This window comes from Toxotes jaculatrix, chromosome 15, assembly GCF_017976425.1.
Source record: "Toxotes jaculatrix isolate fToxJac2 chromosome 15, fToxJac2.pri, whole genome shotgun sequence".
Lineage (NCBI taxonomy): Eukaryota > Metazoa > Chordata > Actinopteri > Toxotidae > Toxotes > Toxotes jaculatrix.
This window is the reverse complement of record NC_054408.1, coordinates 3,071,851-3,139,134: the sequence shown is the minus strand read 5'-3', so window position 1 is coordinate 3,139,134 and position 67,284 is coordinate 3,071,851. Positions and strand designations below refer to the sequence as shown.

Below are 67,284 nucleotides of genomic sequence, written 5' to 3'. Positions count from 1 at the left end.
AACACTATTACTATTAAAGAAAAGCAGAAACAAAACGTGAAAAACTTGGGAATTCAAATGGCTTTTCGAGGTCAGTTTGCTTTAAAAATCAAATGTTAGGCCATTTAATTGGCCACAAACTGAAACTGTCAAAGTAAAATACACTTTATATGTATTTTATACTTTGAGGATCTGTTTTGTCACAGTGGTTTAGCTCCCATTACCTCTCAGCTCCAGTGGCAGAATGCCCCTAACAACACTTCTGTTAGCTTCACCGGATTCACAGGGATGCTGGAGGTCAAGCAGTCGGTTCTGTAAGAAGGCCAGAGAGCTCTGCTTGCCCGGACCTTTCCGTCCTGCAACACAACCCAACAGTCCCACTGGCACAGGAGGCTCTGAAGGTGAGGACAAAGTAAAAGAGAAGATGGAGAGATGAGCAGCATTTTTAAAAAATATATTTAATCTTTAAAAAGACTTTTTATCTAAATGAAACTGCAGAATTACAGCAGACAGCTTGTAAAGTGTATGTGTGCGCTGTACCTTCTCCTGGCTCCAGCAGAATCACAGAGCCTTTCTCAGAGGGTAACCTTCCTCCTCCTCCTCCACCTCCTTCCTGCCCTGCTGTCTGTTTTTTAAAGTCTTTTTTGTCTCTTCCTCCTCTTTGCTTCCCACTTATCTCCTCTGAAAGACAGAGTGAGAAGAGTGAGAATATAACACAGACTTTGTTCCTTGGTTGTGTTCAAGTGATCAGAAAGTATAGGAAATATATAGTGTATCCCCAGGTGAGCACTGAGACCATCAACTCCTTGTGCAACTAGGCTAAGTTCAAACTTATAATGTAAAATGTAAGTGTTAATGGATAATAATGGATGTGACAAACACGTGCACATCTATCTTTCAGCTGAGTCAGAGTGTGTGTGTGTGTGAGTGTGTGTGCGCGTGTGTGTGCCGTTGTTACCCTCCTTCTCAGGAAACAGCAGGGGTAGAAACAAAGGCTGCTGATGGAGTTTAGTCAGATTTTCTTTCTGGGTTTGATCTCTGTGTGCCAGCGGCTGGGCATCCTGCTGGGTCTGAGAGTGGATCACTCCTGCAGGGGCAGCGGTGCGGCTCTCTGTTATGGGAGGTAGGCATGGTGCACGGCGATGTTCATCACCGCCCGAGCTCTCCCGTTTTAGCTAAAACATTCAACAGAGGTGTGTCTGCTCTGTTCGATAATGTCATGCCACATGAGGAAAATTAGAATGTGAGTGAGTATTTTAAATCAAACCAATATTGATGTCCTGGAAATGAGAACATCCAAAAACTGCACATGCACCTTTGCATATCTACATTTGTGCAGTTGTCAAACAAAGATGTAGACCAACTGCCAATCAATATTGCTAAAGTTAAAAAAAGACAATTTTCTCTCTCTTTGCCATAAAATATACTGATTTAAAATGAACTTTTCATCTGCTCTTGAAACTTATGTCTTACCCTGTCTGTCTTCTCCCTGCTGGGGAGACAACAGCCTGAATGTCCCACCTTCAGAGGAGGAAGGAACAGGCCTGTGTGTGTGGGAGGCAAACAGACCATCATGATTCATGATTATCAACATATGAGGAGCTACACAAAGTAAAATTTAGTTTTATTCATTTAATGTAGCTCCTGTAAAACTTCTACTACTCCTAGTACTTTGACTATGACTATACCTGAGGTAGTATTTGTTTCAGGCTCGGTGTTTGACTGTTGCTCTACTCCACATAGTTTTATTAGAGAGCAATGAGGAAAACAAAGCTTTCAACGTACATAGTGAAGGAAAAGGTGAGTATATGGCTTACACTCATTACATATTTACAGCTTACAACTTTACCTGTCCTCTCATTTCTGTTCCCACTTAATGATCTTTCATTGTTGCCTTTATCGCCGGATGTCCTGCTGTTTCTCCGTACGGAACAGCCTGAATCATCTGCCACGTCACGGACACACTTCATGTTTTGATGCTGGAGCTCCCCTCCCATACTGTGGTGGTTTGTTTCAGTATACTGTGAACTCTCACGATGCTGCAGACTCATGTTTGAGTAAGTCTGCAATTGGTGGGAAAGGCCATTAAATTTACCAGTATTAAAAAGATCATCACTAACACAATTCACACACAATTGCAAAGATAAAGGAGCATCAGCAGATATCTTTAGATGTCAGTCATTAGCAAGTCACCTGAGTGTCTTCTGGTTCTTCAGGGGTCATTGCTACATAGTGTACCCAGGGCCGAGGCTCCATCTGTGGGGTCGGAGTCCTGGAGGTGCATGGTATCTGGAGGAACAGATCCAGCCTGATTCTGTCCCTGCTGGCCAGTTGCTCCTCTTTATCTGCAGACAATGCTGATTTAAGCATTCATTTAAAGGGACTTTGAAACTTCACCCACGTTAGTCAACCTATGTGTCTGTTTCTCCGTTTTTCACCTTCAGGTTGATTCTCCAGTAGTTCAGGGTTTTCCTCTGCAGGAAGCCACTGTGGGTTCAACTGTACAAGCAACTCTGGACTGGCCTGTGCTCGTGTGGGGCGAATGGGCAGAGGACTGGGACAATGAAGGTCTGGAACTGGAGGGAAGTGAAGAGGCGGAAAGAGGGGTGGAGCGAGTCGGGAAGAGGTGTACTGGAAGAAAGAGACACATTAGGACTGATTTTAAAATGAACTAACCTGGGCCCTTATCAGCAGCAATGTGATATAGGACTACATGAACCTAAGAAATCCAGTGCATACCCAGAATGCATACATACATACTGTATATGCACATAGTATACCAAATATATATGTACTTAAAGAAGTTACTCCTGCTCCGTTCCACATACTTGATTGTTGCTGTAGTTCAAAATGGCTGCTGTGAGCTCCTTTAGGGTGCTCAGCTGCTGTTCCACTTGTTGAGTGTAGCACCGGACCACCCTCTTCTTCCTGTTCCCAGGCTCCGACTCACAGTTGGTTTCCACAGTAACCAGGTCCTGGAGACAGAAGAAGGGGAAAAACAAAAACAACCTGAAAACCAATTCAAGGTCTATTTGGGTCTACATGAAGTTTCCACTAGGAGTTTGGCAGTTATATCTGCCTGGCTAACAGTGCCTGGCCAAATTTCCCTCGTTACCAAAAGGTCATAACTGCAGTTACTTGCGTGCGCACGCACACACACACACACACACACACACACACACACACACACACACACACACACACACATGCCTGGGAGTAAAGAAGTAGTGGCCCCCTTCGAGTGCTGTAAGTCTTTGGAAGAGTTGACTCAGCTTCCACAAGCAGATGGCCGCTGTGGGACAGACGCAGCAGAGACTCCTGGGACTTCCAGATGTAGTAATCCTTTTGGTAGATATAAAGAACAGAAATATTTACTGTTTAATGAAGGTTTGGTTTAATCTGGTCCATCTGGTCTGATGGATGAATGGATAGATGGTTGGTTGGGGCGGACGTGATGATGTGAGAAGACAGTAAACCACTTAACCAACAAGAAGCTAGTGTGTCTTCCAATACTAATACACCATACAAACATATATGCTAACAAAGAGTGAGTGTGTGTGTGTGTACCTGTGGTGTGAAGCAGACGTCCAGCCGTCCATCATGTCTCCCAGTGTTTCTGTTGGATGAAACCAATCGACCACACCCACGACTCAGCAGGGAGAGAGTCAAATCCTTCATGATGTTATTTTGTCCTGGAGCATTGCTGAGTCAAAGACGAAAGAAGATTGATTCAACTAACAGTGAGGAGGTCAAGGATTAGAGCCCTGAATATTTTCCTGAAAAAAAAAAAAAGAAGTCAAGCAAGTAAGAAAGATTTAGGTTTTGTGTTTAGTTTATCAGCTCCTTATCGCACCTTCTATATTTGTATCATGCTTTATGGAAGAAATAAGCAAAGCACTGGACGTACCTGCTGCTTCCCTTACAAAGACTGCCGCCTGTGTGTGTGTGTGTGTGTGTGTAAAACAACAGTCCGGGTTGGCAGAGTTTGTCTCGAGGACCGCCCCTCAAAATCCACACACTTACATTCTTTTCTTGCCAACAGTGGACTATCAGACTATACGTACACACAACCAAATACATTTTTTTTGTTCTTTTTTCATAATAAAAGTCCATAAACTGCTTTTTAAAATCTTCTCTTAAAAATTGTCAAAGGGGACTTCAAACACTACTTCGGATGGACCAGTATAGACCTCCTATGTTCACCCTTTGGAAGTCAGACCTCAGAATTCACTTAAGCCACAAAAAAAAAAAAAAAAAAAAACACGTCCAGACCGTATGTGCCGCATGCAAACACACACAGTAAATTGTATTTACTACATTACCGCCACCACTGCTGATGTAGACCTGCACCTGCTTCCACCCTGCACTTTGCCCACTTCATACAGCAAAGCTGGTCTGCAGAAAAGTGTCCCTGTAATGCACAAAAACCTGTGTGTGTGTCTGCGTGTTTGTGTTCATGTTCAACCTCTGTTGCCAGGGTTTCCACTGTTACTAGGGCTTCCACTGTTGGTACTGTGTGTTTGTTGCTGTGGCTGCAATGACATTAACTGGAACACACACAGACACACACACACACACACACACACACACACACACACACACACACACACACACACACACACACACACACACACACACACACACACACAAAAGCTAGATTTAAATGTCATTCAGTTTGCTTCCAGCCAAGCCCCTTTTGAAAGATTTTTTTTTCCAGTAAACAGACAGATCTACCAACAGATTTGTATGTTGCATCTTGAAACTACCAGAAATTATTTGATGATCACACAACAACCATTAACACCAACACAAAGAATTGTTGAGTCTGTAGGGCCAGGAAACAAAACTCAGCCAATAACCAAAAATGTCTACTTGGGGAAAAAATTCAAAACAAACATAAACCTTGAGGGGTGTACTTTCATAACAACAGCAAGGAGGAACAAACAGAGGAGGCAAACAAAGGAAGGATCACAGCTACAAACTCAGGACAACAAATACAACAGAGGCAAGACCACAGGAACGAACTCAGGGACGACAACTGACTAACAGAAACACAGGTGAGCAAGGAGACTTAAATACACTGGAGCTAATTGGTAACAGGTGATACACATTAGGGCGGGGCAGACAATCAACAAAGGCAAGAAAAGGGACAAGGACCGGAAATAGGCTGAGAACAGACACACAAGAAACAGGACTTCAAAATCAAACAGGAAATGGTGAACAAACCATAGAAACTAAGTCCAAAGTAGTCCCTTAAGAGTTCGACAAAAGTCTGAAACAGTCTAAAAACAGTTCAAAAGCGGTCACCAAGGGGCTAATCATAACAAGGATAGCTATCTGTCAACTAAACTTACAGTTTACTGTTACTCACTGATCTTTCCAATGTGTCAACACCTCTCTGGGGTCTGCCCCCTGGAATCCATGCTACAAAGAACTGAAGTATAAAGGTTCAGCAACTGCTTCTGTTTGTCTCAGTAGGGAGGGGAAGTTACAGCAGTCCTCAGTTTACTACTGATCATCCATCTGTCTGACTCTTTGGTAAAGTTATGATATAACTGATAGGGCAACATGGTATATCCAAAACTGCAATCACATAGTTCACAGAATCTCACAGATCTTTGGAACTGGGTCTCTGATTATTTGTGATAATTTATTCTGATTATATTCTGTAACCATGAATGAATCGGTTGCCCAGCTGTTCATCTCGTTCAGGGCTGCAGATATTCTTTAAGTAAGAAATAAGACAAATTTTTTATTTTAAGACTTGGATTTTAACACTGATTTACTTTTAAACATTTGCAATCACATATTCTCAGAAAGTCAAATCATCAAATGCATTCTTATGTCTTAGTACTGAACCAATGGAGAACTCAACAGAGATTGTGTCATTTGTTTTGGGTATGTATGCTAACATGGGACAGTTAAAGTACCTGTCTTTCACTCTGGCAATGCTATTTTACATATCAGTTATTTTTGCCAACACTGTTCTTATTGTCATTGTTTTTCTTGACAAAAATCTGCATGAGCCCATGTATCTATTCCTGTGTAATTTATTTATTAATGAAATATATGGCAGCACGTCTTTGTTGCCCTGCTTGATGGTACAAATCTTGTCAGAGACTCATGACATTTCGGTCTTTCACTGCTTCCTTCAGATATTTAACATTCATACATATGTAGCTATTGAATTTGGAACATTAACAATAATGGCATATGACAGATATGTGTGTATTTGTAAGCCTTTACATTACAATGCCATAATAACCAAAAGGAAAGTACAAGTTGTCATACTTATTATCTGGATAGTTTCCTTTGTGGAGGTTGGAGTTTTATTGTCTTTTACTATTCGTCTGAAGCGTTGTGGGACTGTTATCAACAAAGTATTTTGTGCACATCACCTTGTGGTTGAACTTTCTTGCTCATCAGACAGAACAGTATCACTTATTCACGATCTGGTTTTTGGCCTTATTTTTACTGTAGCTGCTCCTGTCAGTTACATTTCATACAGTTATGTAAAGATTTTGACTGTGTGTTTAAAAGCTTCCAAAGAGACCAAAATGAAGGCCTTGGATACCTGCACTCCGCATTTAGTTTCACTCGTTAGCTTTGTTTTTGCCTGTTTTTACAGTTTGATTACTCAGAGGTTTGACGTGTTCTCAGTTCCATACCCTCTCTGTGTTTTCTTGTCTATGTATGTAGTGATCATCCAGCCTCTGCAAAATCCAATCATGTACGGTCTTAAACTGTCAAAAATTAGACATGCTTGTAAAAAATTTTTGACATTAAAAACATCGCAACTCTACATTTTCATGGAGAGCATTTAAATTCTACAGTTCATTATTAATTCAAATGAAAGGAAAATAGTCTGTTCACAAATTACATTACAATTACATCACAATTTAGGCTGTAACCATGTTAAATTCACAATAAAAATGTAATTGCTTTAATTACAAAACTTGAATTTTCTTGGGTTGCTGACCTAACGTATCTACAAAGAGAAAAATGGTGTGAAGATGTAACAGTAAAGATATAAAATCCCAGGTGACTGAGTCATACAAACAAAAACTAACACAATAAATGCCATAAGTACATACTGTGTTTAACTTGGGGGGGGGGGGGGGTTATTTATGATATATATGTTATACTTCTTATATATGTTCTTTTTTTTACTGTTACCTGTTTCTACTGTTACCTTGTTCTCTTATACCCCATAACCCAGGATAACACAACAGTCCACATTACCATGTGAATTCATACAAAATACAACTGGCATAAATTACTCTCTGTACCGTACAGAATCCTCTTTACACAGGTTTCCCTGTCTAAATATCAATGATAAGTACTAAATTACATCTCTTACATTTACAAATTACATGTTTACAGGGTTTACGGACGCATGAAAGTCAGTAACATTAGGGGCAGAAAAACTCCTGTAAAGTCATATTAATCTCTTTTAAATCACAAACACATAAGTAATGCATAAACCTAGATTACATGAAAACACCCTAAAGGAAATCTAATTATAACACTATTGCACTAAGAACAGCAAACAAAAACTAAAACCTGACCTTTCTGGTCCTCGTTGATGCAAAATCATCAATAGTATCATCATATGAAACCTGCTCCCCTATTGAGTGATTGATACTGATGACAGCAAAGCCAGTGAGCCGTTCCTGAGACATGGCTGACCTCAGGTACGACTTGATCAACTTTAGCTTTGAAAAGCTCCTCTCTGAGAGACCCAGAGGTGAACTGTCCCCCACGCCCTCCTCACACAGCTTCTGAGCACGGCACCTTCTCAGCAAGCAGGGGCGCCTGCAGCTGCAGCTGCAGGGGGCGCCAATTTGCCAATTCCCCACACAGTAATATGATAGATAATAGAAAACCGCTTAGCGGCGCCATAGACTGTATAAGACATAGGACGTAGCACCCGTGACGTCACCCATTGGTTTCGGGGAGTCGGTTTTGTGACCAAACCATGGGCATTTGAGCTGCGCCATCTTGGATTTTGGTGGGAGTGTACTTTCCATATTTGGCGGAGAAGCGGTTACTCGTTACGGGTCAACCGGAGTCAGCCGGCCGAAAACCAGCCCACTTAGCTCGGAGCAATATTTAATATTTACCGGCTTTCACCGCTGCCTCCATACACTATCCACTTACAGTTACAGCAGCACACAACAGCAGCCGCTTACTGACGGAGCTGCTCTGTCCATGCAAAGTCGGACTTTTTAAACATAAAAATGAGACGAAATAAAATTAGCCTAGTATTCCCGCAATAAACGGACTCTGAGAGCACGGAACACACCGCAACAGCGTCCCTAACGTTAGCTGCTCCGGTCCTCTATCTGTATCAGCAGCGACCAGAAATCGGCAATTAAGTCATAAGCCAGCGGCTAAATATGCTAATACATGCTAATTAGCGCAAACATCCAGGTAAAATAGTGAGAGTGAAATTTACTTACCGAAAAAACTGCAGCACAGACTCCTTCGACGGCCGGTTAGTACAGTCCACACTACAACAAGCCATATTGTCACAAAAACCTATCCGAACATTGGCAAACAAACACGGACATCCGTGCCTCTGTCAACTGCTGGAGGTAGCAGGAGGCCTCTGGTTGTAGCCGCCTAGCCCAGCCGATGCTTTAGCTAAGTGCCAGTGCCTGTCTATGGGGCTGTCACTCAACGTAATCATGCCTAATTTATGTAAGAATATTAAGCCTAAATAACACTAAAACGGCTGTGGTACAAACATATTCAACTGCTCACTTCTGGAGCCAGCCCCAACGGGTAGCCGAGGAACTGCAGCTGTTTGAACGCGGAAGTGATCCTCACTGCTGAAACCTACAGCTCCGCCCTTGAGCGGCGCAGATGATTTTTTTTTTTTTCCACGTGTTTTTGTCGCCCTCCATGTGATGCCGCTCCGGGCGGCTGCCCGGGTTCGCCCGTGCCAAAAACCGCCACTGACTACTGTTGTCTGTTGCCAGGGTTTTGTTTTTAGTCAGCTTACCTGTAAGTAACATGAATATACAGTTCAGGCCAGGAGCTCTCTCTGTAACAAGCACACCTGAACTCGCTCTACTATTTGCCTGTCTTTTCACACACACTGTGCCACATATACAGTTAGTCTTTTAACACTTTGTATTTCCACACATTTATGAGACAAGTCTGTGCAATTAAGAGATGCATTTTTTTCACTTTACACAGATCATTTTTTAAATTAATTGCAACATGATTACTTCTTTTCATAGTGTTTTCTGTCACTTTACACTCTGTCTACAATATGTTGGCCTCAGAGGAGTCAGGCTGCAGTATCTGAAGTGTAACAATGAGCTTAAGACATTTTTTGAACCAAGGGTAGAAAAAGACGTAGATAATAGGGTTTAGACAGGAATTAAAGTAGAACAGACTTATCACAAAGGCAGCAGATAAGGCATTAAAAAAGGTGTCCTGGGCTGTAAGAATAACAAAGTAATATGGGCAAGTGCATATTAAAAAGGCAGCTACTACAACACCAAGATTCCTGGCTGCTTTCAGCTCAGATTTTTGAACAGTTACAGTCACTGAACCCTGAAAAGTGACAGCTACAGTGTGGGAGCGCATGGCACGAGCCTGAGACACAGCCACCACAAAGACTCTCAGATACAGAACTATGATGACGGTGACAGGACCAATAAAGGTCAAAACCAGATCAGCAAGTCCAGCAATGTAGGTACTGACAACCACACACTCACCAGAACAGGAAATGTACCTGCCTGGTTTTTCCAGGTTATCTTTCAGCACCAGACTTTGAAAGAGTACAGAACATATCCAACACAGACAAATACAGACTTGAACCCTTTTTTGAGTGACTTTGATGGAGTAATGCAGCGGATCACAAATAGCTACATATCGGTCAACAGATATTAGAACCATGGTTCCTACTGAGGAAGAGGTGATAATGTATGCTAGATACAGGTACAGAGTACACATCATGTCACCGAGGAACCAGCAGCCGTCTATGAGCACAATTTGAAAGAACATGAGGAGGCCCACGAAGAAATCTGAGACAGCCAGAGAGAGGAGGAGGAGGTTGGTGGGGGTGTGGAGCTGCCTGCAGAGGGAAACAACAAAACGCACATATCAGGAAAAAAATATAATCATTACATTTATAGGACACAAGCAATGAGGGAAATACAGTAACATTTTCCATCAAAATGCTTTTCAATTCAGTGCTCTACATCTCCGTTACTTGAAGTGTGAGATGGAGATGATGACCAGCAGGTTAAGAGTTGTGGTGAGCAGAGTGATGAAGGACAGTATAATGTAAGTCAGCATGGCATCAACGTGCAGACGCTTTGGCTTCTTGCAGGAGGCGTTGAGGAGTTCTGGAAAGCAGAGTTCATTCTCTTCCAAGGCCTCCATCATTAGAGACAGAAGAAGAAGAGAAGATGCTGAGCCGTGTCAGCTTTCCGTCCAAAGCTCTCTGTAATACAACTCATTTATATGTGCCGCCCCTCCTGCTGAGTTTTTCTTTTTTTTTTCCTCTGATGCAGAGAATGACATCCCTCATCTCATCCCACCGCAGTCATTCTCTCCATTTCAGTCTTCATCACTCTATTCCACATGGGATTCCTGTTCCGAATATCATAATAATATGACTTTGCCTGTTTAAATTCTCAAATAATGCGTAGAGAACTTCCATGGACTCGACGGCATATTTTCATAAACTTCCAAACTGGGTGGTTTTTATTCCAATCATTCCATTTCATTTCAATTCTTTTGAATCTTGACTAGAAAGAGGGGCTTGACTATAGACTTGGTAAAACTGGTACTGTAGGCTTTGCCAGCTTTCCCATGGTTTGTCATTCCTTTTTTTCCCCACTTCCTGTCATCAACCCCATGACAACTCAGTATAAACCCGACTATCCCAATTAGTCTCTCTGCTAGATCATTTATTTTACCTAGTTTGCATAGAATTACAGCCTTGTTTCGCCTGCCTGTTTTGATTGACCATAGCGTATTTTTGACCTCTGTCTTTTTGAATTTTATAAAATACAAAATTCCTAAAATCTAGGAAGGAACTTTTAGTAAAGCTAGACTACTGAGATCTTTATGTGTTGGTGAACCCACAATCTATGATATATCAAAATTCTTGTATGCATCAAATCAGAAAACATACACATTCGGGGGTCAAGACCTCCCAGAGTGCTCACAGGTTAAAGGGATAAAACTCGTAATTATGCAACCTGTGCCACGGGCCTGTGAGCAGACAGTGTAACAGTCCTATAATACTTATTCCAAAATTTCTACTAAGGTTACCAGTTTTGTGAAAAATGCATAATAAATGTATTTGTATGACCTCATGATTTCCAGCTCAATTCTGAATATCTGATTTTCACAATAGTCTGTCTATCTTTTTATTTGATATAATACTAAGAATAATCATTATCATCATTGTCTTAACAGAATAGTGTAATTTATTTGTTGCTTGAGCCTTGAAGAATTTCATGTCACATTTTAATATATTTAATATTTATTTATTAAAACTCAGTGATCAAAAAATGTATCTGAGAAAACATTTCATTCTTTATTGGTAGCAGTTAGAATCCCACAAGAGTTAACATTCAAAGAAGCACTTCTTTTTGCTTTTATCACTGGTCTCACTAATAGGATTATCCTTCAGATTTTTATTCACAAAGCAGCCTTATTCACATGATTAGCTTTTTCCAACTACAATGTGTGTAACTGAACATTTCCCACTTACTCTTTTTAAGCTTAGCATCCTGAAAATGTGTGTTCTGATTTCTGGTAACTTTAGGCCATACAGGAGAGGGTTTAAAGCTGGAGGAATCACAACAAATTCCAGTGATAATATTATAACCACAAACCGATTCAGCCCTTGATGGTTGTACCGGTCCAAGACAGTATCAGAAAATGACGTGACACAGTAAATTACCATTGAAATAATGTGCGGTAGGCAGCTTTGTAACACTTTCCCCTTGAATTCAGAGGAACTTTTCCAACAAACAATCACAATTCTCAGGTAAGAGTAAAAGATACAAGAAACAGGGAGGAAAGCAACAATTATGGCTCCTATTGTGGCAAGAATCTGAGTGAGAGCAGTGCTAACACATGACAGTTTCACAACATTCCAGCTGGCACAATATACTTTGTCAATCTTATTCCCACACAGAGGAATCTTTATGGTCACATAAATGGTTACTGAAAGATAAAAGGCTGGACAGATCCATGCAAAAGCTGCCAGCTTTGACACCGTTTTAGGGGTCATTTTGTTGTGATAATGCAAAGGCTGACATACAGCAATATATCTATCATAGGACATAATGCCCAAAATTGTGACTTCACAGAATGCATAAGAGTAAATAACATAGATCTGAGTGAAACAAGCTGGCTGTGAGATCAAATGAGTGTCGGACAGAACGTCCATCAGGAATCTGGGGAAAAAGCCTGCAGAGCCAAACAGAGCATTGACAGACAGGAAAGCAATGAAAACGTACATGGGCTCATGCAGTGTCCTCTCACGTGATATAACCACTATTATGACAAGATTAGCAGAGACAATAAAGCCAAACAATAAAAGGCAAAAAACAAAGGCTGGGTAACGGTAGTATCCAATGTTCACAAAAATGCTGAAGTTGAAGTAAAAGGAGTGAGTACCATTTTCCATTCTGTTCACAGACTCAATCTGAGGGCATTTTGACAATTAAAACTCAATATTTAAATCTCTGCTGTTCTACAAGCTCTTCTAACTGTTTTGCGAAATCAGTATTGTCATTAAAGAGCAGGAAACAGCTGTGTAAAGCAGGAGTTAAACATCTGAGCAATGATGGTATTTAGGTAAAAGACGCCATCAAAACAATATCAATCCATAACATTGGTAAGAGATAGATTAATAATACCTGCTAACGAAATTACGTACACAGACATGTTTGAGATACCCAGATAGAAAGGACACAACTGTGGGTTATGGGAGCAGTTCAAATTATTTTATCTTGTCTGGCCCTGGAGAGCTCAGCTGTTATACTCAGGAGAGTTTACACTCTTCCCAACAAAGCATGTAAGACTTATGAAATAGTAGCTTTCCTGTTACTAATTTCCAACAACAACAATAATAATAATAATAATAATAATAACAGAACTGTAAAATGTGATACTGAATTCATTTTGACCTCCTTGTTGCAGGCATTACAGGCATCACCGGGCTTCACACAAAGTGATTGTTGAAAAGTTGAACAGAGTCTTAATCTAAAGGCCACAATCCCCTTCATGGCGACCCTTCAATTTGAATTTCAGCCAAGCTCGGTGAGCAGGTAGTAAGGGCAGTTTGATGCTGCATCATGACAGTTCGCCTGCTCACAGCTTGAAGTGTTTTTTGGCAACACCAACACAATTTTCATTTTCATTTTGAAAGTGGAAACAATGGAAAACATTAAAAAAAAAAAAAAAAAAGGTAGGAAGACTTTTTCTGGAAACCTTTGTTGTCATTTGAGTTCTTTGTGGATAACAGCCTGGACAGGTTTCTGAGAGATAATCAGCTCTGTGCCAGTGTGCTGTTGTGTTATTCACTGATCTGTCAAGAATCTTGTCAGTGGTCTACTGTGTTTTGAAGGTAACCGGCCTTCCAGGATGGGGTCATCTTCCAAGTTCTCTTTGTCATGTTTTTCAGCAGCCCACTTCTTCACCATGCATGCTATAAGATGTTCCCTGGCCTAGTGTTGCCACCATGTCCTTGTGGACCTCCTTGGGTGATAAACCCGTGAGACCAAGGTAGCGGATGACTTCACAAAGGCAGATGTTGTCTCCATTCTCTCAGACAGTGCTGATTTGCAATTTTCAATTACCCAAAACAAAATTACCACAAAAGTTGACTTAAAACTTGCTGCATAATCACTCAAAGAGCTAAGTTAAGGAGGTTAAGGAAGGTTTATTCTGTATCTGCTAAAAGCAAAAACTTCTTTCAGCATCGACTCTGATCTGCAAGCAGATTTTTGAAGATGAGCACAGGCAGCCAGTGACCCTGTTGTTTTACTTGTTAGTGAAAATCTGCTGTATGTTTGTCTGGGTTGATGCCCAGACTGTGTGTGTAGTGTGCTTAATTGGTCATATCATCATCATTAGCTGCTTATCTGGGTCCGGGCCTAGGTCGCGAGGGCGACTGCCGCCCAGTCCACAATGCACCAAAGTCCTACGGCACCTCCCACTGATGGTGGGCCCATGGGAGAGGGGCTCAAACCCACGACCCTGAGAGATTGAGTCTCGTGTTCTACCAACTGAGCTAACCGGGTAGCTGCTTAATTGGTCTCAAGGAATAATGAAGATGATGACATGTTGACCATTTAGGCTGTAATGACCCTGTTGTGTCATTTTCAGCAGTATGCGGTGTCAGTGCTGATGATGTAACTGGGGTTTGTGTTGTTGGAGGAACATCTCATGAGGCCAACACACAGTAGCCACTGGGTCAGTAATTAGCTGTATAACCCCTGGCTGTAGCCAGTCCCACTCCCTGAGGCCCGTTCACCACCGTAGAGGTGACACATCAGGGAGGTCACAGTAGACGACCTAATGATACTCATTACCATTATCTTACATCACCTCTGAGCTTGTTGTTGTTGTTCCTAAAATTACAGTATCTAAAAACTGTAAAGCAAGATGAATAGTTACATAGCTATTTCAACTAATTCCTCTGAAACGCAAATCAAAACCAGACCTTTGGGATGCACATGATGTAAAACCAGGGTTTGAATTTGGGGATCATACAGCTGAACTACAGCGTTTTATTGAAATTTAGTTTTGGAGGAGACACCTCTGTCACAAAAACCTCTCAGGACCACAGACCCCTTAAGGGGTCATCTCTTCATTCAGTATCTTAAAATATTTACAGTGGTGGAAAAAAGTTTTCGGACACCCCATGCATTTGTGATATATTGCAATCTCTCAAGTTTCTTAAGTTTCCAAGTGCAATTGGTGGACTGTAAATGGTGGAGATGCAGAGAGCACAGACCTCTGGGGGGTTGAGTGTGCTGTCAAAGATTTTTCTGCAAATGTTTCATGACAATATTTGAGATTGTGTAAAATTTTAAGGGTGTCCGAAAACTTTTTTCCACCAAAATTCTGTTTTAAGTCTGACAGGACATTCAGAAGTACTTAAACTTGCACAGTGTTAATTATATTATATAAATATATATATTGTGGGAAAACAGACTTAGAGCTGTGGGGAGCTACTTTAGCTACTTTTAAGTTAACTTGAAGCAGTGAAGCATAAATTGAACAGTTAAAACAAGGAACACTGTGTAAAAATAACTTTAGGCCTACTTGAGGGTTCATAACTAACCTCTTACTTTGCGGTGGTGGTAGCCTGAAAAGGCGCCCTCCTGTGTGTCACCAATCATACATTGACAGTTCACAACTCACATCAGTTCAGACTGTCCCTGTTTCTCTGTTTTAGTCAGACAGTGTACGTATGAGAGGATGATTAAGAAGACTGTGAATGAATGCATGTTGGAGTGTCTAAGTGGAGGTGGCATTGCTTCACTTACAGTTTTTAAAGCAATGCAAGTAACTATATAGATGCAAAATAGTTGTGCAGCTGATAAATGTACAGAAACTGGTCAACATGGACCAGGATCTGAACAGAACGTTTCCAACATCTTGTGGAATCAATGCCATGAAGAACTGAGGCTGTTGTGAGAGAAAGGAGAGGCCCTAATAAAGTGCTCAGTGGGTGTTTCAGTCAGGAAATAGAAACGACCTCTATGAGTTAAAGGATTTTTTGATTGTAGGTCCTTGTAGTAGAAAAAGCTACAAATTATACGAGGAGTTTGGTCCTTCTTCCAGGTCAAAGGTAAAGATGAAGGAAACAAAGCTTTCTGAAACACTGAAAATAGGTCATTGCTGCAGAATATTTCACACAAGTAACATGGTGCCATCTGCTGGTTGATTGTTGGTAGTACATTTCTCTGCAGGCATTCAGGGCATTCAGGTCTTTTTAAATACTGTTCTTTGATCAATGAACAACTGTAAAAAAAACGGGCTGAATTTATGTTATAACTAGTTTTAAGTAGAATGTGAAAATACATAATTGTCAGCTATGGCTCAAAGTAAATTCTGTATCTGGATGGAACCACAACAAAAAAGTCTTTTCCAAAAAAATATATGAAATAGTTCTTAATAGACTAGCAGGAGAGGATTTCAAACAGGAAATGAAGGTTGCTTGCCTGATTTCCCACGGGAGGCCTTTCTCTGTGACACCCCCATAGTAAATGTTCAGCTACTCTTTGTTTCCGAGCCTGGCCCGGGCCAGTTTTTTAAAAAGGTTAAATACAATATTAGAAATGTAAACGGGACATGATATCTGATCATTCGTTCAGTGTGTAAAATGCAATCACAGGAGCTGTTCATCAGATATGAACATATTGATTGGCTTTTCTAATCAGAGCTTCTGTACTGTGGCATCTTCTGTTACAGTTAGCTTGGGTGCCCTCTGGTGGCCTTTAGTAGGCACATCAGCTTCCACAGACAAAACACTGAATCTAGCTTCAACCCTGTCAGATCACGTCTTTATCTAACTGTTCTCACAAAGAGTATGTTTTATGTTTGTGACCCCAAACTGCTTCAAAATCAATTAAGTGAAACATCTTCATAGTTTCTGTGACTGCAAATCTTACGATTAATATGAAACCACAATTTTCTAAAACCTACAATGTTCATTAATGTTTTAGCATGAAGGGTTTATATAAATACAGCTTAAACAAGTTGATTAAATTAAATTTACAGTATGTAAACACTGACACATTTCAAAATGGAATGATGTGATTAGCATTATCATGCATGATTATAATAACTTTAAGGATTTTAAGTTCTAAATATCCAATAATATTACTAAATATCATAATATTATGATTGAGATGATATTGGCACAAATATGTCTTCTTATGGATACCACACATGTAAAACTTTGACAGAAAATTTGCATTCTGACTCAACGTTATACTTTTTTTTAAACTACTACACCAAACTGCCTCTGTGTTGCAGCCAATCAGGGTTTTTCAGCGCTCTCTTGTGGACAAATGTGGAAAAGGCCTCTGTTTAGCAGTGTGGTGGCTGTAACAAGCATGCATTTGATCACTTTTCTGTACTGCACTGACATTATATTTTGTCTGCAGCACATTTACAAGGTTATTTTTAGTGAATTTATATTATTTTCAGTTGAACTGTTGCATGCATTTTACATATCTGCTTTGGGTATTGTTTGTTTATATAAGTTTGAATTCTCGCCAGCATGTAAATATATAGGTTTTAGACAGGATTTCAGACATACTGATATGTACATATATGCTTGTAAGGAGATATTACATAGTACTGGGAGTATAGTTGTAGTCGTATAGTATAGTATAGTATAGTATAGTATAGGATAGGATAGCATAGCATAGTATAGTATAGTATAGTATAGAGCACTGTAAGTGTATGATTGGAATATATTTATTTAACATTCTTTCTGTTGTACTTCTCTGTTTCAGTTTTACAGCTTGTTCAGTTAGACAAGAGGGAATCCAGTAAAGAATGAAAAACTATTCCAGCCTCAGGTCTTTATTGGACTCTTCTATCTGTCTGTCTGTCTGTCTAGTCTGATAAAGGAACATTTAGACACGGGGACAGATTAACTTTAATTATAGTTGTGTTGTAGCAAATAAAAACAGATTAGTATCACGTGAAAAGTTTCTTGTTATAACTTATTAAGGTTTTATATTTTAATAACATGAACTTTTCTGCACGCAGCAATTTTTTAATTACCTGTGTATAGTACGTACACTCTCTGATTCAACAAAATGAACACAGCACAAAGAAGTATTATTATTAATAACTTTTTGACAGTCAAAATCTACAGAGTTGAAGATTATCAAGTTGCATGACTAAACCACATAAACCCCCCCCCCCCCCCCCCCCCCCAAAAAAAGGTTTCAGTCACTCCCCACATACTCTCTAGAGTATGTTGGCCTCACGCAAGTCGGGCTGTAGAATCTCAAGTGTAACAATGAATTTAATAGATTTTCTAAACCAGGGGTAAAAAAAAGCATAGATCAGAGGGTTTAGACAGGAGTTAAAATACATCACAAAAACAGTAAAATCCTCATTTGAAGAGCTAACCAAGATCTTACGGCCTGACAAGGACACACAGTAAAATGGGCAGAAGCACATCAGAAACACAGCTATGACAACACCAAGAGTCCTGGCTGCTTTCAACTCAGATTTCTTTGCAGTTACAGTCTCTGGACGCTGGAATGTAACAGCTGCAGAATGAAAGCGCATGGCTCGAGCCTGCGACACAGCCACCACAAAAACTCTCATATACAGAACTATGATGACAGTGATGGGTCCGATAAAGGTCACAATAAGATCAACAGTTCCTTCATTTTCATTGATTACAATACAGCACTGTCCATAACAGGGATCGTACCTGTCCGGCTGCTTTAGGAAATCCTTCATCATTAAACTCCCATGGACAGATGAAAATATCCAACACAGACAAACACAGAGCTGAACTCTTTTCAGAGTAACTTTGGTGGAGTAAAACATGGGGTCACAGATTGCTATGTAGCGGTCAACTGATATGAGAACCATGGTTCCTACTGAGGCATTGACAAATAAAAATCCGACAAAGTAAGTCACAGCACACATAAAGTTACCTATGATCCAGCAGCTTCGCATGAAAAGTTCAAATGGCATCAGCAGGAGACCCACAAGGAAGTCTGAGACAGCCAGAGAGAGGAGGAGGAGGTTGGTGGTGGTGTAGAGCTTCCTGAAATGGGAGAATATCAACATTTAAATCTTTTCTGTTATATTATACAGTGTAATGACCCAAAAGCATTTGCAAACAAACAATATGCAGTGATTAAACGTCAAAACACAAAAGCATACTTTATGTACATGTATACTGTTCAGGTATCACAGGATATCTGTGATGGGTGTGAGGCAGAAAAAAATCAACATCATCAACATCAACTTGTAAGCAATTTCACAGCGTTACTAGTCGTAAAAATAAGTAAAGATGTGTTTACACCAATGTTTTGCAGATGTCTATGTCTCAAAATTAGTGATAAAACACTGTCAAAAGTATTTAACCCCTGAACGTTTTCATTAAACACCTAAATGTGACATGTGAATGTAGAGATGATTCTCTGCCTGAAGTGGGAAATAGAGATGATGACGAGCAGGTTGAGAACCACGGTGAGCAGCGTGACACAGGACAACAGACTGTAAGTGAGAATGTCCTCAGAGTAGGAATGAATGGTCTTCCTGCAGGAGGTGTTGAATTGAAGAAAGTCTAAGTTCTCCATCAAGATATTCCAAGAGGAGGAGAGGCAAAGCTGCTGCACTCCAACAACTTTCTGTCCAGAGCTCTCAGTCATTCAACTGATGTACCTCTCTTTGGTGTCCCCTCCCATATCCAATGGGAATACAGTTTCAAAGTGTGTCCGCGGTATTCAGTAGGGTAGAGCTGACAATATTCAAAGTCATTCTCTAAAGGCCTGGGCTCCAGCACTCCAGGTCAGCTCAGTAGCAAAGTCTAGAACTTCATCTTTGTACAAGGCTTCCTCTTTACCATAATGGTCTAGGTCAGTGCTGCACCAGCATGTAACACCGCAGCAGTAATCTGCCATGCCATTAAGTTTCTCACCTTCATCTTTTTAAAAACATTTTTGAAAAAACTTTACAACTACATAGAGAGCAGCAAAAAGGAAGGTAAACATGCAAAGAAACATGTGACTAATGATTTTATGAATGAAAATGATGGGAGCAGGATGAATGTGAGAGAAGGTTTTATCAAAGATCTACTGCAGCAGCTAGGCTAAGCAGACCCCCCAAGACCAAAACCTAATTTCTAGGAAACCTTTGAAATGGCACATGGTATAAGGCAGGCAGGTATGTTAAAATAAAAAAAAGAAAAAACACAGTTCAGTCACATAAAGGGGTCCCATTAAACACAGTAAAGCTATGTAAAATGTGCTATTTATTCTCTGAATTAACAACAAATAAATGGATGAGTAAAAAAAAAAGAAAGAAATAGACCCTAATTTGATGGCATTGTGGAGGGATATGGTATAGGTCATAGCCCCATGTATTGCTGTGCTAGATCTTTTTTCGTTTAAGGACAGGGCTTAATATTCACTAAAAATGAAATAGAATCATTTTATTTCTATATTTTAGCAAATATTGTTTTGGTTAAAACTATAAATATTCAATACAAGTCCACTAGTTCAGGCTTCAAAGTGAATATAAATGAATATGATCATTACATCATAGAACAGATCCAACTGTCTTGGTTATGAGAAAAGAGGGAGGAGCGAGGTGAATCAGCTTTATGACAGAGAACATTGGCCAGAGAGCTGCCAGAGCTCTGCAGCCTCTCCTCTCCTCTCCTCTCCTCTCCTCTCCTCTCCTCTCCTCTCCTCTCCTCTCCTCTCCTCTGATTATGGAGACCCTGGAAGGAGCTGAACTCTGCTTTCCACAGCTTCTCAACACCTCCTGCAGGAAGCCGTTGCAGCATCGTGCTGAGACCATATTCCTTTACATCTTGCTGTCCTGCATCTCTTTGCTCACTGTGGCTCTCAACCTGCTGGTCATCATCTCTATCTCTCACTTCAGGCATAAAGATAAACTTATATGTTAAAATATTTTTGATTTTTTTTTTTATATCAAGTAATAACTATAGCTGTCGCTACATCACGTTTTCATGAAAATATAAAATTTTGAGATGAAAAGATTTTAGACAATTTACATGTATTGCTTTTTGCATTAAACATACTTGTGTATTATTACAAATATTCTTACTACTACAACTAATAATAACTCTTTGTCACCATCAGTGAATGTATTAATGATATGAATGTTGCGACCTCTACTACAGACACATTCTTTATCTCAGTGATGATATCCTTTCTCTGCAGGCAGCTCCACACCTCCACCAACCTCCTCCTCCTCTCTCTGGCTGTCTCAGACTTCCTTGTTGGCCTCCTGTTGATGCCGGTTCGAATCCTCCTTATAGGGGGCTGCTGGTTTTTGGGAAGCGTGATATGTGGACTGTTTAACTATGCCTCTTTTATCCTCACATCTGCTTCAGTAGGAAACATGGTGCTCATATCAGTTGACCGATATGTGGCCATTTGTGAGCCTTTGTGTTACCCCACCAAAGTCACTCACAGAAGAGTTAAAATCAGTGTTTGTCTGTGTTGGGCCTGCTCTGTGTTGTACAACGGTGTGATACTGAACGTCTTCCTGAAACATCCTGATGCATATAATTCCTGCTATGGAGAGTGTGTAGCTGTAATTGACTTCATAACAGGAGCTGTTGATGTGATTTTGACATTTATTAGCCCCATTACTGTCATCATAGTTCTGTATATGAAAGTATTTGTGGTGGCTGTGTCTCAGGCTCGAGCAATGAGGTCTCATATTGCAGCTGTCACACTCCAGGGCTCAGTGAGTGTAACCGCAAAGAAGTCTGAGAGAAAAGCAGCCAGGACTCTTGGTGTTGTTGTGGTTGTTTTTCTGTTATGTTTCTGTCCTTACTTTTATCCTGCTTTTGCAGGCGAGGACACATCAGCTGGCAATGATTTCTCAGTTTTTGGGATCTGGTTTCTATATTGTAACTCTTGCCTAAATCCAGTGATCTATGCTTTGTTCTACCCCTGGTTTAGAAAATCAGTGAAACTCATTGTCACACTTCAGATACTGCAGCCTGACTCCTGTGATGCACACATGCTGTAGAGAACAGAGCAGAGGATTGTTTTGTTGTTGCTTCTTCACCAGCCAACTAAGCACTGATGGGATAAAATGTGAAAAACAACTTGGTGACACTGAGTGAAGAGTCTGAACTTTATTAGGATGTGTGTTACACAGAACATTTGTGAGGATCTTTCACCTGATAAATAAAGAGCAGATTCTTCATGTTGTTTTCTTTCTATTCTTTTTTCATGAAAGTGGAATTATTGTTCCTGATTTTGGTCACTGAAATCAAAAACCTCATATTAGCTGGGTAGGAACGGATTTTTGTTTTAATTTTTATTTATTTATTTATTTATTGCTAAAACACCCATGTATGTGAACATTATCTTGACACATTCATTTATAAATAATGCTAAAAATAAAGCAGCAAATAAATTATCCTACATGAAAAATGTCAAATTATGTTTTCTTCATGTTTTTAAAGTTGCCTGCTTGGCTGTCAAACATGTCCTGTCAAGTTTAAGTCATCATTTGAGAGACTAACTTACTTAAAAATAAGACAGTGTTTGATATTATATTTGGCAGCTGTTTCCACCGTCTCAAGCACCCTGAATACGAAGTGGGTAAACACAAACAAAATACACAGAAAAAAGAGATCATACGCTGATTTCACAATAAAGGTCCAAACTTTATAATACTGTTGTTGTGTTATAAAAATCTATTGAAAGATTCTAATAATTAAGTTATCAGGTTCCAGGTTGACCAGTGACATTGGCCAAATCTTTTAAGTTTTGTCAGAGACAACCTGATGTAATACACAGTAAAAAGTCCAAGGTTTTATACAGATTGAACAACAATAATTTGGAACACATAATTTAAACTGCATTAAACTTCTTTATGAACACTTTATAGGCCTACTTGAACATTTATGTGTACTTACAGCGTATATGCAGGTTATTGTAATGATTAGCATTTTTAAAGGCCTTGCACTCCCACGGTCGCCCCTCACAGGTATTGTCATTCAATTTGATTGACCTCGACTGAGGACTGTGTTGGTGTGGACATACTGCGTTCGACTGACATCTGTCTGATAGAGGTGTTCTCCATTAAAGTCAGTAAAACCATGCGAAATTTAAAATTTGTTCAAGAAGTAAAACCAGGTTTTATTTTTTCAGTGTTTGTGTCTGTACTTTTCATGTACAAATTATTTAGCAAATTGATAATAAATCAATACATCAATTTATCCTGATCTCTCTAAATTGTGTGTGTCTGGAATGTATAACACCTTGCCCTTTGCCATAGCCTTGAATATTGGTGGCCTCTCTCCTAATCACAGAAGCAGTGATTGTAGTTAGTAGTAATTTGAGGACAAGGATCCATAGGGACTAATAATGTATTAGAAAATTTCTAATAGAAAATTTCTGGGGAGATTTTGCAGTTGCCTGCTGCTTGGTGTGTATCCAGGCTAATCAGTTGTCAGATCCTGGATATTTGTACGAGGAGATTATGGGTGATGTTATTTGTAGCATTTATTGACCTACTAACACCTCAGGCAGTGGTATGGGTGTTCCTTTGACCAGTGCCAGCACTGATGGCAGTAACATCATTGCAGAGGTTCACGGACACACAGTCATGTTTGACTCAGTCCAGAGGATATTGCATGGACTTTCATTCATGTCCTGCAGACTTCCCCTAACCCTGACCATTGCCACTAAGGAAAAAAAAAAACCACAAGATAACTAAAATTGAGAAAGTCAACCTAAAAAGTCCTCAAGAGGGGTTTGGTGGTTCCAAAAGAAACACAAGGATAACCACAGGAGCACACACTGAGACCAGAACAGAAAACAAAACCAGGAGGCAAAGTCCGGCAGGACCCAAGGTGCTGACAGGAACTTTGGAACAAACAGAACCAAAGCAGGAACAGAATCAGGTAAGAACACGGATACAAGCAGGGACTGGGAAGCAGATAAACTAACAAGGAGACAGGAGAACCATGAGGCTGATATACAATAGGGCTAATTGACAACAGGTGACACAAATCAGGGCGGGGCAGACAATCAGCGAAGGAGGGAAACAGGACAAAGACAGGAAGCAGCCAGAGGGCAGATACAAATGGGGCCAATATACGATTAAAAAATATAGTTTTGGTTAAAACTATAAATATTCAATACAAGTTCACAAGTTCAGGCTTCACAGTGAATAAAAATGAATATGATCATTACATCACAGAACAGATCCAGCTGTCTTGGTTATGAGAAAAGAGGGAGGAGCGAGATGAATTAGCTTTATGACAGAGAACATTGGCCAGAGAGCTGCCAGAGCTCTGCAGCCTCTCCTCTCCTCTCCTCTCTCTGATTATGGAGACCCTGGAAGGAGCTGAACTCTGCTTTCCACAGCTTCTCAACACCTCCTGCAGGAAGCCATTGCAGCATCGTGCTGAGACCATATTCCTTTACATCTTGCTGTCCTGCATCTCTTTGCTCACTGTGGCTCTCAACCTGCTGGTCATCATCTCTATCTCTCACTTCAGGCATAAAGATAAACTTATATGTTAAAATAATTCAGATTTTTCTTAAGGTCAAGTAATAACTATAGCTGTTTCTACATCACAGGTTTTCATGAAAATATAAAATTTTGAGATGAAAAGATTTTAGACAATTTACCTGTATTACTTTTTGCACTAAACATACTGTCATCGTGTGACTAAGACTCTTACTATGCAACTAATAATAACTTTCTTTGTGACCATCAGTGAATGTATTAATGATATGAATGTTGGAATCCAATCTCTACTACAGACACACATACAGTAGTGTGCAACTGATGAGCTTCCTGTCTATTGAAACATGTTACTGCATGTTCTATACTGTTGTATCTGGACATACTTTGTTTATTTGTCTATTCATACTGTTGCAGATAATAATACTTTAGGACTTCCACAACATACAGCAATATTCTCAGTGATGATATCCTTTCTCTGCAGGCAGCTCCACACCTCCACCAACCTCCTCCTCCTCTCTCTGGCTGTCTCAGACTTCCTTGTTGGCCTCCTGTTGATGCCGGTTCAAATTCTGCTTATTGAGGGCTGCTGGTTTTTGGGAAATGTGATATGTGGACTGTTTTATTATGCCTCTTTTATCCTCACGTCTGCCTCAGTGGGAAACATGGTGCTCATATCAGTTGACCGATATGTGGCCATTTGTGAGCCTTTGTGTTACCCCACCAAAGTCACTCACAGAAGAGTTAAAATCAGTGTTTGTCTGTGTTGGGCCTGCTCTGTGTTGTACAACGGTGTGATACTGAACGTCTTCCTGAAACATCCAGATACATATAATTCCTGCTATGGAGAGTGTGTAGTTGTAATTGACTTCATAACAGGAGCTGTTGATGTGATTTTGACCTTTATTAGCCCCATTACTGTCATCATAGTTCTGTATATGAAAGTATTTGTGGTGGCTGTGTCTCAGGCTCGAGCAATGAGGTCTCATATTGCAGCTGTCACACTCCAGGGCTCAGTGAGTGTAACCGCAAAGAAGTCTGAGAGAAAAGCAGCCAGGACTCTTGGTGTTGTTGTGGTTGTTTTTCTGATATGTTTCTGTCCTTACTTTTATCCCTCTTTCGTGGGCCAGGACATGTCAACCACCAATGTATTTTCTGTTTTCGGGGTGTGGCTTCTATATTGTAACTCTTGTCTAAATCCAGTGATCTATGCTTTGTTCTACCCCTGGTTTAGAAAATCAGTGAAACTAATTGTCACACTTCAGATACTGCAGCCTGACTCCTGTGATGCACACATGCTGTAGAGAACAGAGCAGAGGATTGTTTTGTTGTTGCTTCTTCACCAGCCAACTAAGCACTGATGGGATAAAATGTGAAAAACAACTTGGTAACACTGAGTAAAGAGTCTGAACTTTATTAGAATGTGTGTTACACAGAACATTTGTGAGGATCTTTTACCTGATAAATAAAGAACAGATTCTTCCAGCATCTGGACACCATGTTGTTTTCTTTCTTTTCTCTTTTTTGGTCACTGAAATCCTTATGTTAGCTGGATAAGAACTGATTTTCATTTTCTTTTCTTTTTGTTTTGCAATAACCCCTACTTATGTGAATATTATAAGGACTAATTTATTTATTCTCAGTAAATAAATTTATCTACATAAAAAATGACAAATTGTGTTTTCTTTGTGTTTTAAAGTGGCCTGCTTGGTTGTCAAACATGTCCTGTCAAGTTTAACTCATTATTTGAGACTAATGTGCTTTAAAATAACACCACCTTATATGGTTTTGCAACAAAAAAGAAAAATCTCCAGCAAAGACAGTGTTTTGATATAATTTTTGGAAGTTGTTTCCAAATTGTGAAGAACCCTTTACACAATGTAGGTAAACACAAAGAAAATATGTAGGAAAAAGGATGTCATGCACTGATATCACGTTAAAACTTACAACTTTAAATAATGTTGTGATCTTGTGTTTTTTAATCTATTACTAACTTCTACTATCTAGAAAACTTCTGGAGAAGTTCTGAACAAGCCTGCTGCTTGGTGTGTATCTGAGATAACTGGCTTCCAGTTGCTGGGTAGTGGTAAAAGTGGATGGTCATATTAGCACCTGTACCACTGCCTGGGGTGATAGTAGGACTATCAGATACATACACAAGGGCCAGAGCTTCAAAGTAAAACAGGAAACAAAACCCAAAACTTGAGAGACCAAAACCAGAGTGATGTGATTATAAAAACAAAACAGGAAACTACAAAATTAATTTAAGAAACTAAACAAGAGTCCTCAAGAGTCCACATGGAGGATTTAAAGAGTCTAAACAAAAGTCCAAAAAGAGTTCAGAACATCCCCCTGGGGGCTGATCATAGCAAGGAGAGGACAAGATGGTCAACAGTGAAAATGGTCCATATGAGAGACTAAGAGTTAATTGATCTAATTATCCAATCACAGTCACAATTGCCCACTTCTGCACAGATACTGCTGAGTCACTGGTTGCTATGGCCTCGGGGCTGTGGGCGTGGTGGAAAACCATGAGCAGGTTTATGACAGAGAACATTGGCCAGAGAGCTGCCAGAGCTCTGCAGCTTCTCCTCTCCTCTCCTCTCCTCTCCTCTCCTCTCCTCTCTCTGATTATGGAGACCCTGGAAGGAGCTGAACTCTGCTTTCCACAGCTTCTCAACACCTCCTGCAGGAAGCCGTTGCAGCATCGTGCTGAGACCATATTCCTTTACATCTTGCTGTCCTGCATCTCTTTGCTCACTGTGGCTCTCAACCTGCTGGTCATCATCTCTATCTCTCACTTCAGGCATAAAGATAAACTTATAAGTTAAAATAATTTAGATTTCTTTTATATCAAGTAATACCTATAGCTGTTGCTACATCACAGGTTGTCATGAAAATATAAAATTTTGAGATGAAAAGATTTTAGACAATTTACCTGTATTACTTTTTGCATTAAACATACTGTCATAGTGTGACTAAGACTCTTACTATGCAAGTAATAATAACTTTCTTTGTGACCATCAGTGAATGTATTAATGATATGAATGTTGGAATCCAATCTCTACTACAGACACACATACAGTAGTGTGCAACTGATGAACACATCCTGTCTATTGAAACATGTTACTGCATGTTACTGCATGTTCTATACTGTTGTATCTGGACATACTTTGTTTATTTGACTATTCATACTGTGGTAAATAATAATACTTTAGGACTTCCACAACATACAACAATATTCTCAGTGATGATATCCTTTCTCTGCAGGCAGCTCCACACCTCCACCAACCTCCTCCTCCTCTCTCTGGCTGTCTCAGACTTCCTTGTTGGCCTCCTGTTGATGCCGGTTCGAATTCTGCTTATTGAGGGCTGCTGGTTTTTGGGAAATGTGATATGTGGACTGTTTAACTATGCCTCTTTTATCCTCACATCTGCCTCAGTGGGAAACATGGTGCTCATATCAGTTGACCGATATGTGGCCATTTGTGAGCCTTTGTGTTACCCCACCAAAGTCACTCACAGAAGAGTTAAAATCAGTGTTTGTCTGTGTTGGGCCTGCTCTGTGTTGTACAACGGTGTGATACTGAACGTCTTCTTGAAACATCCTGATGCATATAATTCCTGCTATGGAGAGTGTTTAGTTGTAATTGACTTCATAACAGGAGCTGTTGATGTGATTTTGACCTTTATTAGCCCCATTACTGTCATCATAGTTCTGTATATGAAAGTATTTGTGGTGGCTGTGTCTCAGGCTCGAGCAATGAGGTCTCATATTGCAGCTGTCACACTCCAGGGCTCAGTGAGTGTAACCGCAAAGAAGTCTGAGAGAAAAGCAGCCAGGACTCTTGGTGTTGTTGTGGTTGTTTTTCTGATATGTTTCTGTCCTTACTTTTATCCTGCTTTTGCAGGCGAGGACACATCAGCCGGCAATGTATTTTCTGTTTTCGGGGTGTGGCTTCTATATTGTAACTCTTGCCTAAATCCAGTGATCTATGCTTTGTTCTACCCCTGGTTTAGAAAATCAATGAAACTCATTGTCACACTTCAGATACTGCAGCCTGACTCCTGTGATGCACACATGCTGTAGAGAACAGAGCAGAGGATTGTTTTGTTGTTGCTTCCTCACCAGCCAACTAAGCACTGATGGGATAAAATGTGAAAAACAACTTGGTAACAGTGAGTAAAGAGTCTGAACTTTATTAGGATGTATGTTAGCACAGAACATTTGTGAGGATCTTTTACCTGATAAATAAAGAGCAGATTCTTCCAGCATCTGGACACCATGTTGTTTTCTTTCTTTTCTCTTTTTATCAAAGTGGTGGAATTATTGTTCCTGTTTTTGGTCACTGAAATCAACAACCTCATATTAATAATTGATTTTTTTTTTTTTGCAATAAAGAAAATTTAAGAAATTAAAAACAAGAGTCCTCAAGAGTCCCCATGGGGGCTATAAAGAATCTAACTAAAAGTCCAAAAAGAGTTCAGAACATCCCCCTGGGGGCTGTTCATAGCAAGGAGAGGACAAGATGGACAACAGTGAAACTGGTCCCCATGAGAGGAGACCATGGCCCCGTGAGACTAAGAGTTAATTGATCTAATTAGCCAATCACAGTCACAATTGCCCACTTCTGCACAGATACTGCTGAGTCACTGGTTGCTATGGTGACTGGGCCCCCTGGACAGACCACCATGTTTGCCCAGAAGACAACAGCTTATAAGGTAAAACTTGTCATCAAAAATGCCCTCATAGCTTGAAAAGTACAAGTCCTATCAACAAAATGTTTTCACCATGAGCATCACAAGGCTTCAGTGAAGACACTGGTGTATTATATATGTCCCAACTGTTTACAGTATGGGAGCTGTCACAGTTTAAAAACTCCCATGATCTCTATTCTTCATGAGAACGTGAGAGCTCAGTTTAACATGGCAGTCTATGGGAGTTTTGGTCTGCACTCTCTGCACTTGGAGGGGATTCAATTAAAAACTATAAGTCATGTCACAATGAGAGCAACACTGGGTGAGAGAGGACAAATGTCTCTGTGTTTCACATATACAGATTGTCCCTGAAGATTTGTAATTGTGGGAATTAAAAGAGGTTGACAGACGTTTTTTGGGGAAGTTTTTCAGGGATGGCAGTCAGAGTGTGGGTGATGTCACATAATATGCAATACACACCCATTATAAGATCTGAGAGGGTCCCAACTTTAACCTCTGTTTTATAACAAACCACACTACGTATCACAACATCAGTTTAACCTGATACAGTCTGACGTCTTGTGACCTTATCTTTTGGATTTGGTTGAATATAAATATTTAATAGAGTTGAGAAGTTCACAAGTTCAGGCTTCACAGTGAATGTAAATGAATATGATCATTACATCATAGAACAGATCCAGCTGTCTTGGTTATGAGAAAAGAGGGAGGAGCGAGATGAATCAGCTTTATGACAGAGAACATTGGCCAGAGAGCTGCCAGAGCTCTGCAGCTTCTCCTCTCCTCTCCTCTCCTCTCTCTGATTATGGAGACCCTGGAAGGAGCTGAACTCTGCTTTCCACAGCTTCTCAACACCTCCTGCAGGAAGCCGTTGCAGCATCGTGCTGAGACCATATTCCTTTACATCTTGCTGTCCTGCATCTCTTTGCTCACTGTGGCTCTCAACCTGCTGGTCATCATCTCTATCTCTCACTTCAGGCATGAATATTTACCTTATTACTTTTTGCATTAAACATACTGTCATAGTGTGACTAAGACTCTTACTATGCAAGTGATAATAACTTTCTTTGTGACCATCAGTGAATGTATTAATGATATGAATGTTGGAATCCAATCTCTACTACAGACACACATACAGTAGTGTACAATTGATGAGCTTCCTGTCTATTGAAACATGTTACTGCATGTTCTATACTGACATACTTTGTTTATTTGACTATTCATACTGTGGTAAATAATATTTTAGGACTTCCACAACATACAACAATATTCTCAGTGATGATATCCTTTCTCTGCAGGCAGCTCCACACCTCCACCAACCTCCTCCTCCTCTCTCTGGCTGTCTCAGACTTCCTTGTTGGCCTCCTGTTGATGCCGGTTCGAATCTTCCTTATAGGGGGCTGCTGGTTTTTGGGAAGCGTGATATGTGGACTGTTTAACTATGCCTCTTGTATCCTCACATCTGCCTCAGTAGGAAACATGGTGCTCATATCAGTTGACCGATATGTGGCCATTTGTGAGCCTTTGTGTTACCCCACCAAAGTCACTCACAGAAGAGTTAAAATCAGTGTTTGTCTGTGTTGGGCCTGCTCTGTGTTGTACAACGGTGTGATACTGAACGTCTTCCTGAAACATCCAGATACATATAATTCCTGCTATGGAGAGTGTGTAGCTGTAATTGACTTCATAACAGGAGCTGTTGATGTGATTTTGACCTTTATTAGCCCCATTACTGTCATCATAGTTCTGTATATGAAAGTATTTGTGGTGGCTGTGTCTCAGGCTCGAGCAATGAGGTCTCATATTGCAGCTGTCACACTCCAGGGCTCAGTGAGTGTAACCGCAAAGAAGTCTGAGAGAAAAGCAGCCAGGACTCTTGGTGTTGTTGTGGTTGTTTTTCTGATATGTTTCTGTCCTTACTTTTATCCCTCTTTTGCAGGCGAGGACATATCAGCCACCAATGTATTTTCTGTTTTCGGGGTGTGGCTTCTATACTGTAACTCTTGTGTAAATCCAGTGATCTATGCTTTGTTCTACCCCTGGTTTAGAAAATCAATGAAACTCATTGTCACACTTCAGATACTGCAGCCTGACTCCTGTGATGCACACATGCTGTAGAGAACAGAGCAGAGGATTGTTTTGTTGTTGCTTCTTCACCAGCCAACTAAGCACTGATGGGATAAAATGTGAAAAACAACTTGGTAACACTGAGTAAAGAGTCTGCACTTTATTAGAATGTGTGTTACACAGAACATTTGTGAGGATCTTTTACCTGATAAATAAAGAGCAGATTCTTCCAGCATCTGGACACCATGTTGTTTTCTTTCTTTTCTCTTTTTTGGTCACTGAAATCCTTATGTTAGCTGGATAAGAACTGATTTTCATTTTCTTTTCTTTTTGTTTTGCAATAACCCCTACTTATGTGAATATTATAAGGACTAATTTATTAATTCTCAGTAAATAAATTTATCTACATAAAAAATGACAAATTGCGTTTTCTTTGTGTTTTAAAGTGGCCTGCTTGGTTGTCAAACATGTCCTGTCAAGTTTAACTCATTATTTGAGACTAATGTGCTTTAAAATAACACCACCTTATATGGTTTTGCAACAAAAAAGAAAAATCTCCAGCAAAGACAGTGTTTTGATATAATTTTTGGAAGTTGTTTCCAAATTGTGGAGAACCCTTTACACAATGTAGGTAAACACAAAGAAAATATGTAGGAAAAAGGATGTCATGCACTGATATCACGTTAAAACTTACAACTTTAAATAATGTTGTGATCTTGTGTTTTTTAATCTATTACTAACTTCTACTATCTAGAAAACTTCTGGAGAAGTTCTGAACAAGCCTGCTGCTTGGTGTGTATCTGAGATAACTGGCTTCCAGTTGCTGGGTAGTGGTAAAAGTGGATGGTCATATTAGCACCTGTACCACTGCCTGGGGTGATAGTAGGACTATCAGGATACATACACAAGGGCCAGAGCTTCAAAGTAAAACAGGAAACAAAACCCAAAACTTGAGAGACCAAAACCAGAGTGATGTGATTATAAAAACAAAACAGGAAACTACAAAATTAATTTAAGAAACTAAACAAGAGTCCTCAAGAGTCCACATGGAGGATTTAAAGAGTCTAAACAAAAGTCCAAAAAGAGTTCAGAACATCCCCCTGGGGGCTGATCATAGCAAGGAGAGGACAAGATGGTCAACAGTGAAAATGGTCCATATGAGAGACTAAGAGTTAATTGATCTAATTATCCAATCACAGTCACAATTGCCCACTTCTGCATAGATACTGCTGAGTCACTGGTTGCTATGGCCTCAGGGCTGTGGGCGTGGTGGAAAACCATGAGCAGGTTTATGACAGAGAACATTGGCCAGAGAGCTGCCAGAGCTCTGCAGCTTCTCCTCTCCTCTCCTCTCCTCTCTCTGATTATGGAGACCCTGGAAGGAGCTGAACTCTGCTTTCCACAGCTTCTCAACACCTCCTGCAGGAAGCCGTTGCAGCATCGTGCTGAGACCATATTCCTTTACATCTTGCTGTCCTGCATCTCTTTGCTCACTGTGGCTCTCAACCTGCTGGTCATCATCTCTATCTCTCACTTCAGGCATAAAGATAAACTTACAAGTTAAAATAATCATTTTCCCTAATATAAAGCACTAACAATAGATGTTGCTAAATCACAGCTTTGTATGAATATTTACCTTATTACTTTTTGCAGTAAACATACTGTCATAGTGTGACTAAGACTCTTACTATGCAACTAATAATAACTTTCTTTGTGACCATCAGTGAATGTATTAATTATATGAATGTTGGAATCCAATCTCTACTACAGACACACATACAGTAGTGTACAATTGATGAACACATCCTGTCTATTGAAACATGTTACTGCATGTTCTATACTGTTGTATCTGGACATACTTTGTTTATTTGACTATTCATACTGTGGTAAATAATAATATTTTAGGACTTCCACAACATACAACAATATTCTCAGTGATGATATCCTTTCTCTGCAGGCAGCTCCACACCTCCACCAACCTCCTCCTCCTCTCTCTGGCTGTCTCAGACTTCCTTGTTGGCCTCTTGTTGATGCCGGTTCAAATCTTTCGTATAGGGGGCTGCTGGTTTTTGGGAAGCGTGATATGTGGACTGAGGCACCATGCCTCTTTTATCCTCACATCTGCCTCAGTAGGAAACATGGTGCTCATATCAGTTGACCGATATGTGGCCATTTGTGAGCCTTTGTGTTACCCCACCAAAGTCACTCACAGAAGAGTTAAAATCAGTGTTTGTCTGTGTTGGGCCTGCTCTGTGTTGTACAACGGTGTGATACTGAACGTCTTCCCTAAACATCCAGATACATATAATTCCTGCTATGGAGAGTGTGTAGTTGTAATTGACTTCATAACAGGAGCTGTTGACGTGATGTTGACCTTTATTGGCCCCATTACTGTCATCATAGTTCTGTATGTGAAAGTATTTGTGGTGGCTGTGTCTCAGGCTCGAGCAATGAGGTCTCATATTGCAGCTGTCACACTCCAGGGCTCAGTGAGTGTAACCGCAAAGAAGTCTGAGAGAAAAGCAGCCAGGACTCTTGGTGTTGTTGTGGTTGTTTTTCTGATATGTTTCTGTCCTTACTTTTATCCTGCTTTCTTAGGTGAGGACACATCAGCCAGCAATACACTTTCAGCTTTTTTGGTCTGGCTTCTTTATTGTAACTCTTGTCTAAATCCAGTGATCTATGCTTTCTTCTACCCCTGGTTTAGAAAATCAGTGAAACTAATTGTTACACTTCAGATACTGCAGCCTGACTCCCGTCATGCACACATGCTGTAGAGAGAGGGGCACTTAAAATAAGTCACTACTTCAGTCTTTAGTCAGTTAGTGTCTAGGATAATTTTGGTCAATTGTTTCCAAATTGTAAAGCACTTTACATAATATGGATAAGCACAGACAAAATACATAGAAAAAAAGGAGGTATAATAAAAAAAAATTAAAATAATGTTGTGATGTTGTGTTCTTCAGACTATTGAAACGAGTCTCTAGTTATCATGTTACAAGTTGTCTTTTCAGTTTTGATTTGAAGAATCGTTTTACTCCTACATTTTCAAAGACAACCTGCTGTAATTCACGTTAAAAGTGTAATATTTTATAAAGATGAAAAACTATAAGTTGGAACATATAATACAAACTGTATTAAACTTTTCAATGAACGCTTTTTAGGTCCACTTGAGTTTATTTTATCACTATAGTGTATATGCCGGTAATTGTAATGAATAGCTGTGCACTCCCAAGGCGCCCCTCCCTGACAGACTGTGTTTGACTGACATCTGTCGGACCCTCCTGCTGATTTTGCATCACATCTTTACATCTATATCATTGATTCATTTGATGACCCCATATAACTCCAGATTAGCCCCACCTATCTTCAACCTGAGTCTAATTTGCCAGAATAACTGAAAACGCCTTTGTAAATGGGCAAGGCCTCTTTTATTAAAAGTTTCTTTGCAGTCCCTTTTAAAGGTTGGGCTGTCCTACAGATTTGAACTAACAAGCAGATAATGAATCCATACCAGTAAAAACGCACTATAGTATAGCTACAGTATGCATGGCCAGTTCACTATAGAGCCAACACTGCTTCATTAGTTCAAAGAATGCACACACTCTGAAAGCATCACTAAGACCATTAAACTTAAATTTTAATTTGTGCCCATTTAAAGACAGTCCATGGCACTGGCAGGAAAAATAGCTCATCACAGCCATTTGGTCTTCTAGCTTATTTTGCATTATACAAAGTATTATACTCATATTTTATTCCACTAATATTATAATTTTTATCAGTGTACATGGTGTATACTGCACCATGCCATCATTCTCATATTATATAATTTTTTTCATTATTATACTATTGTCATTATTATCCATCCATTTTCTATACTGGCAGGGTCGCGGGGGAGCTGGAGCCTATCCCAGCTGACTACAGGCGAGAGGCGGGGTACACCCTGGACTGGTCCCTGTCAATCGCAGGGCCGACACACAAAGACAGACAACAACACACACACTCACACATAGGGGCAATGTAGAGTAGCCAATTAACCTAATGTGCATGTTTTTGGGATTGTGGGAGGAAACTGGAGAACCCACAGAAAACCCACACAGGCACAGAGCCCAGACTGGGGTTCAAACCTGGAACCCTCTTGCTGTGAGGCAACAGTGCTAACCACTGCCCTATTATTATTATTATTATTATTATTATTATTATTATTATTATTATTATTATTATTATTATTGTTGTTGTTGTTGTTGTTGTTGTTGTTATCAATGTTCTTGTCCTGTTTAATCCATTTGATTACAGTAACAAAAAATAACAAATTAGGATAAAATTTACATCACGGTTTTTGAATCAGCAAGAGAAAGTCACTATACATTGAATAGTATAAGAAGTGAACCAGTAGTCTGAACAATTAGCTCCACCAGTGGCTTTGATTTTAGGCTAAATATCTTTGTTTGAGAGCAGATAAAAAATTTAAGAATAATTTTCTATGTTTTTCAAATAATGATATACACCAAATTCCTTACTGTACACTAAAACCAGGTAAGAACCTATCAGATACAGCTTGTTGTGTTGCCATGAGAATGAAATTAAAAAGACAGACAGAAAAAAATTTAACAGAAATAGTTAATAGAGTCAGCAGAAGACTATCAGGCGGTTGAATTTAGTTAACAGCAACTTAAAAATTCATTTCACCTTAAAAGAGACGGAATGAGGAGAGAGAAAAGTCTCTCTCTATAGGAAATTAGTATCACAGGAGCCTGGCTGCAGTATATGAAGTGTGGCGATGTGTTTAATAGACTTTCTGAACCAGGGGTAGAAAAAAACATAGATCACTGGGTTTAGACAGGAGTTGAAATACAACAGCCAAATCTCAATCCCTGCAGATGACGCCCCTACCAAGTTGTTCTCAGCTGCAACTGCAAAACTATAATATGGACAGGAGCACAGAAGAAACACAGCTACTACAATACCAAGAGTCCTGGCTGCTTTTATCTCAGATCTCTTAGCTTTTACAGTCTCTGAACGCTGGAGTGTGACGGTTGCAATGTGAGAGCGCATGGCACGAGCCTGAGACACAGCCACCACAAATACTCTCAAATACAAAAGTGTGATGACAACAATGGGGCCTAAGAAGGTCACAACAAGATCAACTACTCCTTCAGCAAAATTGACAACAACCAAACAATCTCCATAACAGGAGTTATACCTGCCCGGTTGTTCGAGGACATCCCTCAGTATCCAAGTGCTGTGGACAGAAGAAAATATCCAACACAGACAAACACAGAGTTGAACTGTTTTCAGAGTAACTTTGGTGGAGTAAAACATGGGGTCACAGATTGCTATGTAACGGTCAACTGATATGAGAACCATGTTTCCTACTGAAACACTGATAACAAGGAAACCTAAAAAGTAATGCACAGCACATATAATGTCACCCAGGATCCAGCAGCCTTGGTTGTGGAGAAGCAGAACTGGCATCTGCAGGAGACCCACAAGGAAGTCTGCAACAGCCAGAGAGAGGAGGAGGAGGTTGGTGGTGGTGTGGAGCTGCCTGAAATGAGAGAATATCAACACTGAAAACAGTATTTTATGTTGAATTTGCTGACATAAGTCTTATTAGCAGTTACAATACTATCAGTATGAGTTGATCTGTAAAATGGCTAAATGCAGAACAGCATGACCTAAATGAAACATTATGTTTCCTAGCTCAAAGCCATTTATTCATGTATCTGGAATCTGAAAATGAAAATCTTTTTATGCCATGTGGAGAAGTTTTATCTCTGCCTGAAGTGTGAGATAGAGATGATGACCAGCAGGTTAAGAACCACAGTCAGCAGAGTGATGGAGGACAGCACAGTGTAAATGATCGTGGTCTCCGAGTGAGGATGTGTCGTCTTCCTGCAGGAGGTGTTGAGCTGGGGGAAGCAGAGTTCAGCTTCTTCCAGAGCCTCCATTATCAGAGAGAGAGGAGAAGCTGCTGAGCTCTGACAGCTTTCTGATTCAAACTCTTTGTCATTCAGCTGATTTATCTCTTTCCTTCCTCCCCTCCCATAGGCAACTTCCATCTTGTCAAAAGGCCAAAGCCCAGTACGTCACTCTCTGACTCTGTGTACTGCTGAATGTAGTCAGAGTAAATGATAAATCTTTCAAAAGAAAACAGAGAAACATCTTTCTGTGCTACACCTATTGTGCTATGGTCTAATATCCTATATTCTTTTTACACCACGGTTAGTGAGCCAAAAAAACAGAGTAGGAAGCAGCATGGAGGCAGGTGACTATGTTATGGCCACTACTCACTAACTCTCACCATGCTTTCTTACCAGTGTTGCAACTTACAGCTATAAATATGAAAAACAAAATCAACATTGCACATTGATCTGAGTGTTCCTGGCTGCGTCAGAGTTTTGTGAAGGAAAAAGAGTGAAAATTTTCACGTCCATCCAGGTGTCATGTTTCCAAGACTGGGAAAGGAACATGAAGGGGTTATGGTGATTGTATACTATGACAGGTAAGTAGCTGGAGCCAGCACAGAGTGTGAGTGTTACAGGGGAAACAACAGGCAGTGATAGACACAGGAAACTCAGCAACAGCAGCAACTTTATCCCTGATAGGATGCGCCTGATTCTGGCCTAGGCATCCCCTATAAAATAATATTTGCCAAATACTGAGGGAAATTTAACATTCCAACTCTGTAAAATACGATTGGGAATCAGCAACAGGTGTTTCATCAATACAGCTTCTCTTATTGATTTTGCTTATCGATCCCGTACTTTATTGACACTCCTTTTGATTCCATTTGATTAATGTATAGGAAAAAAAAATAGAAATAATTTGCATTCATGCACCTTTCAAAAACAACATTCTTTTTTTCGGTCAGCAAAAGCAAGTCACTGTCTAATTGTGCTTAAACTGGAATTTAAATATCTAAATACGATCAACATACAATCATTTTGTCCATGTTTCTATTTATTTTCCAGACTTTGTGATGTGTAAATTCAGTGTATTGAAGACAGCTTAAAAATATTTCACCTTCACATGGAAATAATTTGTTCTACTTAATCCATCCCAGTCTCTCTCTCTACTGTAAACTGGTATCACGGGAGCCTGGCTGCAGTATCTGAAGTGTAGTAATGTGTTTAATAGCTTTTCTGAACCAGGGATAGAAAGAAACATAGATCACTGGGTTTAGACAGGAGTTGAAATACAACAACCAAACGTTAAACCCTACAAATGATTTATCTACTAAGTTGTTCACATCTGCAAGAGTGAGACAATAACATGGACAGGAGCACAGAAGAAACACAGCTACTACAACACCAAGAGTCCTGGCTGCTTTTATCTCAGATCTCTTAGCTTTTACAGTCTCTGAACGCTGGAGTGTGACCGTCACAATGTGAGAGCGCGTGGCTCGAGCCTGAGACACAGCCACCACAAATACTCTCAAATACAAGAGTATGATGACAACAATGGGGCCTAAGAAGGTCACAACAAGATCAACAACTCCTTCAGCAAAATTAATTATGACTTCACATTCTCCATAACAGGAGTTATACCTGCCCGGTTGTTTTATGACGTCCCTCAGTATCCAAGTGCTGTGGACAGCAGAAAATATCCAACACAGACAAACACAGAGTTGAACTGTTTTCAGAGTAACTTTGGTGGAGTAAAACATGGGGTCACAGATTGCTATGTAACGGTCAACTGATATGAGAACCATGCTTCCTACTGACACACTGATAACAAGAAAACTTACAAAGTAATTCACAACACATATAATGTCACCCAGAGTCCAGCAGCCTTGATAGTGGAGAAACAGAACTGGCATCTGCAGGAGACCCACAAGGAAGTCTGCAACAGCCAGAGAGAGGAGGAGGAGGTTGGTGGTGGTGTGGAGCTGCCTGAAATGAGAGAATATCAACACTGAAAACCTTGGCATATGTAGAATTTGTTTAAAAAAAAAGTTTTATTACCAGTTCAAATACTAGCAGTATGAATATATCTGTAACCTGGCTAAATGCAGAACAGCTTTACAGATTGTACACATGTACTATTAATGTCAGATAAGTGGATTCAGCAGCATATGCCATGTAGCAAATATAAAACAGAGAGAAAAAAATCACAAATGTTTTGATTAGCGACCTAAATGAAACATTATGTTTCCTAGCTCAAAGCCACTTCTTCATGTATCTACCTGGAACCTGAAAATCAACATTTTTTATGCCATGTGGAGAAGTTTTATCTCTGCCTGAAGTGTGAGATAGAGATGATGACCAGCAGGTTAAGAACCACAGTCAGCAGAGTGGTGGAGGACAGCACAGTGTAAATGATCGTGGACTCCGAGTGAGGATGTGTCGTCTTCCTGCAGGAAGTGTTGAGCTGGGGGAAGCAGAGTTCAGCTTCTTCCAGAGCCTCCATTATCAGAGAGAGAGGAGAAGCTGCTGAGCTCTGACAGCTTTCTGATTCAAACTCTTTGTCATACAGCTGATTTATCTCTTTCCTTCCTCCCCTCCCATAGGCAACTTCCATCTTGTCAGAAGGCCAAAGCCCAGTACGTCACACTCTGACTCTGTGTACTGCTGAATGTAGTCAGACAGAGTAAATGAGAAATCTTTCAAAAGAAAACAAAGAAAAATCTTTCTGTGCTACACCTGTTGTGCTATGGTCTAATATCCTATATTCTTTTTACACCACGGTTAGTGAGCCAAAAAACAGAGTAGGAAGCAGCATGGAGGCAGGTGACTATGTTATGGCCACTACACACTAACTCTCACCATGCTGTTTTACCAGTGTTGCAACTTACAGCTATGAATATGAAAAACAAAATCAACATTGCACATTGATCTGAATGTTCCTGGCTGCGTCAGAGTTTTGTGGTGGAAAAAGAGTGAAAATTTGCATGTCCATCCAGGTGTCATGTTTCCAAGACTGGGAAAGGAACATGAAGGGGTTATGGTGATTGTATACTATGACAGGTAAGTAGCTGGAGCCAGCACAGAGTGTGAGTGTTACAGGGGAAACAACAGGCAGGATTTCTTTTCTGATGGTGAAATGTTTTGTCTGGTGCTTTTGAAACCTGTGGGACAAGTAGCTGATGGTTCCGTCCACATCTTCCTGCAGTAGTACAGTCCCTGTGAACGCAGCACTAGCGTCAACCTCCAACTTGAAGGTACGGGAAAAGTCAGTGTCATTCAGTGCATGAGTATTGGAAATGAGAGCTATCACATGCATACTGGCCCTCAAAGGTCAAAGGAATCACCAAAATGCACATTCAGTGATAGACACAGGAAACTCAGCAACAGCAGCAACTTTATCCCTGATAGGATGCGCCTGATTCTGGCCTAGGCATCCCCTATGAAATAATATTTGTCATTTATTGATGGAAATTTAACATTCCAACTCTGTAAAATAGGATTGGGAATCAGCAACAGGTGTTTCATCAATACAACTTCTCTTATTGATTTTGCTTGATTTTGTCTTCTGACAAAAAGGACTGACTCCTTTCCCACTGTCAGCAGACAAGTCTGCCTTTCTGGGTTTTTTTTGTCTGGTGTGTCTCCATGCTGTCTTGCCACTATTGCAACTTACAAGAATAAATTTGAAAAACAAAATCACCATTGCACACTGATCCCAGAGACTGTAAAAAACAATGAATGTTCCTGGCTACGTTAAAGTGTCTGGAACTTTGATGTGTATCATAGCATCGTGGTTATTGAGAGAAATTTAACATTAGAACTTTGTGATATAGAATTGGGAAGAAGTAACAAGGATTTCATTGATACAGCTTTTACTTACTCAGCTTATCAGTCCCATACTTTATTGATACTCTTTTTGATTCCATTAAAAAATAAACTAAAAACAGGTTTTACATATTATTACTTTTCAAAAACAAAATACTGTTTCTCAATCAGCAAAAGCAAGTCACTGTATATCTGTGATTGAACTGGAACAAAGTACTCTGAGCTAGCAGTTGCAGCAGCTAGCAGACCTTATAGCTGTAGCCTATGTTTATTTTTTTAAATCAATTTTAGGTAACTTTATTGCTAAGCCCTTTATCTACTGTTGTTTTACCAGACTCTGGTGGCGCGAGCGCTCTTTGTTCTGGCTTTAGCCGCGTACCGGCTCCTAGTTTATTGCTTATTGTTTATTTATGGAGGCAGCTAATCCCGGTCCTCCTCACTGGGGTTTGCCTGGACAATAAAGTTAAGTATAGGAACACTGCTATTTCACCGGAGGCCTTTTCGCCGACACTCAGCGTGCGGTGGCTGCTTCGCGGGTGTTGTTTTGCTGCTCTGCCGACCTGCTCTTCTTCTTCTGCTGCTTCTGGTGCGTGCTGCTACCTCCTACTGCTAACGGCTAGCCGCTTCGTTGCTAGCTATATCACCGCCGGCTTTTTTTTCTTTGTGATTAGTTCCTGGTCTGACTGTGGGTGAGTGGATCATCACGTCTCAGCCTGGATACTCGACTACCTCACCAATCGCCCACAGTATGTGAGGACAAAGGACTGCGAGTCTGACATGGTGGTCAGCAGAACCGGGGCCAACTGCCACCTGCAGAAGTTCTCTGATGACTCTACCATCGTTGGCCTCATCACTTGCACAACATAACCATTTGCACTATTCTTGCTAACTACTGCGCAATAACTAATGTTTACAACCGTTCACACAGTACTACTGCTGCTATTGTCACTCTGTAAACCAATTTGCAATTTTCATATATATAAATAAATATAAATATAAATATAAATATAAATATATATATATATAGTAGAAAAAGTTTATTTAGCTGGTTTTGTTTGGATTGTTTAATTTATTATTATTGTAAAATGCACAGTGCAGAGAGAGAAACATTTCGATTCCCCTGTATGTCTGACATATGGTGAAATTGACAATAAAAAGCCTTTGAATCCTTTGAAATACTAGCAGTATCAATTGATCTGTAACCTGGCTAAATGCAGAACAGCATTACAGATTGTACACATGTACTATTAATGTCAGATAAGTGGATTTGCAGCAGCATATGCCATGTAGCAAATATAAAACACAAAGAAAAAAATCACACATGCTTTGATTAGCGACCTAAATGAAACATTATGTTTCCTAGCTCAAAGCCACTTCTTCATGTATCTACCTGGAACCTGAAAATCAACATTTTTTGAGCTCTGACAGCTTTCTGATTCAAACTCTTTGTCATACAGCTGATTTATCTCTTTCCTTCCTCCCCTCCCATAGGCAACTTCTATCTTGTCAGAAGGCCAAAGCCCAGTACGTCACACTCTGACTCTGTGTACTGTTGAATGTAGTCAGACAGAGTAAATGATAAATCTTTTAAAAAAATAAACAAACAAACATCTATCTGTGCTACACCTGTTGTGCTATGGTCTAATATCCTATATTCTTTTTTACACCACGGTTACTGAGCCAAAAAACAGAGTAGGAATCAGCACGGAGGCAGGTGACTATGTTATGGCCACTTCACAGAGTGTGAGTGTTACAGGGGAAACAACAGGCAGGATTTCTTTTCTGATGGTGAAATATTTTGTCTGGTGCTTTTGAAACCTGTGGGACAAGTAGCTGATGGTTCTTTGACTTTGTGATGTGTAAATTCAGTGTATTGAAAACAGCTAAAAATTACTTCACCTTCACATGGAAATAATTTGTTCTAGTTAATCCATCCCAGTCTCTCTCTCTACAGTAAACTGGTATCACGGGAGCCTGGCTGCAGTATCTGAAGTGTAGTAATGTGTTTAATAGCTTTTCTGAACCAGGGATAGAAAGAAACATAGATCACTGGGTTTAAACAAGAGTTGAAATACAACAACCAAATGTCAAACCCTACAAATGATGTCCCTATTAAGTTGTTCACAACTGCAATAGTGAGACAATAAGTTGGACAGGAGCACAGAATAAACACAGCTACTACAATACCAAGAGTCCTGGCTGCTTTTATCTCAGATCTCTTAGCTTTTACAGTCTCTGAACGCTGCACAGTGGTAGCTGCAATGTGAGAGCGCATGGCACGAGCCTGAGACACAGCCACCACAAATACTCTCAAATACAAGAGTATGATGACAACAATGGGGCCTAAGAAGGTCGCAACAAGATCAACAACATTTTCAGCAAAATTAATTATGACTACACATTCTCCATAACAGGAGTTATACCTGCCCGGTTGTTCGAAGACATCCCACAGTATCCAAGTGCTGTGGACAGCAGAAAATATCCAACACAGACAAACACAGAGTTGAACTGTTTTCAGAGTAACTTTGGTGGAGTAAAACATGGGGTCACAGATTGCTATGTAACGGTCAACTGATATGAGAACCATGCTTCCTACTGACACACTGATAACAAGGAAACCTAAAAAGTAATGCATAACACATGTAATGTCACCCAGGTTCCAGCAGCCTCGGTAGTCGAGAAAGAGAATTGGCATCTGCAGGAGACCCACAAGGAAGTCTGCAACAGCCAGAGAGAGGAGGAGGAGGTTGGTGGTGGTGTGGAGCTGCCTGAAATGAGAGAATATCAACACTGAAAACATTGGTATATGTAGAATTTGTTGAAAAAAGTTCTATTACCAGTTCCAATACTAGCAGTATGAATATATCTCTAACCTGGCTAAATGCAGAACAGCTTTACAGATTGTACACATGTACTATTAATGTCAGATAAGTGGATTTCCAGCAGCATATGCCATGTAGCAAATATAAAACAGAAAGAAAAAAAATCACAAATGCTTTGATTAGCGACCTAAATGAAACATTATGTTTCCTAGCTCAAAGCCACTCCTTCGTGTATCTACCTGGAACCTGAAAATCAACATTTTTTATGCCATGTGGAGAAGTTTTATCTCTGCCTGAAGTGTGAGATAGAGATGATGACCAGCAGGTTAAGAACCACAGTCAGCAGAGTGGTGGAGGACAGCACAGTGTAAGAGACCGTGGTCTCCAAGTGAGGATGTGTCGTCTTCCTGCAGGAGGTGTTGAGCTGGGGGAAGCAGAGTTCAGCTTCTTCCAGGGCCTCCATTATCAGAGAGAGAGGAGAAGCTGCTGAGCTCTGACAGCTTTCTGATTCAAACTCTTTGTCATACAGCTGATTTATCTCTTTCCTTCCTCCCCTCCCATAGGCAACTTCCATCTTGTCAGAAGGCCAAAGCCCAGTACGTCACACTCTGACTCTGTGTACTGCTGAATGTAGTCAGAGTAAATGATAAATCTTTTAAAAATAAACAAATATCTATCTGTGCTAGACCTATTGTGCTATAGTCTAGTATCCTATATTGTTTATACACCAAGATTACTGTGAACGTGCAGGTTTTTTAAATGCTGAAAAAGGCGACTGACTCCTTTCCACTACTGCAACTTACAGGTAGAAATATGAAAAACAAAATCACCATTACACACTGATCACAGAGACTGAAAAAACAATGAACGTTCCTGTCTATGTCAAAGTATCAGGAACTTTGACCTGTATCATAGCATTGTGGTTATTGAGGGATATTTAACATTAATACACTGTAATATAGAATTGTAAAGAGGAAACAAGGATTTCACTGATATTGCTTCTTTTACTTATTCTACTTATTGGTCCTGTACTGTGGTGGAAATGTTTTTTTCGGACACCCTTAAATTTTTACACAATCTCAAATATTATCATGAAATATTTGCAGAAAAATCTTTTTTTGTATTTCACAAGGTGTGGCTGCATCAGACACACTCAAACAAAACAAATGATTTCTTTTGTTTATTGTTATCAAGAAAAAAAATAGCAAAACTAAATTCTTGATGCTGTCAGCATGTCAGTTCTCAACATTGTCGGAATCAAAGTTAACAAATAGCAAAGAATGTGTTCAAAACTGAACAAAAAATAAATAAATCATCACATAACAAAATTAATATTTGGTACTCCTGCCATTAGCACGCAGCAGCGCTTTAATCCTGGCTGGCATGTTCTCCACGAGCCTTTCACACTGTTGAGGGGTAATCTTCTCCCATTCTTCTTGAATTACTGTTCATTACTGTTAATTCTTTGGTTTCCACATTGAAACAGACCTTTTGATAATCCACCAAAGATTTTCAATGGGGCTCATGTCTGGGGATTGAACTGGCCACTCTAAGACCTGGATGTTGTGCTCCTGCAGCCAAGTGCTACTTGGCCTGGATGCGTGGCAAGGGGCATTATCTTGCTGAAGCATCCAGTTTCAACCTCGATGGAACAGTACATGTGCAGAAGGGAGCGTGTGGGTTTGGAGAATGGTACAATACTTAGCAGAGTTCAATGTGCCATCACAGACAGTGAGGTGACCAACGCCAGCAGCACTCATACATCCCCAAACCATGATACTACCTCCACCATGCTTGACAGTAGGTAGTGTACATGCTGGAGATAATGCTTCACCTGGCCTTCTGCGTACCCTCACATTAGCACGAGGAGCATTCAACTGGAAACTGGACTCATCCCACCACAGAATCTTCTTCCAGTTCCTGGCTGTCCAGTCCTTGTGTGTTTGGGCCCAGCGGCGCCGAGCTAACCTCTGCCTCTTGTTGATCAGGGGCTTCTTAACAGCCTTGCAGGACCTTAAGCCATGATGTAGGAGTCGGCCACGCACAGTGCAGGTGGAACACTGGACACCAGTTTGGTTTGACCACTGTTGTTGAAGCTCACATGATGTCGTTCGGTGGTTTTCCCTGCACATGCGGATCAGGATGTGGTAATTTCTCGCTGAAGACACTTTTGGACGCCCAGATCTTGGTTTGTCTTCCAAGCTGTTTGTTTATATTTCTGCAGTGTGTATCCAACTGCTGAAGGACTGCATCTGCACTTACTGGCTATCTGGCAGGAGCTGTACCCTTCCTGGCTGAGAATGTTTATCTTTAGGCATGTTTCTTGTGTTAAGTTCCTTGCTTTAGCCATTTTTGATCTGAAGTACTTTCAAATGTGGCTTTATATAGACACAAAGCACCCTAACAAAAATTGTCTTCAATTAAAAAGGATGACCTTCATGAGTGGGTCAGTGGTACCACAACACTCAAAATGTCTTAAGTATTTTTATGGAGCTAATCAATTTTAAGTTTTGAATAGCTGATTTTAGGATTGGTTTAGTATTGTGGCTGTGACTGTACAAAAACAAATTGCACTTGGAAACTTAAGAGTGATTGTTAATGCAATATATCACAAATGCATGGGGTGTCCGAAAACTTTTTTCCACCACTGTACTTCCCTGATATTCTTGTTGATTAATGTACAAAAAGGAAACAAATTAAAACATAGATTTTACATTTATTTACCTTTCAAAAACTATATATTATTTCTTACATGTCACTGTATACTGTATCTGTGTTTGAACTGGAATAAAAACGGTGTCAGTATTGTGAAGAAGCAGCTGCTTTGCATGACGTATGTGGCTTTTATCTCAAGTCAGGCAGACAAAATTGAAAAGTTTTCTCTGAAGCAATGGAAATATTTTTTTAAAACAGATTAAAAGTCATTTCACATTCACATAGAGATAATTAGTTTTAGTTAATCCATCCTAGTCTCTCTCTCTACAGTAAACTGGTATCACGGGAGCCTGGCTGCAGTATCTGAAGTGTAGTAATGTGTTTAATAGCTTTTCTGAACCAGGGATAGAAAGAAACATAGATCACTGGGTTTAAACAGGAGTTGAAATACAATAACCAAACCTCAATCAGTGCAAATGACGTCCCTTCTAAGTCGTTAAAAGCTGCAATAGTGAAACAATAATATGGACAGGAGCACAGAAGAAATACAACTACTACTATACCAAGAGTCCTGGCTGCTTTCATCTCAGATCTCTTAGCTTTTACAGTCTCTGAACACTGGAGTGTGACCATCACAATGTGAGAGCGCATGGCACGAGCCTGAGACACAGCCACCACAAATACTCTCAAATACAAGAGTATGATGACAACAATGGGGCCTATAAAGGTCACAAAAAGATCAACAACTCCTTCAGCAAAATTAATTATGACTACACATTCTCCATAACAGGAGTTATACCTGCTTGGTTGTTCGAGGACATCCCTCAGTATCCAAGTGCTGTGGACAGCAGAAAATATCCAACACAGACAAACACAGAGTTGAACTGTTTTCAGAGTAACTTTGGTGGAGTAAAACATGGGGTCACAGATTGCTATGTAACGGTCAACTGATATGAGAACCATGCTTCCTACTGAAACACTGATAACAATGAAACTTACAAATTCATCCAAAACACAAATAATGTCACCCAGGGTCCAGCAGCCTTGGTATTTGAGAAGTAGAACTGGCATGTGCAGGAGACCCACAAGGAAGTCTGCAACAGCCAGAGAGAGGAGGAGGAGGTTGGTGGTGGTGTGGAGCTGCCTGAAATGAGAGAATATCAACACTCAAAATATTGCTATATGTAGAATTTGTTGAAAAAAGCAGCAATTTATTACCAGTTCCAATGGTAGCAGTATGAATATATCTGTAAATGGCTAAATGCAGAACAGCATTACAGATTAGTTCTATGTACTATTCATGTCAGGTAAGTGGATTCAGCAGCATATGCCATGTAGCAAATATAAAACAACAAGGAAAAATCACAAATGTTTTGATTAGCGACCTAAATGAAACATTATGTTTCCTAGCTCAAAGCCACTTCTTCATGGATCTAGCTGAAACCTGAAAATGAAAATCTTTTTATGCCATGTGGAGAAGTTTTATCTCTGCCTGAAGTGTGAGATAGAGATGATGACCAGCAGGTTAAGAACCACAGTCAGCAGAGTGATGGAGGACAGCACAGTGTAAATGATCGTGGTCTCCGAGTGAGGATGTGTCGTCTTCCTGCAAGAGTCGTTGAGCTGGGGGAAGCAGAGTTCAGCTTCTTCCAGAGCCTCCATTATCAGAGAGAGAGGAGAAGCTGCTGAGCTCTGACAGCTTTCTGATTCAAACTCTTTGTCATACAGCTGATTTATCTATTTCCTTCCTCCCCTCCCGTAGGCAACTTCCATCTTGTCAGAAGGCTAAAGCCCAGTACGTCACACTCTGACTGTGTACTGCTGAATGTAGTCAGAGTAAATGAGAAATAGACAAACATCTACCTGTGCGACACCTGTTGTGCTATGGTCTGTTATCCCATATTCTTTTGACACAAAGACTAGTGTGAATATGAAGCTCTGTAATGCAGGACTGGGTATCAGCAACAGGTACTGATGCAGCTTTTCTAATTGTTTTTGCTTATCGGTTCCATACTTTATTGATATTCTTGTTGATTCCATTGAGAAATAAACTAAAAACAGGTTTTACATATAATTACTATTAAAAAAATAAAATATTGTTTCTCAATCAGCAAAAGCAAGTCACTGTATATCTGTGCTTCAACTTGGACAAAAAAAATTCAGTACTCTGAGCTAGCAGTCCTTATATTGGTATGTTTATTTATTTTTTAAATTCAATTTTAGGTAACTTCATTGCTAAGGCCTTTATCTACTGTTGTTTTACCTGGCTCTGGTGACGCTGTGGTGAGCTCCGCGAGCGCTCTTTGTTCTGGCTTTGGTCGCCACCCGGCGCCTGTGTATTGCTTCGTCTGCAGCGGCGGCGGCTGATCCCGGTCCTCCTCGCACGGCTGGGGCCTGCCTGGACAATAAAGTTAAGTAAAGGGACACTGCTATTTCGCCGACGCTCAGCGTGCGGTGGCTGCTTCGCGGGTGCTGTTTGACGGCTCTGCCGACTTGCTGTCTTCTGCTGCTGCTGCTACCTCCTAGTGCTAACGGCTAGCCGCTTCGTTGCTAGCTGTATCGCTGCCTTTCACCGCTTTCTTTCCTTTGTGGTTAGTTTCTGGTCTGACGGTGTGTAAAAGTGATCGCTTGGCTCCCGGCTCCCCGGTTGCCGACATTGAATGACCACATTGACAGTCGGTCTTTCGATGACATAACATTATGACCGCCGTAAAAGTGGGTGAAGTCACTTTAACTTCGTTTTTAATTCTGATTGTTTACTGAGTTTGTTGTTTTCTTTTTTGTTTTCTCTTTGCTTTTGTTGTTGGCCGACATACTGACTCCAGTGATGGTCCTCTGATACCTGAGGCTCCGACACATGCGCGGTAGCTCGTAAAGAAGTTGTATCGAACCACTGTGCCGAGGTGTGGTTTGGTCACGTGAGTACTGACGTTTCAAGCACTTGAGTGACGTTCGAAAATCGTCAGTGCTTCGGACGTCATACGTATCACCTGATTGGTTCGGTTTGTCATGTGAATCACGCGGCGGGAAAGAATGTGTTCAGGGATAGGATAGTTCTATGTAGTGGCGGTCATTTGAATTTTTCTTTGCAGAGTAGGTTGGTTTGTTGCGGTTGTTAGGTGTTAGTAGTAGTAGTGTTGATAACGTATTTTTGGAGAATCAGTGTAGATAGAGCAATAGATTTATAATATATAAATTAGATAGGTAGAGAGTTATATAGATAGGTTTATAGATATATAGTCCTATGGGTTTTTTCGAAGGCTGGGGAAATAGTTTGTAAAAGAAGAGACCGTTTGAGCCCAAAAACTATTTCTTAATAAAAACTCATAAACAGTTACACAAGCACACCCACTGCCCTGTTCTTTGAGCAAACTGCCGTGTTTCAAGCACAGCCTCTTTACCCACATACACATAAACCTCTTTACCAACGATGCCCAAAACATACCATGATATAATCTGAAAATTACATTACGTCTGTATTTGTAGAGCACATCTCATGAATGTACCAGAACTATTTCAATGTTTCACAACACAATATATAAGTGAAGATTATGTAGGGTTACAATCAGCCATGCCAAATAACAAACATGGTTTTCTGTTATCATTATTATTATGAATAATCCACTTGAAACCACCTTATCATCTGGTGCTATGTATCTAGCTCCATGATAGTCAGACTTGGAGTCAGATGTGTGTTTTGGTTAGGAAAAATCACGTGATTCCTGACGTATGAACCACTTTACTGCTTCATTCGGTATCGAAACCCTGTCATTGGTTTAGTTGTCTTGCAACAATATAGCGTCGGTTCGATTCCCGTCAGAGTTGCGTGTTATTTAGCTCATGAATTAGACATTTGGAATGAGATCACATTTGTCATCTGGGGACTGAACACCCAGTATTAAACATCTTTTAAGCTATGAACTATTTAGACTTGTTTTAGGATAGCTTACGATTCATAACAACAACTACAACAACCAGACATGTCAAATAATATAACCTATGTATTTAATATATATATTTAATATTTGTATTTTATTGTGTCAGCTTGAAACCATACAAACATGCAGTGTAGTCGAACAAGAATGTGCATGGCGAATCAAATCCCAAACAATCCATGAACCAATAAATGACACACCTTGATTGCACTTCATTTTATTGACCACTAGATGTCCTACTCGAGCACTGTGTCATTGAAGCCTCGGTTAATGAACCATTTTTTTTAATCAGGTGTCGAAGCTTCAACAAAGCCTCGATCAGCCATCACTAGTCACCGTTTGCTGTGTGTATGGCACGTATGAGTGGGGTGTTCCTTATTTTCTTGGACTTCCTGACCCCTGTTTGAACCCTCCCCACAGTTGGTAAGACTCAGCCACTAGGTGGGGGTCAGCCACTTTGGCTTATACCTTTTATTACTTTTCAAACCCCTGTGACTTCTACTCAATAAAATTTGTAATCTCTTAATTGTGAACCACGTCTCCTGCCCTTCATTGTTGAATGAACCTGAGTGCACTTGTTTTGGTTTGCTAATGCACTTTTTACTTACAGTAATATTGCTTGGGTGAAATTACCAAGGTAGCGTTATCGGACTCTTACTCTTAATAGATCTATCTCTCACTTTCTGTATTGTAGCCTAAAACCTATTTCACATTCAGAACTGTGTTTTGGCAGACATCCGTAACAGACTCAGGTCTTACAGGATACACGTGTCGCCATGAAAATAAAACTCACAAATTTTCTCTGCAGTAATGACAGTATTTTTTTTTTAAAGAATATTCTCTGGCATCAGTCATTCAAATGGGATGACTGTAGTCAGATCACACACAAGACACATGTGCAATCATAAAAAAAGAAAGAATGAAAGCATCATGTTGTCTGGTAGAGACAGATATATCTGTAAATTCATAAACAAACATCATACAATCATTTTCTCCATAGTTCTATTTATTTTCCAGACTTTGTGATGTGTAAGTTCAGTGTATTGAAGACAGCTTAAAAATAACTTCACCTTCACATGAAAATAGTCACTTTTAGTTAATCCATCCCAGTCTCTCTCTCTCTCTACAGTAAACTGGTGTCACTGGAGCCTGGCTGCAGCATCTGAAGTGTAGCAATGTGTTTAATAGCTTTCCTGAACCAGGGATAGAAAGAAACATAGATCACTGGGTTTAGACAGGAGTTGAAATACAACAACCAAATGTCAAACCCTGCAAATGATGTCCCTAATAAATTGTTCTCAGCTGCAAGAGTGAGACAATAATATGGACAGGAGCACAGAAGAAACACAGCTATTACAATACCAAGAGTCCTGGCTGCTTTTATATCAGATCTCTTAGCTTTTACAGTCTCTGAACACTGGAGTGTGATCGTCACAATGTGAGAGCGCATGGCACGAGCCTGAGACACAGCCACCACAAATACTCTCAAATACAAGAGTATGATGACAACAATGGGGCCTAAGAAATTCACAACAAGATCAACAACATCTTCAGCAAAATTAATTATGACTACACATTCTCCATAACAGGAGTTATACCTGCTCGGTTGTTTTATGATGTCCCTCAAGATCCAAGTGCTGTGGACAGCAGAAAATATCCAACACAGATAAACACAGAGTTGAACTGTTTTCAGAGTAACTTTGGTGGAGTAAAACATGGGGTCACAGATTGCTATGTAACGGTCAACTGATATGAGAACCATGTTTCCTACTGACACACTGATAACAAGGAAATCTAAAAAGTTATTCACAACACATGTAATGTCACCCAGAGTCCAGCAGCCTTGATAGTGGAGAAACAGAACTGGCATCTGCAGGAGACCCACAAGGAAGTCTGCAACAGCCAGAGAGAGGAGGAGGAGGTTGGTGGTGGTGTGGAGCTGCCTGAAATGAGAGAATATCAACACTGAAAACATTGGTATATGTAGAATTTGTTGAAAAAAGTTTTATTAGCAGTTACAATGCTAGCAGTATGAATATATCTATAACATGGCATTAGCACACATAAATGAAACATTATGTTTCCTAGCTCAAAGCCACTCCTTCATGTATCTAGCTGGAACCTGAAAATGAAAATCTTTTTATGCCATGTGGAGAAGTTTTATCTCTGCCTGAAGTGTGAGATAGAAATGATGACCAGCAGGTTAAGAACCACAGTCAGCAGAGTGATGGAAGATGACAGCAAACAGGAAATAATTGTGGTCTTCAATTGAGGACGCATCGTCCTCCTGCAGGAGGTGTTGAGCTGGGGGAAGCAGAGTTCAGCTTCTTCCAGGGCCTCCATTATCAGAGAGAGAGGAGAAGCTGCTGAGCTCTGACAGCTTTCTGATTCAAACTCTTTGTCATACAGCTGATTTATCTCTTTCCTTCCTCCCCTCCCATAGGCAACTTCCATCTTGTCAGAAGGCCAAAGCCCAGTACGTCACACTCTGGCTCTGTGTACTGCTGAATGTAGTCAGACTTGTAGATGATATTAACTATGCAATCAAAATAGACAAATACATAGTTGATTGACACAAAGAGGTGGACTGCTCAGGACTGCTAAAACACTTTCCATCCCCTTCTTAAGTCTGAAATTCAGATTTAACACTTTCATCAATAAAACCCATCCCATGGTCAGGGTTTTCATGTGGGGAAAAAATGTTGTGGTATGGTCTAGTATCCTATATTGTTTATACACCAGGATTAGTGTGAATGTGCAGGTTTTTTAAATGCTGAAAAACGTGGCTGACTCCTTTCCCACTGCCAGTAGACAAGTCTGCCTTTCTGCTTTTCCCCATAGACAGGCACTGGGAGTTAGCTCTTTGCTAAAGCATCGGCTGGGCTAGGCGGCTACATCCAGAGGCCTTCGGCTACCTCCAGCGGTTGACAGGGGCTGCAGTGTCCGTGTTTGTTTGCCAGTGTTCGGATAGGTTTTTGTGACAATATGGCTTGTTGTAGTGTAGACTGTACTAACCGACCATCGAAGGAGTCTGTGTTGCAGTTTTTTCGTTAAGTAAATTTCTCACTATTTTACCTGGATTTTTGCACTAATTAGCATGTATTAGCATATTGTGCCGCTGGCTTATGACTTCATTGCCGATTTCTGGTCGCTGCTGATACAGATAGAGGACCGGAGCAGCTAATGTTAGGAACGCTGCTGCGGTGTGTTCCGTGCTCTCAGAGTCCGTTTATTGTAGGAATACAAGGTTACAATTTTATTTCGTCTCATTTTTCTGTTTAAAAAGTCCGACATTGCATGGACAGAGCAGCTCCGTCAGTAAGTGGCTGCTGTTCATTGTGTGCTGCTGTAAATTAAATCAAAACTAGACAGTGGGAGTGCTGTGGGAGCTGTTTTTTTAGACTTGAAAAAAGCATTTGATACAGTAAACCATAATGTTCTTCTTTCAAAACTGTCAAATTTCAACTTTTCTGATGACGTAATGAAATGGATGGAATCCTATCTCACTATGAGAAAACAATGCACCAGAGTTGGGAATAAGACGTCATCATTCATTGACTGCTCTGTTGGTGTTCCACAAGGCTCAATTTTAGGCCCTTTATTATTTAGTCTATATGTTAACGACCTACCACTTGCATGTCCTGAAGTCGAAACACAAATGTACGCGGATGACACGGTCATCCTGGCATATGGAAGAGACAGATATGAAGTAGCAGCCAAATTAACAGTAGCGATGGCCAAAATTTCCACCTGGCTTTCAAGGTCCTGTCTGACACTAAACATCAGTAAAACTGCATGTATGTACTTTTACATAAGAAAAAATGGAAACCAGCCAGATATCCTTGTAAATGGGGAAAAGATCCAGATTGTTTCACATTTTAAATATTTGGGGATTACTGTTGATTCACAGCTGTCCTTCAAGAAACACATAAAGCAAGTGTGTAACACTGTTAAATTTAACTTAAGAAACTTTAGACACATCCGAAATCAGCTCCCCTTAGATGCCGCCAAACTATATATGCACTCAATGATTTTCTCACATATTGCATACTGCATCACAAGCTGGTCACAATCTGGAAAAACAACACTCACTCAATTGCAAACACTTTATAAGCAAACTCTTAAGGTACTAGACAAAAAGCCATCAAGTTATCATCATTGTAATATTGTCCAAAAGCATAAACTTCTGACCTTTGATAATTTTGTATTCCTTGCCAATGTTAGTTTACTGTACAAAATAGTACATGATCTGGCTGCTCCTCCACTAAAGGAGTTCATATCACTGCGCCCAGACAATAGAAGAACAACCAGGACGACCAGCAGAGCTCACTGTGTAGTACAGCACAGACGTACTGAGTTTGGCAGATCAGCTTTTTCTGTCAAAGCCACTAATTATTGGAACTCAGTACCAAGCGAGATCAGAGAGATAAGCACCCTCACTGGTTTTAAATCTAAGATAAAATCATGGCTTAAATCAACCCAATCATGCACTCATCAACCATAAATCCTATTGGTTCATAATCCACTGATTTGTAATTTTAACATTGTGATTTTATTGCTGTGTGAAATTGTTATTGTTGCTGTCTGATTGTTATTGTTTGTTGACCCGTTGTTGTTTGAGAAGGCTGTTTCAGTGACAGTATTCTAATATTTGTTGTATTCTTATGTATGTATTTACTTATCTTGGACTGTAGTGTTTTGTCTTAATACTCAGTGTTTATTGTTCCTGCTCAGGGACTACAGATGAAAATTAGCTGGTAGCTAACTCTGGCATGGCTGAGAGCTATGCATTGTCCCTGTTAAATAAACAAATAAATAATAAATAAACTGTAAGTGGATAGTGGATGGAGGCAGCGGTGAAAGCTGGTAAATATTAAACATTTTAATATATTATTATTATCATTATTTTTTATTGTTATCATTAATAATAATGACAACAACAACAACAACAACAATAATAATAATAATAGTTTTTAACTTTTTAATATATTTTATCAATATGAAATGATTGTTTCACAGTTAAATAAAAGGCTAGAAATAAATTTCCTCCCACAACTCCACCAAACCCTGCAGCTCCACCTAAAACCTCTCTATCTGAAACAGTCATGTTTAAAACACAGCAGCAACATTATGATCTCTGTTGTATGCTGTGTGTCGCGGTTACACGGGGTTGAGCTAGTGGGGTCGGACTCGGGGACTGTTGTGTGGTGGATGTAGCTGTGTGTAGCTGCCTTTTAGCTTGTTAGCCTAGCTGATTAGCTGATTAGCCTTAGGCTAGCTCGGTTGCTCCGAACCAAGTGGGCGGGTTCGCGGTCGGCTGACCCCGGCTGACCCGTAGAGTAACCGCCTCTTCGCCAAATAAGGAAAGTACATTTCCACTAAAATCCAAGATGGCGCAGCTCAAATGTCCATGGTTTGTTCACAAAACCGACTCCCCGAAACCAATGGGTGACGTCACGGGTGCAACGACCATGTCTTATACAGTCTGTGGGGAATACTGTTTCCATGAAAGGGTGTACATGGTCTGCATCAATGTAGCAAAAATACAATTTTTCTCTGAAGCTATGGCAATATTTTGTTGTGCTATGGTCTAATATCCTATATCCTATATAATATTCTATATCCTTTATAAACCAAGATTATTTTGAATATGAAGGTTTTTAAATGCTGAAAAAGGCGACTGACTCCTTCCCCACTGCCAGCAGACAAGTCTGTCTTTCTGTTTTTTTTGTTTTTTTTTTTGTTTTTTTTCTTTTTCTGGTGTGTCATGTTCAAAGTCACAAAAGCGCCAGGAAACAGAGTCAGTAGAAAGCAGCATGGAGGCAGGAGACTATGTTATGGCCACTAATGACTAACTCTCACCATGCTGTCTTACCAGTGTTGCAACTTGCAGTTTCAAATATGGAAAACAAAATCACCATTACACACTGATCACAGAGACTGAAAAACAATGAATGTTCCTCTCTATGTCAAAGTATCAGGAACTTTGACGTGTATCATAGCATCGTGGTTATTGAGGGATATTTAACATTAATACCCTGTAATATAGAATCGTAAAGCGGTAACAAGGATTTCACTGATATTACTTCTTTTACTTATTCTGCTTATTGGTCCTGTACTTCACTGATACTCTTATTGATTAATGTACAAAACATTTATTTACCTTTCAAAAATATATATTATTTCTCGCATGTCACTGTATACTGTATCTGTGTTTGAACTGGAATAAAAACGGTGTCAGTATTGTGAAGAAGCAGCTGCTTTGCATGACGTATGTGGCTTTTATCTTAAGTCAGGCAGATAAAATTGAAAAGTTTTCTCTGCAGCAATGGCAATATTTTTTGAAAACAGATTAAAAATCCTTTCACATTCACATAGAAATAATTAGTTTCAGTTAATCCATCCCAGTCTCTCTCTCTACTGTAAACTGGTATCACGGGAGCCTGGCTGCAGTATCTGAAGTGTAGTAATGTATTTAATAGATTTTCTGAACCAGGGATAGAAAGAAACATAGATCACTGGGTTTAAACAGGAGTTGAAATACACCAACCAAATGCCAAGCCCTAAAAATGATTTCTCTAATAAGTTGTTCTCAACTGCAAGAGTGAGACAACAATATGGACAGGAGCACAGAAGAAACACAGCTACTACAATACCTAGAGTCCTGGCTGCTTTTATCTCAGATCTCTTAGCTTTTACAGTCTCTGAACGCTGGAGTGTGACGGTTGCAATGTGAGAGCGCATGGCACGAGCCTGAGACACAGCCACCACAAATACTCTCAAATACAAGAGTATGATGACAACAATGGGGCCTAAAAAGGTCACAACAAGATCAACAACATCTTCAGCATAAGTATTTATGACTACACATTCTCCATAACAGGAGTTATACCTGCCCGGTTGTTCAAGGACATCCCACAGTATCCAAGTGCTGTGGACAGCAGAAAATGTCCAATACACACAAACACAGAGTTGAACTCTTTTCAGAGTAACTTTGGTGGAGTAAAACATGGGGTCACAGATTGCTATGTAACGGTCAACTGATATGAGAACCATGTTTCCTACTGACACACTGATAACAAGGAAACCTAAAAAGTAATGCACAACACATATAATGTCACCCAGGATCCAGCAGCTTTGGTTGTGGAGAAGTAGAAATGGCATCAACAGGAGACCCACAAGGAAGTCTGCAACAGCCAGAGAGAGGAGGAGGAGGTTGGTGGTGGTGTGGAGCTGCCTGAAATGAGAGAATATCAACACAGAAAATATTGGTATATGTAGAATTTGTTGAAAAAAGTTTTCTTAGCAGTTACAATGCTAGCAGTATGAATGTATCTGTAACATGGCTAAATGCAGAACAACATTACAGATTAGTTCTATGTACTATTCATGTCAGATAAGTGGATTCAGCAGCATATGCCATGTAGCAAATATCAAACAACAAGGAAAAAATCAAAATGTTTTGATTAGCGACCTAAATGAAACATTATGTTTCCTAGCTCAAAGCCACTTCTTCATGGATCTAGCTGGAACCTGAAAATGAAAATCTTTTTATGCCATGTGGAGAAGTTTTATCTCTGCCTGAAGTGTGAGATAGAGATGATGACCAGCAGGTTAAGAACCACAGTCAGCAGAGTGGTGCAGGACACCACAGCGTAAGAGATCGTGGTCTCAAATTGAGGCTCCATCGTCTTCCTGCAGGAGGTGTTGAGCTGGGGGAAGCAGAGTTCAGCTTCTTCCTGGGCCTCCATCATCAGAGAGAGAGAGGAGAAGCTGCTGAGCTCTGGCAGCTCTCTGATTCAAACTCTTTGTCATACAGCTGATTTATCTCTTTCCTTCCTCCCCTCCCATAGGCAACTTCCATCTTGTCAGAAGGCCAAAGCCCAGTACGTCACACTCTGACTCTGTGTACTGCTGAATGTAGTCAGAGTAAATGAGAAATCTTTTAAAAACAAGTAGACAAACATCTTTCTGTGCTACACCTGTTGTGCTATGATTCTTTGTTTGTTTGTTATTTCTGGTGTGTCACGTTCAAACTCACTAAAGCCCCAGAAAACACAGTTAGTAGAAAGCAGCATGGAGGTATATAACTGTTATGGCCACTACTGACTAACTGTCACCATGTTTTCATGTTGCAACTTGCAGTGTTGACACATTGATCACAGAGACGGTTAAAATGAATGTTCATTGATACATCAAAGTGTCATGAAATCTGATGTTCATCAGAGCATGGAAAAGGAGTAAACATTTACATGTCCATGCAGGTGTCATGTTTCCAAAACTGCTGATCAGAGCAGGAGCCGATAACCATCTGAAACAACTGCAGTCACTTGACCCTGGAGTTGAAGGCCGATTTTACTCTTTCCCACTGAAGACAAAAGATGTCAGTGCATGTTTTGTCCAGAGTGAAAGGGTTTCTTGTGTTTTCTACACTTGTGCCTCTCACTCTCAGCAAAGAAGACATCAAACTTAAGTTTGCAATTTCCAATAGTTAATCACTTCTCCTAAACTCTGTTACTTGCAGACGATGTTAACTATGCATTCACAATAGACAAATACATAGTTGATTGACACACAGAGGTGGACTGCTCAGGACTGCTAAAACACTTCCCATCCCCTTCTTAAGTCTGAAATTGAGATTTAACACTTTCATCAATAAAACCCATCCCATGGTCAGGGTTTTCATGTGGGGAAAAAATGTTGTGGTATGGTCTAGTATCCTATATTGTTTATACACCAGGATTAGTGTGAATGTGCAGGTTTTTTAAATGCTGAAAAACGTGGCTGACTCCTTTCCCACTGCCAGTAGACATGTCTGCCTTTCTGCTTTTCCCCATAGACAGGCACTGGCAGTTAGCTCTTTGCTAAAGCATCGGCTGGGCTAGGCGGCTGCATCCAGAGGCCTTCGGCTACCTCCAGCGGTTGACAGAGGCTGCAGTGTCCGTGTTTGTTTGCCAATGTTCGGATAGGTTTTTGTGACAATATGGCTTGTTGTAGTGTAGACTGTACTAACCGACCATCGAAGGAGTCTGTGTTGCAGTTTTTTCGTTAAGTAAATTTCTCTCTATTTTACCTGGATTTTTGCACTAATTAGCATGTATTAGCATATTTAGCCGCTGGCTTATGACTTCATTGCCGATTTCTGGTCGCTGCTGATACAGATAGAGGACCGGAGCAACTAATGTTAGGAACGCTGTTGCGGTGTGTTCCGTGCTCTCAGTCCGTTTATTGCGGGAATACTAGGTTACAGTTTTATTTCGTCTCATTTTTCTGTTTAAAAAGTCCGACATTGCATGGACAGAGCAGCTCCGTCAGTAAGCGGCTGCTGTTCGTTGTGTGCTGCTGTAACTGTAAGTGGATAGTGGATGGAGGCAGCGGTGAAAGCCGGAAAATATTAAACATTTTAACATATTATTATCATTATTTTTTATTGTTATCATTAATAATAATGACAACAACAACAATAATAATAGTTTTTTTACGTTTTAATATATTTTATCAATATGAAATAATAATGATTGTTTCACAGTTAAATAAAAGGCTAGAAATAAATTTCCCCCCACAACTCCACCAAACCCTGCAGCTCCACCTAAAACCTCTCTATCTGAAACAGTCATGTTTAAAACACAGCAGCAACATTATGATCTCTGTTGTATTCTGTGTGTCGCGGTTACACGGGGTTGAGCTAGTGGGGTCGGACTCGGGGACTGTCGTGTGGTGGATGTAGCTGCGTGTAGCTGCCTTTTAGCTTGTTAGCCTAGCTGATTAGCTGATTAGCCTTAGGCTAGCTCGATTGCTCCGAACTAAGTGGGCGGGTTCGCGGTCGGCTGACCCCGGCTGACCCGTAGAGTAACCGCCTCTTCGCCAAATAAGGAAAGTGCATTTCCACTAAAATCCAAGATGGCGCAGCTCAAATGCCCATGGTTCGGTCACAAAACCGACTCCCCGAAAACCAATGGGTGACGTCACGGGTGCTACGTCCATGTCTTATACAGTCTATGGGGAATACTGTTTCCATGAAAGGGTGTACATGGTCTGCATCAATGCTTAGGTAGGTGGAATGTGTTAAAGTAACATCCACATGCATGGCAGGACCCAGCATTTATTTTTATATGCATCAGACCAGGTCACCTTCTTCCATTGCTCTGTGGTCTAGTTCTGATTCTCACGTGCCCATGGTTGGTGCTTTCGGAGGTGCACAGGGGTCAGCAGGGGCACCCTGACTGGTCTGCAGCCCCATACACAACAAACTGCGATGCACTGTGTATTCTGACACCTCTCTGTCAGAACCAGCATGAACTTCTTCAGCACTTTGAGCAGCAGTAGCTTGTTGGTTGGATCGGACCACACAGGCCAGCCTTCGCTCCCCGAGTATATCAATGAGCCTTGGCTGCCCATGACCCTGTCGTCAGTTCAGCGCTGTTCCTTCCTTTGACCACTTTTGATAGATACTAACCACTGCAGACCAGCAACACCCCACAAGAGCAGCAGCTTTGGAGACGCTCTGACTCAGTCGTATAGCCATCACAATTCAGGCCTTTTCAAACTCGTTCAAATCCTTCCGCTTGCCCACTTTTCTTGCTTCTAACATCAACTCTGAGGACAAAAGGTTGACCTGCTGCCTGATATATCCCACGCACTAACAGGTGCCATGATGAAGAGATAATCAGTGTTATTCACTTCACCTGTCAGTGGTCATAATGTTATGCCTGATCTGTGTATATCTGTGCTTGAACTGGAACATAAAAGTTTCCAGACATATGTGGCTTTTATCACAGGTCAGAAAGATGAAATTACAAATTTTTCTCTGCAGCTATGGCAATATTTTTTTGTGCTATGGTCTAATATCCTATATCCTATATAATATTCTATATCCTTTATAAACCAAGATTATTGTGAATATGAAGGTTTTTAATGGCTCCTCCATTAAAGGAGTTCATATCACTGCGCCCAGACAATAGAAGAACAACCAGGACGACCAGCAGAGCTCACTGTGTAGTACAGCACAGACGTACTGAGTTTGGCAGATCAGCTTTTTCTGTCAAAGCCACTAATTATTGGAACTCAGTACCAAGCAAGATCAGAGAGATAAGCACCCTCACTGATTTTAAATCTAAGATAAAATCATGGCTTAAATCAACCCAATCATGCACTCATCAACCATAAATCCTATTGGTTCATAATCCACTGATTTGTAATTTTAACATTGTGATTTTATTGCTGTGTGAAACTGTTATTGTTGCTGTCTGATTGTTATTGTCTGTTGTCCTGTTGTTGTTTGAGAAGGCTGTTTCAGTGACAGTATTCTTATATTTGTTGTATTCTTATGTATGTATTTACTTATCTTGGACTGTAGTGTTTTGTTTTAATACTCAGTGTTTATTGTTCCTGCTCAGGGACTACAGATAAAAATTAGCTGGTAGCTAACTCTGGCATGGCTGAGAGCTATGCACTGTCCCTGTTAAATAAACAAACAAATAAAAAATAAAAAATAAATGCTGAAAAAGGTGACTGACTCCTTCCCCACTGCCAGCAGACAAGTCTGCCTTTCTGTTTTTGTTTCCTTTTGTTTTCTTTCTTTTTCTGGTGTGTCATGTTCAAAGTCACAAAAGCACCAGGAAACAGAGTCAGTAGAAAGCAGCATGGAGGCAGGAGACTATGTTATGGCCACTAATGACTAACTCTCACCATGCTGTCTTACCAGTGCTGCAACTTGCAGTTTCAAATATGGAAAACAAAATCACCATTACACACTGATCACAGAGACTGAAAAAACAATGAATGTTCCTCTCTATGTCAAAATATCAGGAACTTTGACGTGTATCATAGCATCGTGGTTATTGAGGGATATTTAACATTAATACCCTGTAATATAGAATCGTAAAGCGGTAACAAGGATTTCACTGATATTACTTTTTACTTATTCTGCCTATTGGTCCTGTACTTCACTGATACTCTTATTGATTAATGTACAAAAAGAAACCAAATTAAAACATAGATTTTACATTTATTTACCTTTCAAAAATATATATTATTTCTCGCATGTCACTGTATACTGTATCTGTGTTTGAACTGGAATAAAAACGGTGTCAGTATTGTGAAGAAGCAGCTGCTTTGCATGACGTATGTGGCTTTTATCTTAAGTCAGGCAGATAAAATAGAAAAGTTTTCTCTGCAGCAATGGCAATATTTTTTGAAAACAGATTAAAAATCATTTCACATTCACATAGACATAATTAGTTTTAGTTAATCCATCCCAGTCTCTCTCTCTACTGTAAACTGGTATCACGGGAGCCTGGCTGCAGTATCTGAAGTGTAGTAATGTGTTTAATAGATTTTCTGAACCAGGGATAGAAAGAAACATAGATCACTGGGTTTAAACAGGAGTTGAAATACAACAACCAAATGCCAAGCCCTACAAATGATTTCTCTAATAAGTTGTTCTCAGCTGCAAGAGTGAGACAACAATATGGACAGGAGCACAGAAGAAACACAGCTACTACAATACCTAGAGTCCTGGCTGCTTTCATCTCAGATCTCTTAGCTTTTACAGTCTCTGAACGCTGGAGTGTGACGGTTGCAATGTGAGAGCGCATGGCACGAGCCTGAGACACAGCCACCACAAATACTCTCAAATACAAGAGTATGATGACAACAATGGGGCCTAAAAAGGTCACAACAAGATCAACAACATCTTCAGCAAAAGTATTTATGACTACACATTCTCCATAACAGGAGTTATACCTGCCCGGTTGTTCAAGAACATCCCAGAGTATCCAAGTGCTGTGGACAGCAGAAAATGTCCAATACAGACAAACACAGAGTTGAACTCTTTTCAGAGTAACTTTGGTGGAGTAAAACATGGGGTCACAAATTGCTATGTAGCGATCAACTGATATGAGAACCATGTTTCCTACTGACACACTGATAACAAGGAAACCTAAAAAGTAATTCACAACACATATAATGTCACCCAGGATCCAGCAGCTTTGGTTGTGGAGAAGTAGAAATGGCATCAACAGGAGACCCACAAGGAAGTCTGCAGCAGCCAGAGAGAGGAGGAGGAGGTTGGTGGTGGTGTGGAGCTGCCTGAAATGAGAGAATATCAACACTGAAAACATTGACATATGTAGAATTTGTTGAAAAACGTTTTCTTAGCAGTTACAATACTAGAAGTATGAATATATCTGTAACATGGCTAAATGCAGAACAACAGATTAGTTCTATGTACTATTCATGTCAGGTAAGTGGATTAAGCAGCATATGCCATGTAGCAAATATCAAACAACAAGGAAAAAATAAAAATGTTTTGATTAGCGACCTAAATGAAACATTATGTTTCCTAGCTCAAAGCCACTTCTTCATGGATCTAGCTGGAACCTGAAAATGAAAATCTTTTTATGCCATGTGGAGAAGTTTTATCTCTGCCTGAAGTGTGAGATAGAGATGATGACCAGCAGGTTAAGAACCACAGTCAGCAGAGTGATGCAGGACAGCACAGTGTAAATGATCGTGGTCTCTGAGTTAGGATTCATCGTCTTCCTGCAGGAGGTGTTGAGCTGGGGGAAGCAGAGTTCAGCTTCTTCCAGAGCCTCCATTATCAGAGAGAGAGGAGAAGCTGCTGAGCTCTGGCAGCTCTCTGATTCAAACTCTTTGTCATACAGCTGATTTATCTCTTTCCTTCCTCCCCTCCCATAGGCAACTTCCATCTTGTCAGAGGGCCAAAGCCCAGTACGTCACACTCTGGCTCTGTGTACTGCTGAATGTAGTCAGACAGAGACACAGAATTGTGCGCTACACCTATTGTGCTATGTTTATTTGTTTATTTATTTATTTGTTTGTTTGTTGTCGTGTCACGTTCAGTGGACTGCTCAGGACTGCTAAAACACTTTCCATCCCCTTCTTAAGCCTGAAATTGAGATTTAACACTTTGATCAATAAAAGCCATCCCATGGTCAGGGTTTTCATGTGAGGAAAAAATGTTGTGGTATGGTCTAGTATCTTATATTTTTTATACACCAGGATTAGTGTGAATGTGCAGGTTTTTTAAATGCTGAAAAACGTGGCTAACTCCTTTCCCACTGCCAGTAGACAAGTCTGCCTTTCTACTTTTCCCCATAGACCAAGGGGGGAGTTGCAGGTTTCAGCAGTGAGGATCACTTCTGTGTTCAAAAAGCTGCAGTTCCTCGGCTGCCGCTGAGGGCTGGCTCCAGAAGTGAGCAATTTTCCATTGACCCCCATGTTAAAATAGCCAACTTTACAGCCTAAAAAAACATATTTACAGCCTGGTACATTTTTTGTTTTTGGTCTCTATTGATAGTTTCCACCTCCGTGAACACTGTGAGGGGGGTGAATTTTTTTGTACCACAACCGTTTTAGTGTTATTTAGGCTTAATAAATTAGGGCGTGGTTACGTTGAGTGACAGCCCATAGACAGTCACAGGCAGTTAGCTCTTTGCTAAAGCATCGGCTGGGCTAGGTGGCTACATCCAGAGGCCTCTGGCTACCTCCAGCGGTTGACAGGGGCTGCAGTGTCCGTGTTTGTTTGCCAGTGTTCGGATAGGTTTTTGTGACAGTATGGCTTGTTGTAGTGTAGACTGTACTAACCGACCGTCGAAGGAGTCTGTGTTGCAGTTTTTTCGGTAAGTAAATTTCTCACTATTTCACCTGGATGTTTGCACTAATTAGCATGTATTAGAATATTTAGCCGCTGGCTTATGACTTAATTGCCAATTTCTGGTCGCTGCTGATACAGATAGAGGACCGGAGCGGATAATGTTAGGAACGCTGTTGCGGTGTGTTCCGTGCTCTCAGAGTCCGTTTATTGCGGGAATACTAGGCTACAATTTTATTTCGTCTAATTTTTCTGTTTTAAAAGTCCGACATTGCATGGACAAAGCAGCTCCGTCAGTAAGCGGCTGCTGTTTGTTGTGTGCTGCTGTAACTGTAAGTGGATAGTGGATGGAGGCAGCGGTGAAAACTGGTAAATATTAAATATTAAACATTTTAATATATTATTATCATCATTATTTTTTACCGTGATCATTAATAATACTACTAATAATAATAACAACAACAAAAACAACAATAATAATAATAATACTGCTTTTAACTTTTTAATATATTTTATCAATATGAAATAATAATGATTGTTTCACAGTTAAATAAAAGGCTAGAAATAAATTTCCTCCCACAACTCCACCAAACCCTGCAGCTCCACCTAAAACCTCTCTATCTGAAATAGTCATGTTTAAAACACAGCAGCAACATTATGATCTCTGTTGTATGCTGTGTGTCGCGGTTACACGGGGTTGAGCTAGTGGGGTCGGACTCGGGGACTGTCGTGTGGTGGATGTAGCTGCGTGTAGCTGCCTTTTAGCTTGTTAGCCTAGCTGATTAGCTGATTAGCCTTAGGCTAGCTCGATTGCTCCGAACTAAGTGGGCGGGTTCGCGGTCGGCTGACCCCGGCTGACCCGTAGAGTAACCGCCTCTTCGCCAAATAAGGAAGGTACATTTCCACTAAAATCCAAGATGGCGCAGCTCAAATGCCCATGGTTCGGTCACAAAACCGACTCCCCGAAACCAATGGGTGACATCACGGGTGCTACGTCCATGTCTTATACAGTCTATGGGGAATACTGTTTCCATGAAAGGGTGTACATGGTCTGTACCAATGCTTAGGTAGGTGGAATGTGTTACAGTAACATCCACATGCATGGCAGGACCCAAGGTTTCCCAGCAGAACGTTCCCCAAAGCATCACACTGCCTCTGCCGGCTTGCCTTCTTCCCATAGTGCCTCCTGGTGCCACGTGTTCCCCAGGTAAGCGTGTGTGCGTCCATCCACATGATGTAAAAGAAAACACGATGCATCAGACCAGGTCACCTTCTTCCATTGCTCTGTGGTCTAGTTCTGATGCTCACGTGCCCATGGTTGGCGCTTTCGGAGGTGCACAGGGGTCAGCAGGGGCACCCTGACTGGTCTGCAGCCCCATACACAACAAACTGCGATGCACTGTGTATTCTGACACCTCTCTGTCAGAACCAGCATGAACTTCTTCAGCACTTTGAGCAGCAGTAGCTTGTTGGTTGGATCGGACCACACAGGCCAGCCTTCGCTCCCCGAGTATATCAATGAGCCTTGGCTGCCCATGACCCTGTCGTCAGTTCAGCGCTGTTCCTTCCTTTGACCACTTTTGATAGATACTGACCACTGCAGACCAGCAACACCCCACAAGAGCAGCAGCTTTGGAGACGCTCTGACTCAGTCGTATAGCCATCACAATTCAGCCCTTTTCAAACTCGTTCAAATCCTTCTGCTTGCCCACTTTTCTTGCTTCTAACATCAACTCTGAGGACAAAAGGTTGACCTGCTGCCTGATATATCCATCATGGCACAACAGGTGCCATGATGAAGAGATAATTAGTGTTATTCACTTTACCTGTCAGTGGTCATAATGTTATGTCTGATCGGTTTATATCTGTGCTTGAACTGGAACATAAAAGTTTCCAGACATATGTGGCTTTTATCACAGGTCAGAAAGATGAAATTACAAATTTTTCTCTGCAGCTATGGCAATATTTTGTTGTGCTATGGTCTAATATCCTATATCCTATATGATATTCTATATCCTTTATAAACCAAGATTATTTTGAATATGAAGGTTTTTAAATGCTGAAAAAGGCGACTGACTCCTTCCCCACTGCCAGCAGACAAGACTGCCTTTCTGTTTTGTTTTTTTTTCCTTTCTTTCTTTTTCTGGTGTGTCATGTTCAAAGTCACAAAAGCACCAGGAAACAGAGTCAGTAGAAAGCAGCATGGAGGCAGGAGACTATGTTATGGCCACTACTGACTAACTCTCACCATGCTGTCTTACCAGTGTTGCAACTTGCAGTTTCAATTACGGAAAACAAAATCACCATTACACACTCATCACAGAGACTGAACAAACAATGAGTGATCCTCTCTATGTCAAAATATCAGGTACTTTGACGTGTATCATAGCATCGTGGTTATTGAGGGATATTTAACATTAATACCCTGTAATATAGAATCGTAAAGCGGTAACAAGGATTTCACTGATATTACTTTTTACTTATTCTGCTTATTGGTCCTGTACTTCACTGATACTCTTATTGATTAATGTACAAAAAGA

General features: G+C 40.4%; 16 protein-coding genes across 16 annotated transcripts; 6 read left to right on the top strand and 10 right to left on the bottom strand.

Moving 5' to 3' along the window:
* Positions 1–5,840: 5,840 nt before the first annotated feature.
* Positions 5,841–6,803, top strand: LOC121194599 (olfactory receptor 4K1-like). The gene has a single exon (XM_041057548.1). The coding sequence runs from the start codon at positions 5,841–5,843 to the stop codon at positions 6,801–6,803; it is 963 nt and encodes a 320-aa protein (XP_040913482.1).
* A 2,449-nt stretch (positions 6,804–9,252) lies between these two features.
* On the bottom strand, positions 9,253–10,383 carry LOC121194394 (trace amine-associated receptor 13c-like). The gene is made up of 2 exons (XM_041057271.1): positions 10,208–10,383; positions 9,253–10,069 (listed from the first exon to the last, which is right to left on the bottom strand). The coding sequence occupies exons 1-2, from the start codon at positions 10,381–10,383 to the stop codon at positions 9,253–9,255; spliced, it is 993 nt and encodes a 330-aa protein (XP_040913205.1).
* A 1,291-nt stretch (positions 10,384–11,674) lies between these two features.
* On the bottom strand, positions 11,675–12,646 carry LOC121194595 (olfactory receptor 142-like). The gene has a single exon (XM_041057540.1). The coding sequence runs from the start codon at positions 12,644–12,646 to the stop codon at positions 11,675–11,677; it is 972 nt and encodes a 323-aa protein (XP_040913474.1).
* A 5,312-nt stretch (positions 12,647–17,958) lies between these two features.
* On the bottom strand, positions 17,959–19,313 carry LOC121194591 (trace amine-associated receptor 13c-like). The gene is made up of 2 exons (XM_041057536.1): positions 19,159–19,313; positions 17,959–18,775 (listed from the first exon to the last, which is right to left on the bottom strand). Exons 1-2 carry the CDS (start codon positions 19,311–19,313, stop codon positions 17,959–17,961), a joined length of 972 nt encoding a protein of 323 aa, XP_040913470.1.
* A 1,136-nt stretch (positions 19,314–20,449) lies between these two features.
* On the top strand, positions 20,450–21,744 carry LOC121194393 (trace amine-associated receptor 13c-like). Its single transcript, XM_041057270.1, has 2 exons — positions 20,450–20,622; positions 20,925–21,744. Exons 1-2 carry the CDS (start codon positions 20,450–20,452, stop codon positions 21,742–21,744), a joined length of 993 nt encoding a protein of 330 aa, XP_040913204.1.
* A 2,315-nt stretch (positions 21,745–24,059) lies between these two features.
* On the top strand, positions 24,060–25,505 carry LOC121194573 (trace amine-associated receptor 13c-like). Its single transcript, XM_041057512.1, has 2 exons — positions 24,060–24,232; positions 24,686–25,505. Exons 1-2 carry the CDS (start codon positions 24,060–24,062, stop codon positions 25,503–25,505), a joined length of 993 nt encoding a protein of 330 aa, XP_040913446.1.
* Positions 25,506–26,834: 1,329 nt separating this feature from the next.
* Positions 26,835–28,291, top strand: LOC121194614 (trace amine-associated receptor 13c-like). The gene is made up of 2 exons (XM_041057568.1): positions 26,835–27,007; positions 27,472–28,291. The coding sequence occupies exons 1-2, from the start codon at positions 26,835–26,837 to the stop codon at positions 28,289–28,291; spliced, it is 993 nt and encodes a 330-aa protein (XP_040913502.1).
* Positions 28,292–29,722: 1,431 nt separating this feature from the next.
* LOC121194628 (trace amine-associated receptor 13c-like) lies at positions 29,723–31,035 on the top strand. The gene is made up of 2 exons (XM_041057592.1): positions 29,723–29,895; positions 30,216–31,035. Exons 1-2 carry the CDS (start codon positions 29,723–29,725, stop codon positions 31,033–31,035), a joined length of 993 nt encoding a protein of 330 aa, XP_040913526.1.
* A 1,315-nt stretch (positions 31,036–32,350) lies between these two features.
* On the top strand, positions 32,351–33,761 carry LOC121194668 (trace amine-associated receptor 13c-like). Its single transcript, XM_041057645.1, has 2 exons — positions 32,351–32,523; positions 32,942–33,761. The coding sequence occupies exons 1-2, from the start codon at positions 32,351–32,353 to the stop codon at positions 33,759–33,761; spliced, it is 993 nt and encodes a 330-aa protein (XP_040913579.1).
* Positions 33,762–35,712: 1,951 nt separating this feature from the next.
* LOC121194607 (trace amine-associated receptor 13c-like) lies at positions 35,713–36,935 on the bottom strand. Its single transcript, XM_041057559.1, has 2 exons — positions 36,766–36,935; positions 35,713–36,532 (listed from the first exon to the last, which is right to left on the bottom strand). Exons 1-2 carry the CDS (start codon positions 36,933–36,935, stop codon positions 35,713–35,715), a joined length of 990 nt encoding a protein of 329 aa, XP_040913493.1.
* A 1,124-nt stretch (positions 36,936–38,059) lies between these two features.
* On the bottom strand, positions 38,060–39,396 carry LOC121194590 (trace amine-associated receptor 13c-like). The gene is made up of 2 exons (XM_041057535.1): positions 39,227–39,396; positions 38,060–38,879 (listed from the first exon to the last, which is right to left on the bottom strand). The coding sequence occupies exons 1-2, from the start codon at positions 39,394–39,396 to the stop codon at positions 38,060–38,062; spliced, it is 990 nt and encodes a 329-aa protein (XP_040913469.1).
* A 3,270-nt stretch (positions 39,397–42,666) lies between these two features.
* LOC121194659 (trace amine-associated receptor 13c-like) lies at positions 42,667–44,003 on the bottom strand. Its single transcript, XM_041057627.1, has 2 exons — positions 43,834–44,003; positions 42,667–43,486 (listed from the first exon to the last, which is right to left on the bottom strand). Exons 1-2 carry the CDS (start codon positions 44,001–44,003, stop codon positions 42,667–42,669), a joined length of 990 nt encoding a protein of 329 aa, XP_040913561.1.
* A 2,516-nt stretch (positions 44,004–46,519) lies between these two features.
* Positions 46,520–47,857, bottom strand: LOC121194634 (trace amine-associated receptor 13c-like). Its single transcript, XM_041057600.1, has 2 exons — positions 47,688–47,857; positions 46,520–47,339 (listed from the first exon to the last, which is right to left on the bottom strand). Exons 1-2 carry the CDS (start codon positions 47,855–47,857, stop codon positions 46,520–46,522), a joined length of 990 nt encoding a protein of 329 aa, XP_040913534.1.
* Positions 47,858–51,253: 3,396 nt separating this feature from the next.
* On the bottom strand, positions 51,254–52,473 carry LOC121194720 (trace amine-associated receptor 13c-like). The gene is made up of 2 exons (XM_041057718.1): positions 52,301–52,473; positions 51,254–52,073 (listed from the first exon to the last, which is right to left on the bottom strand). Exons 1-2 carry the CDS (start codon positions 52,471–52,473, stop codon positions 51,254–51,256), a joined length of 993 nt encoding a protein of 330 aa, XP_040913652.1.
* Positions 52,474–56,547: 4,074 nt separating this feature from the next.
* On the bottom strand, positions 56,548–57,881 carry LOC121194585 (trace amine-associated receptor 13c-like). The gene is made up of 2 exons (XM_041057530.1): positions 57,712–57,881; positions 56,548–57,367 (listed from the first exon to the last, which is right to left on the bottom strand). Exons 1-2 carry the CDS (start codon positions 57,879–57,881, stop codon positions 56,548–56,550), a joined length of 990 nt encoding a protein of 329 aa, XP_040913464.1.
* Positions 57,882–62,399: 4,518 nt separating this feature from the next.
* On the bottom strand, positions 62,400–63,728 carry LOC121194578 (trace amine-associated receptor 13c-like). Its single transcript, XM_041057519.1, has 2 exons — positions 63,559–63,728; positions 62,400–63,219 (listed from the first exon to the last, which is right to left on the bottom strand). The coding sequence occupies exons 1-2, from the start codon at positions 63,726–63,728 to the stop codon at positions 62,400–62,402; spliced, it is 990 nt and encodes a 329-aa protein (XP_040913453.1).
* Positions 63,729–67,284: the final 3,556 nt, after the last annotated feature.

What these genes read in the sequence shown, in the direction of transcription:
- LOC121194599 (XM_041057548.1), top strand. Translation starts at nt 5,841, where the DNA reads ATGGAGAACTCAACAGAGATTGTGTCATTTGTTTTGGGTATGTATGCT.
- LOC121194394 (XM_041057271.1), bottom strand. Translation starts at nt 10,383, where the DNA reads ATGATGGAGGCCTTGGAAGAGAATGAACTCTGCTTTCCAGAACTCCTC. An exon ending in ATCTCCATCTCACACTTCAA is followed by an intron (nt 10,070 to 10,207) that starts GTAACGGAGATG and finishes TTCCCTCTGCAG; the next exon opens with GCAGCTCCACACCCCCACCA.
- LOC121194595 (XM_041057540.1), bottom strand. Translation starts at nt 12,646, where the DNA reads ATGGAAAATGGTACTCACTCCTTTTACTTCAACTTCAGCATTTTTGTG.
- LOC121194591 (XM_041057536.1), bottom strand. Translation starts at nt 19,313, where the DNA reads ATGGAGAACTTAGACTTTCTTCAATTCAACACCTCCTGCAGGAAGACC. An exon ending in ATCTCTATTTCCCACTTCAG is followed by an intron (nt 18,776 to 19,158) that starts GCAGAGAATCAT and finishes CTCCCATTTCAG; the next exon opens with GAAGCTCTACACCACCACCA.
- LOC121194393 (XM_041057270.1), top strand. Translation starts at nt 20,450, where the DNA reads ATGGAGACCCTGGAAGGAGCTGAACTCTGCTTTCCACAGCTTCTCAAC. An exon ending in ATCTCTATCTCTCACTTCAG is followed by an intron (nt 20,623 to 20,924) that starts GCATAAAGATAA and finishes CTTTCTCTGCAG; the next exon opens with GCAGCTCCACACCTCCACCA.
- LOC121194573 (XM_041057512.1), top strand. Translation starts at nt 24,060, where the DNA reads ATGGAGACCCTGGAAGGAGCTGAACTCTGCTTTCCACAGCTTCTCAAC. An exon ending in ATCTCTATCTCTCACTTCAG is followed by an intron (nt 24,233 to 24,685) that starts GCATAAAGATAA and finishes CTTTCTCTGCAG; the next exon opens with GCAGCTCCACACCTCCACCA.
- LOC121194614 (XM_041057568.1), top strand. Translation starts at nt 26,835, where the DNA reads ATGGAGACCCTGGAAGGAGCTGAACTCTGCTTTCCACAGCTTCTCAAC. An exon ending in ATCTCTATCTCTCACTTCAG is followed by an intron (nt 27,008 to 27,471) that starts GCATAAAGATAA and finishes CTTTCTCTGCAG; the next exon opens with GCAGCTCCACACCTCCACCA.
- LOC121194628 (XM_041057592.1), top strand. Translation starts at nt 29,723, where the DNA reads ATGGAGACCCTGGAAGGAGCTGAACTCTGCTTTCCACAGCTTCTCAAC. An exon ending in ATCTCTATCTCTCACTTCAG is followed by an intron (nt 29,896 to 30,215) that starts GCATGAATATTT and finishes CTTTCTCTGCAG; the next exon opens with GCAGCTCCACACCTCCACCA.
- LOC121194668 (XM_041057645.1), top strand. Translation starts at nt 32,351, where the DNA reads ATGGAGACCCTGGAAGGAGCTGAACTCTGCTTTCCACAGCTTCTCAAC. An exon ending in ATCTCTATCTCTCACTTCAG is followed by an intron (nt 32,524 to 32,941) that starts GCATAAAGATAA and finishes CTTTCTCTGCAG; the next exon opens with GCAGCTCCACACCTCCACCA.
- LOC121194607 (XM_041057559.1), bottom strand. Translation starts at nt 36,935, where the DNA reads ATGGAGGCTCTGGAAGAAGCTGAACTCTGCTTCCCCCAGCTCAACACC. An exon ending in ATCTCTATCTCACACTTCAG is followed by an intron (nt 36,533 to 36,765) that starts GCAGAGATAAAA and finishes CTCTCATTTCAG; the next exon opens with GCAGCTCCACACCACCACCA.
- LOC121194590 (XM_041057535.1), bottom strand. Translation starts at nt 39,396, where the DNA reads ATGGAGGCTCTGGAAGAAGCTGAACTCTGCTTCCCCCAGCTCAACACT. An exon ending in ATCTCTATCTCACACTTCAG is followed by an intron (nt 38,880 to 39,226) that starts GCAGAGATAAAA and finishes CTCTCATTTCAG; the next exon opens with GCAGCTCCACACCACCACCA.
- LOC121194659 (XM_041057627.1), bottom strand. Translation starts at nt 44,003, where the DNA reads ATGGAGGCCCTGGAAGAAGCTGAACTCTGCTTCCCCCAGCTCAACACC. An exon ending in ATCTCTATCTCACACTTCAG is followed by an intron (nt 43,487 to 43,833) that starts GCAGAGATAAAA and finishes CTCTCATTTCAG; the next exon opens with GCAGCTCCACACCACCACCA.
- LOC121194634 (XM_041057600.1), bottom strand. Translation starts at nt 47,857, where the DNA reads ATGGAGGCTCTGGAAGAAGCTGAACTCTGCTTCCCCCAGCTCAACGAC. An exon ending in ATCTCTATCTCACACTTCAG is followed by an intron (nt 47,340 to 47,687) that starts GCAGAGATAAAA and finishes CTCTCATTTCAG; the next exon opens with GCAGCTCCACACCACCACCA.
- LOC121194720 (XM_041057718.1), bottom strand. Translation starts at nt 52,473, where the DNA reads ATGGAGGCCCTGGAAGAAGCTGAACTCTGCTTCCCCCAGCTCAACACC. An exon ending in ATTTCTATCTCACACTTCAG is followed by an intron (nt 52,074 to 52,300) that starts GCAGAGATAAAA and finishes CTCTCATTTCAG; the next exon opens with GCAGCTCCACACCACCACCA.
- LOC121194585 (XM_041057530.1), bottom strand. Translation starts at nt 57,881, where the DNA reads ATGGAGGCCCAGGAAGAAGCTGAACTCTGCTTCCCCCAGCTCAACACC. An exon ending in ATCTCTATCTCACACTTCAG is followed by an intron (nt 57,368 to 57,711) that starts GCAGAGATAAAA and finishes CTCTCATTTCAG; the next exon opens with GCAGCTCCACACCACCACCA.
- LOC121194578 (XM_041057519.1), bottom strand. Translation starts at nt 63,728, where the DNA reads ATGGAGGCTCTGGAAGAAGCTGAACTCTGCTTCCCCCAGCTCAACACC. An exon ending in ATCTCTATCTCACACTTCAG is followed by an intron (nt 63,220 to 63,558) that starts GCAGAGATAAAA and finishes CTCTCATTTCAG; the next exon opens with GCAGCTCCACACCACCACCA.